Raw genomic sequence first — 72089 nt, 5'->3', positions numbered from 1 at the left:
CTTTTAAACTAGCAGTTTGTTAAATCTCTGCTAAAAGCCTGAATCAAGAACTTGATGATTGATGTATGTAATGTATTCTCTTTAACAATCTCACTGTCAATCTTTTCTTTCTTTTATTAAAAAAGCTTTATATGTTAGATGCTAAAGGATTGGCACAGCGTGCTCTTTTGGGTAAAATCCAAGGTATAAATTGACCTGGGATTGTGGCTGGTCCTTTGGGAATGAGAGAACCTGTTTGGAGTTGCTGAGATTGGGTTTTATAATCTCTCACCTGTGTAAGGTGTGGGTCTGGTTGTGGCAGAGGTAAAGCTGGAGTATCTAAGGGGTATTGCTTGTGAGGCTTCTTGTGGCCAGAGTAGCAGCTGAAGTGCTTTGTGTGACTGGTTTGGTGTCTTGTGAGGAGAACCCCAGTCTGGGACTGTAAGTAGCTTTGGTTCTGAGCAATTTGCCCTGATCTGATCCTCTCAGCAATGCCGAGACGAGCCTGGTATAATATACCCTACATGTCCCATTGTGTTGTTTGTTTGTATTCATTGTTTGTTATTTGGCCTAGTTTCCATTTTGTAGGGTATTTTTTATTTTTAGATCATTGAAGATCTCTTGGTTAAGCCAGGGTGGTTTCTTGCCATTGTTTTTATCTTTCGTATGCAGTGGGATAGGTTGCCGTTGTACCCTTAATAATATTTCCTTGAAAAACTACCAGTTGTGTTCAATTTTTTTTCCTCTTAGGGTGTGTCTACACAGTAGGGCTTAACTTGTAATAAACTACGCAAATTGAGCTACCGTAAAATTGCGAGTATAATGTGCAATTTTTTCCCGTTTTTTTAGGGTCATAGCTGGGGTGCGCATTATACATAGGGGGTTATCTTTTCAAGTTTTAAACTCAATCTCGGCAGGCGCGAGCTGGGGGAGGGGCGCCCCCAGCAGACGTGAGCTCAGTGCGCAGACAGCTGGATGGGGGAGGCCCCCCTGGCAGGCGCGAGCTCAGCGCGTGGTCAGCTGGGCAGGGGGCAGGTTTACTTCCCGCTCCTTACCTTCCATTCTCCTGTATAATGAGTGCGCAGTATACATAGGAGTTCATTTTTTTCATGATTTTAAGAGTCTAAAGTCAGGGTGCACACTATACATAGGTGGCATTATACTCACGATTTTACGGTATGTCAATTGTGTAGCTTATTTTGGAATAGCTCATTTCCTAATTGGGAGCATCTACATAGCACTTATTTTGAAATAGAGCAGTCTTCCTCCAACTCCCCTTACTCCTCATACAATAAGGGTTACAGGAGTCGGAGTAAGAAATCTTCCAGCTTGACAGTATTTGGACATTATTTTGAAATAACTGTTGGCTGTGTGGACGCGGACAACGTTATTTCAAAATAACGCTAGTTATTTCGAAATAATGTTGCTGTGTAGGTGTACCCTTAGACTTGCTTCCCATGGGATGTTACCAGCCAGCTCCCTGAATTTGCTAGTCTGCCTTCTTCAAATCTATTATCTTTATTTTGATGTTCCCTCTCCTAACTTTCCTTAGAATCATGAACTATAAGGGTATGTCTAGACTACATTCTTCTGTCGCCAGAGGCATGTAAATTAGACTACCCGACATAATCAATTAAGCCAGGATTTAAATATCCCCGACTTTATTAAAATAAAAATGGCTGCCGCGCTGTGCCGGCTCAGCTAATCATCGACACAGCGCAGTAGTCAAGACACAGATCGGTCAACAGGGAACGCCTTTGTTGACCACTCCCTAATGCCTCATGAACCAAGATTTACAGGAGCGGTCAACAAAGGCTTCCCTTGTCGACTGATATGCGTCTTGACTGCTGCGCTGTGCTACAGTGCCCGTCCCAGTTGCAAGCCTGCCAGCTCCCAGCCAGCAGACCCTGCACATGGCATGGCATGAGCCAGCCACCCGCTGCCACCCAGTCCTCTGCCTCTTCCCAGGACCAGGCTGACGGCTCCCAGGAGCCTGCCCGGGGCCGCAAGAGGCAGGTGCTTACCTGGTCTAATGAGGAGATCGTGGACCTCATCGAGGTTTGGGGGGAGACCTCCAACGTCCACGACCTCCGCACTAGGCACAGGAATGCAGCCGTCTAGGGCAGGATAGCTGCCAGCCTGGCCACCAAAGGCCACATGTGAACCCAGGAGCAGGTTTGCATGAAAATCAAGTTGGTCCAGTGAGACCCCCGACCCTGAGCCCTGAGCTTAGAACATAAGAACATAAGAATGGCCGTACTGGCTCAGACCAAAGGTCCATCTAGTCCAGTAGCCTGTCTGTCGACAGTGGCCAGCACCAGGTACGCCGGAGGGGATGGACCGAAGGCAATGACCAAGCGATTTGTCTCGTGCCATCCATCTCCAGCCTTCCGCAAACAGAGGCCAGAGACACTGTTCCTACCCCCTGGCTAATACCACTCCATGGACCCAACCTCCATGAATTTATCTAACTTCTCTTTAAGCTCTGTTAGGGTATGTCTACACTACAAAGTTAATTCGAACTAACAGACGTTAGTTCAAATTAACTTTGATAGGTGCTACACACGCGAACCGCTAGTTCGAACTTAATTCGAACTAGCGAAGCGCTTAATTCGAACTAGGTAAACCTCATTCCAGGAGGACTAACGCCTAGTTCGAATTAAGTAGTTCGAATTAAGGGCTGTGTAGCCACTTAATTCGAACTAGTGGGAGGCTAGCCCTCCCCAGTTTTCCCTGGTGGCCACACTGGGCACCACCAGGGAAACTCTTCTGCCCCCCTCCCGGCCCCAGAGCCCTTAAGGGGGCATGGGCTGGCTACGGTGCCTGTGCCAGGTGCAAGCCTGCCAGCACCCAGCCAGCAGACCCTCCACCTGGCACGGCTCAAGCCAGCCACCCGCTGCCACCCAGCCCTTCGCCTCTTCCCGGGACCAGGCTGGTGGCTCCACGCTCCAAGTCCTAATCTGATGCCCTGCCAGCACTGCTTCCGGCCACCCTTAACCTCGGTTCAGGGTCCACTCAGTGTGGACATGCTAGTTCGAATTAGCAAAACGCTAATTCGAACTAGTTTTTTATTCTGGATGCGATAGTTCGAATTAGCGCTGTAGTGTAGACATACCCTAAGTCTAGATGTGCTAATTCGAATTAGCTTAGTTCAAATTAACTAATTCGAACTAAGTTAGTTCGAATTAGTGCTTTAGTGTAGACATACCCTTAGAGTTCTAGCCTTCACTGCCTCCTGTGGCAAGGAGTTCCACAGGTTGACTATGTGCTGTGTGAAGAAGAACTTTCGCTTATTTGTTTTAAACCTGCTGTCCATTCATTTCATTTGGTGTCCTCTAGTCCTTCTATTATGGGAACTGATGAAGAACTTTTCTTTATTCACCTTCTCCACACCACTCATGATTTTATAGACCTCTATCATATCCCCCCTCAGTCTCCTCTTTTCTAAACTGAAAAGTCCCAGTCTCTTTAGCCTCTCTTCATATGGGACCTGTTCCAAACCCCTAAGCATTGTAGTTGTCTTTTTCTGAACCCTTTCCAAGGCCAAAATATCTTTTTTGAGGTGAGGAGACCACATCTGTACACAGTACTGAAGATATGGCGTACCATAGTTTTATACTTCCCCTCCTCCTCCTTCCCCTGGCTTCCCCCAACCAGCTCCCTCGTCCCAGGTTTCCCTCTCCCCTCTTCCACCCTCTGTCTTCCTCTCTCCCATCTCCTTTTCCCAGTCTCCCCAGAGGTTATTCCTCCCCCCCCCCCCCAGTTTTGTTAAATAAAGAGGGTTTCTATTTTTGAACACACGTGTCCTTTATGTTTTACATCAGGAAGGGGGCCTAGGGAGGGGTAAGTGGAAGGAGGTGGGGGAAGAATGGGGCACAAGCTCCTGATGGGGAGGACTGGGGTGGGTCTGTGGGCTCCTTGGGGTGGAAGCTCTCCTGCAGGGCTTTCTGGATCCTGACAGCCCTCTGATTGACCCTTCCCTCCCGATGGCAGCCTGTGGCAAGTGCAGCCGGGCTGATGGCCGAGTGCTGTGATGTGCCGAGTGTGAGCACTCAGGGCACTCCAAGTCAGGACTGCTTTGCTGTCCCTCATCGAGTTAGACAAGCAAGCGGGGAACCTTGAGAACTGTCTGTCGGGGTGAGGGTCGGGTCCCTTTAAGCACAGCCCTCGGCTAGCCTGAGACAGCAGCTCCACACTCTAAGTCCTAACCTGATGCCCTGCCGGCACTGGTTCCGGCCAGCCTTAAGTTCGGTTCAGGGTCCACTCAATGTGGATGCGCTATTTCAAATTAGCAAAACACTAATTCAAATTAGTTTTTAGGTCTAGATGCACTAATTCGAATTAGCTTAGTTCAAATATACTAATTTGAATTAAGTTAGGTCGAATTAGTGGTTTAGTGTAGACATACCCTAATTTACATGCCTTTAGCAACAGAGGCATGTAGTTTAGACATACCCTAAGATTTCATGATCACTTTTACCCAAACTGTCTTCCACTTCTCAAATTCTCAGTTCCTCAAGGCTAGAACAGCCTTTTCCTCGCAGCTTTCTCCATCTTCTGAAATAAAAAATTATCTCCAGTACATTCTGGGAACTTGTTGGATAAACTGTGCTCTTCTGTGTTATTTTCCCAACAGATGTCTGGGTAGTTGAAGTCCCCCATCACCACCAAGTCCTGTGTTTTGCATGATTTGGCAGTTGTTTTTTAAACACCTCATTCACCTCTTCTTCCTAATTAGGTGGTCTCTACTAGACCCATGATATCACCCTTTTTTTTTATACTATTTATCCCTACCCAGAGACTTTCAACAACTCTGTCTCCTATTTCCATCTTAACCTCAGTACAAGAGTACACATTTTTAATATATAAGGCAATATGTCCTTCCCTGCCTGTCCTTCCTGAGCAAGCTGTACTCCTCTACACCAATACAGGTTAGAATGCTGGAAATGGCACTGAGAATCCAGCTGATCGCAATATAAGTAATTTTTGAATTCTTATGTCATGTCTGTGGTGAAGGGGGAGAAAGTTTTATTTTTCTCTACCATAATGTCTACAAAACCTCAATCAGCTATTTTATGTATTGTTAATCTAGGTTATCATCTCTACTTCGATACTTTGATATTTTTTCATTGTGGAAGAGTGTCATTCTATTTTTGGATAAGCTTGATCACATTTAGAGGATGGGTTTTTCAATTAATGTAAATCAGCATAGCACCATACCTGGGGATCAAGCCCTATAACTTTAGCTTCCTCCTAAGACAGGAGTGGGCAAGATATGTCTCGTGTCAGATCCAGCCTGCCAAGCCACCGGACCCTGCTGTGACCCTCACATTTGCTGACCGATCCTGTAAGCCTCATTTCCCCAGCCGACCTATCCGCGTCTAGACTACTGCGCTGTGCTGGATCAGCTGATTGTCGGCACAGTGCGGTGGCCATGTTTATTTTAATGAAGCAGGGATTATTTAAATCCCCGCTTCTTTGCCTATGCCAGGTAAACTAGTTTACATGGCTCTGTCGATGGAGCCATTTAGTCTAGACATACCCTCACATCCATACGCCCTCCCTAACCTAGGGCCCCAATCCCTTGACCCAGATCACAACCCCCCCTTCACCCAAACTCTGTCTCAAACCTCACACCATCTCCTGCACCACAGTCCCTTACCCCATTCGCCCTTCTTCACCCAACCTTTATCCTATACTCCACACCTCCTCCACAGAAAAGTGTGGCCCTTGACCACTTTCCAAAATTTTAGAGTGGCCCTCCACCAAAAATGATTCTTCACCTCTGTCCTAAGATGATCGCTCAAATGTTTTTCCTTGAAAAATGACTTTTCACTTCTTACTTTCTGTCCTGCTTTACAGACACACTGTTTGTTATTCTCTGAAGTAAACCTTGGTCCAGATACTAGAATTACTTTGCAAAATAGCTTTTCATCTCCACGCAGGGTTCTAGAAGATCATCAGTGCTTCCCTGGAGAAGAACAAAGAACCAGCATTTCTCAAAAAAGAAATTGATAGCTTTATGAGCTACCTATCTCTTTTACTGATTTTACTGATGATTAAAGGTCGAGAAAACATGACCTATGAAGGAAGATTGAAAGAACTGGGTTTGTTTAGTCTGGAAAAGAGAAGACTGAGAGGGAACATGATATATTTTTGAGTACCTAAAAGGACGTTACAAAGAGAAGGGAGAAACAATTATTCTCCTTAACCTCTTGATAGGACAACAAGCAATTTGCTTAAATTGCAGCAAGGGAGGCTTAAATTTGACATTAAGAAAAGCTTTCTAACTGTCAGGGTAGTTAACCATGTGAATAAATTGCCTAGCAAGTTTGCAGAATCTCCATTGTGAATGTGTGTGAGATTCAAGAGTCAAATCTCACTTTCAGTATTGAAAATGCATTTCCAGAAATGTTCTTTTACACTTAGTAGGCTTCTAAAGCTCTTTAAATGTTTACTCTGAAACATTTTAATCAGAGTATTATCTACTTATGTCCATAACTGTGTGGGAAAAGAAACTGAAAGTAGAGTCAAAAATCCAGATGTAGCCCTTGCTTCATTTCAAAGGTGCAGGCACCCTTATCGACTAATCAAATAGTCGATGCAAATTCCATTGGCTATTTGATTAATTGAGTAATCTAAATTTAACATTCCTATGCCCAGCCATCCCACATTGATGTCAGTGAAATGGCCCTTGTAATCCACAAGCATCTGCAGCAGCCTGGAGAAGTACCCCTTAAGGTACTTCTTGGCAAGGTGGTCGGGGGCCAAGATGGGGATGTGTGCTCTGTCTATGGCCCCACCGCAGTTAGGAAAGCCCATCACAGCAAAGCCATCCGCTAAGGTATCCTCGTTTCCCAGAGTCACAGTCCTCTGTAGCAGAATAGTATTTATCACCTTGGCTACTTGTATAACAGCCCACACTGTAGATTTCCTCACTCCAAACTGATTCCCAACTAACGCATAGCTGTCTGGCATTGCAAGCTTCCACAGGGCTATTGCCACATACTTCTCCGTGGTCAGAGCAGGTCTCATTCTGGTATTCTTGTGCTTTAGAGCAAGGAAAAGGCATTCACAAAGTTTCAAGAAAGTGGTCTTGTGCATTCTGAAGTTTTGCACCCACTGCTGATTGTCCCATACCTGCATCACAATATGGTTCCATCAGTCTGTGCTTATCTCATAGTACCTGAATTGGTGTTTCACTGTGTTCACAGGAATGATTGGTGGCTGCATCACATCACAATTTGATGCAAAATGGGATCCATGCTCATGCTGCTATAGCCTCTGTGTGGGCAACGAGGGACAAAAAAGGTGTCGAAAAACTATACCCCATTGATCTCAAGCAAGGGGGAGGGACTAGATGAGTGCATTATGGGATGCTGATGACATGAACCAATAACCACCTGCACAGTTTTGGTCCCAGGATGCACTGGAAACATAACCCAGAATGCAAAGCAGCACAGGCACTGTGGGATAGCTGCCCACAGTGCATCACTCTCCAAGTTAACAGTAGGCTCCTAATGGGGATGAGCTACTTTAGACTACATTAAATTCTTCCCTGAAGTGGGGACACAGACCTTCAACTTTGCAAAACTGGATGACTAGAAAACAACCATAATAAATTTGACCTCATCTCATAGTGTAGGTGTGGCTTATATAGTGCATACTAATCAAACTAAGACCTTGTTCCTGGAGCTGCCCTTGTGTACTGCAGTAGGACACTTGCATTTGGAGCTGATGCAGATTTGGCCAAGAATAGAAGAAAATTACCCCACTTTCCTTTAGGATGCAGTTGTCATTTTAGTTTCACCGTTGTATGCAAACAGTGTTGTACGTAGCAAATAGTCCCATAATGTATAGAGTTTTTTTTAAAGAAAAACACTTTTCCTTAAAAATTTCATTCAGTTTAATTTGTCAACAAAATGCAATCTGTGAACAGAAAGGAACACAAAGCAAAAGTTCCTAAGGGCTAAAAAAAATGAGCTGAAGAAAAATGGATGCAGGGAACATTATAAAACACAAATATAGTTCTTGTCAAAGAGAGATTAGGCAGGAACATAATCTTATACAGGTATGGGCCTGAAGGTAAAGAAGGAGCAAGGACGCTGAAAGAGGAGTAGCTAAACAAATTAATGTACAAGAGAAAACAATACAATAAATATATACAGGCAGTCCCCGGGTTACGTACAAGATAGGGACTGTAGGTTTGTTCTTAAGTTGAATCTGTATGTAAGTCGGAACTGGCATCAGCCGCTGCTGAAACTGATCAGTTTCAACAGCCGCTGAATCTGGACACCAGTTCCACTTACATACAGATTCAAGATAAGAACACCAGGCGTCCCCAAGTGAGCTGCTGCTGAAACTGATCAGCAGCTGATTCCAGGAAGCCCAGGGCAGAGCAACTCTGCCTTGGGCTTCCTGTAGTCAGCTGCTGGGGCGCCTGGGGTAGAGCAGCTCGGGTGCTGCTGGCTTGGTCCAGTAGCGCGGCTGCTCCTCGGAGCTACTGGACCAACCCAGCAGCACCCCAGCTGCTCTGCCCCAGGCATCCTGATTCAGCCACTGCTGAAACTGATCAGCAGCTGAATCAGGACGCCTGGGGCAGAGCAGCTGGGGTGCTGCCGGGTTGGTCCAGTAGCGCCAAGAAGCGGTGCTGCGGGACCAACCGGCAGTGCCCCACCTGCTCTACCACAGGCCCCCGGCTTTGCTCCACGACTCCCTGGTCTGCTGGGGGGGGCACTAGCTGCGTTCCCCCCAGCAAACCAGGGAGACGTGGAGCAAAGCTGCGGAGGATCCAGGCCGAACCGTGGCGCTTCCAGATCAGCGCCGCGGTCCGGCCTGGGTCCTCCGGGGCTCTGCGCAGCGTCTCCCTGGTCTGCAGACCAGGGAGACGCTGAACAGAGCGGCGGAGCACCGGGGGCCGGACCCTCGCCGCTTCCAGCTGATCTGGAAGCGGCGCGGGTCCAGCCGGGTGCTCCGCCGCTCTGCGCAGCGTCTCCCTGGTCTGCAGACCAGGGAGACGCTGAACAGAGCGGCTGGACCCGCGCCGCTTCCAGATCAGCTGGAAGCGGCGCGGGTCCGGCCCCCGTGCTCCGCCGCTTTGTTCAGCGTCTCCCTGGTCTGCAGACCAGGGAGACGCTGCACAGAGCGGCGGAGCACCCGGCAGGACCCGCGCCGCTTCTAGCTGATCTGGAAGCGGCCGCGGGTCCGGCCCCCGGTGCTCCGCCGCTTTGCTCCCGTCTCCCTGGTCTGCTGGCTCCGCCAGCAGACCAGGGAGACGGGGAGCAGCTTTTCTCACCCCGGAGAAGGCGGGCAGCGGGACCAGGCGTCCCGCTGCTCTAGTTCTCCGGGGCGAGAAATCCCCGTTCGTAACTACGGATCCGACATAAGTCGGATCCGCGTAACTCGGGGACTGCCTGTACATGCATACAATAAATAACTGAATCTCTATTTTTCTGAAAAAAATGGATTAGAGAGCTCTTCAGATAGAATAGAATCTGAACAAGCCATAGAAGCAACAGCTCATACAAGCCTAAGTAGCAACATTATTTATTTTTGGTATTGTGCACACAAGTCATTCATTATGTCATCATTATGGTTGTGTTGTAATTCCTAAACTATCAGTATCTCTTGACACATAAGACCCCTTTACAAGGATACTTACAGAGTTTAATATTATTACTAGTGACTTTTGACATTAGTAATGTATCTGCTAACCAGATTTTTATTAAAATGAGGGAATGGAAATGACATAGGCAAAAGGCATGACTGATCTTAACCTTTCACTGCTTTGTGAGTTTTGTTCATATTCTACAGTGGATGGGAGGCTGGATGAACTGGAATTAGAACTAAAGAAGAGAAATAGAACATCACACTATATAGAGAAGTAAAACTTCATGCGTATGTGATTGCTTTTAAATACATCATTTACCAGCAGATTGAATTTAGCTGTTTAAAAGAAGGCATCCAAGGGAAATTGCAATCACTTGTGGACTTGCAATAAATTATTGCTATTGTGTAGAACATTTTTCATTCTATGACGTAGAAGGGAGGATATAGAATTTTAGAAGAGATTGATGACATTTTGAAGTTAATGTCTGCAAATTGTCTCTTGGTCAAGTTTACATTGATAGTAGATAATGCTGACTACTTCTTATTTACAATGTGACTGGAAAGTGAGGACAGGTGTTCACATGGCACTTTTGAAGCCTGTGTTGCAAGGTAGTTATGTGCCAGATGTATTAAACATTCATAAGTCCCTTCATACTTCATCCACCGTTCCTGAGGATATGCTTCTATGCTGAGGATACAGGCAGTCCCCGGATTACGTACAAGATAGGGACTGTAGGTTTGTTCATAAGTTGAATTTGTATGTAAGTCGGAACTGGTACATATTGTAGGGGAAACTGTAGCCAAACATTTCTCCAGAGCTCAGTTTTATTCTCCCACACCTCACTTCCCTCAGTCCTTTATTCTCAAGCTGAGGTGTCCGCTGAGAAAAGCCGCTCCGCGTCTCCGTGGTCTGCTGGGAGAGGCACTAGCTTCGCGTCTCCCTGGTCTGCTGGAGGGAAGCAGCTAGTGCGGGGTTGCCTCACCCCGTTTGTAAGTAGGGATCCGATGTAAGTCGGATCCATGTAACCCGGGGACTGCCTGTATTTGTTTAAAAATATGTGCTAATTAAATTTGTGACTGAACTTCTTGAGGGAGAATTTATGTCTGCTGCTAATTTCATGTGGCAGCAATCTCAGATGATGACCCAGCATGTTTGTTTTAAGTACACTTTCACAGCAGATTTGTCAAAATGCAAAGTAATATTATTATGAGAATCCTAAAAAATCCTATCACGCTCAAGCTAAGATTTAAGAATCTGAAGTGTTATCCAAAATCTGAGAGGGACGAGATGTGGCACTGCTTTCAGAAGTCTCAAAAGAACAGTCCAGTGTGGAAGTTAACGAAGAGAACCATCAAAAAAGAAAATCAACCTTCTTTTGGTAGCATCTGATGCAGATAATGAAAATGAACATGCGTCAGTCTACTCTGCTTTGGATCATTATTGAGCAGAATTTATCATCAGCATGGACACATCCTCTGGAATGATGATGGAAGCATGAAGGGACATACCAATCTTTAGTGCATGTGACACACAAATATTTTGCAACAGTTGCTACAACAGAGCTGTGCCATGTTCCCACTTTCAGGTGATATTGTAAACAAGAAGTGAGCAGCCTTATCTCCTGCAAATTATAAGCAAACATCTTTGTCAGAGTGATCAGCTAAACAAAATGTAGGATTGAGTAGACTTGTAGGCTCCAAAATTTTACATTGCTTTATTTTTGAATGCAGGTTTTTGTACACAATTATCCATTTCTAAGTGTAACTTTCATAATAAAGAGATTGCACTATAGTACTTGTATTATGTGAATTGAAAAATACTGTATCTTTCGTTTACTTACAGTGCAAGTATCTGTAATGAAAAATAAAGTAAGCTTTGTACAGGTTGTATTGTCTTGTAATTGAAATCAATTTTAAAATGAAAATTTGAAAATGTAGAACTCATTCAAAATATTTAAATAAATTATATTCTATTATTGTATAAAAGTGCAGTTAATTTTAGCACAATTAATCACGGCTAATTTTTAACTCCATGATTAATCACAACATTTTTTAGTCATTTGACAGCCCTAGTTTTAAATCTTCTACCTTCCTTCTAAAGTTTAGATCTTTCACAATGAATTAAATTTAACAATGAATAAAAATGAATGGCCAGAGGCTATGACTAGCTTTATACCAAACCTGACATGGCATTAATTTTGCCTTGACGATTATTCATTCTTGAATTCTGGTGTGTTTAGAATGGCAAAATAAAAGGTCACATATGTAATAGGAACCTGCATTAACATACCCAACATAAGAATAGTAGATAGGCAGAGCTGGGCAGGAACCAGATATTCTGTCATATGAAAAATTAATTTAAAAAATAATCTCTGTTCAGAAATGGCATGAAAACCAATTTGAATGTTTCCTGTGAAGCAAAATTTTGAATAAAAATTGTTTAAGTTTGTCAGAATATTTCATTCTGATTTTGACCTAATTTTATATTGTATCATAATTAATTTTACCTATCCTTGGAAGTGTTGCAAGGGGATGTGGATTGCAACTGCTTTAAATACTAAGGAGAGGGGATCACCACATGGGAGTGTAAAGGATTTTTTATTCAACTAAAACTGGGAAGGGAGGGGAATCTCATTCATACACTCAATCACACTTACAGTCCCAGGCAGGACGATAAGGCAAGCAGAAGGCAGTTCATATTCTTTGATCTTCCCAAGTTGACTCTTAAGCTGGTCCGCTGGCCAGGCGATCCGAGCAGAGGGCGTTCTGGGAGGCTTCACTTGATGGTCCACCACCACTGTGTCTCTGTCCCTCTCTCCTGCAAGGATCAGCCACATGCAGCCTCTGAGTCTAGGCCTCTTGGGGCCGTGTGCACACCCTGCTGGGGGCCGTGTGCATTGTTGTTTACTCCTGCTATTTACCTCAGACATTCTTCTGCACTCACTCAGGGAAGGGGTAGGGGGTTAACAGACAACACTCCAACAGTTTAAGGAACCAAATAACATTAACAGGTGAGAAAGAACAACCACCATGTTAACTGTCCCCTTACTTCTCCTTTGCCTCCAACAGGAAGCAGCCAAGGAATAATACAATTTTAAGCAAGCATCTAACATCGTTGGGGAGTCTCTGATGCTTGGCATAACAGTTCAGACTGCACCTGAAATAGCAAATGTGGGGGGGTGTCCAGCTACAATTGAAATGAAATACTATTTTGAAATTGAAAATCAAATATTCTGTTCTAAAAAGGTTCTCTTTTCATCGAGCAGCATCCGCACCCTGCCTCCGAGGCAAGCGAGGTAAGTTTAAACCCCGGGCGGGAAGGTGGGGGGGTGTGCCCCGGGCAGGGGATCAGGAGCAGTGTGGCTGGTGCATGTGTGTGGGGTCGGTCAGGAGTAGCACAGCTCATGTGGGAGTGGGAGGGGCCCGGGGGTAGCACGGCTGGTCCGAGGAGGGAGGGAGGGAAGGGCTGAGGTCGGGGGCAGCGCGGCTGGCCGGAGGGGGGGGGGGAGCTGGGGTTGGGGGCAGCACGGCTGGCCCCTGCCTCTCCAGAGCTGCTTTCCATCCCCCCTTTTCCTCCCAGCCAACCCGGCGTTCCTTGACACCCCCCACCCAGTTCTGCTTCTTGCTCCTCTTTCCTCCGGGCCCCCCTTCCTCCCGGACAGCCCTGTGGCACCTGACCCCCACCAGCTCTGCTTCCCACCCACCCTCCCTTCCTCCTGGCCATCCCTGCCCCCCGTCCAGTCCCTCCCCCTGGTCCATGATCAAGTGCAGCGGCGGATTTAGGGCAGGATGAGCGGGGCAGCTCCCTCGGGCCCTGCGCTTCCCGAGGCCCCGCGCATGCGCCGTGTCAAAGGGAGGGCCCTGCGAAATTTCACTGCCCGGAGCCCCACCGCACTCTCATCTGCCTCCGATCAAGTGTGTCCAATTTTTTGGGGGGTGGGCTACCAGCTGCAGCTCCACAACATGCTCAGGGACAGGGCTTCTCCTCCTCCCCAAGACGCCAGACTCAACTAGAGGCTCCCAGTGCCGATTGCACCCCACCCTCCAGTTATCTCCTCCGCTGCCGCTAGGCTTCAGTCTGGCGCCCAGCCGGAAAAACAGGAAATACCAGACATTGCATGTTTCAGGTATTTTCTGGATTTTTTTTACCAGACAGAGGGCCCAAAAACTGGACTGTCCGGTAGAAAACCAGACATCTGGTCATCCTACAAGTCAGACTCGGTGCAGGCACCAAGTGCTGGGGAGACTGCCAGAACTTTGGAACCAGAGACTGTGAGGTGGGGGTTTGTGGCCCAAAAGGAGGCTGAGAAACCTAAGAAAGACAGAGTAGGGGGAGCACCAGAAGGGTGATAGTCAGGGCGACCCTAGAACTCTGTTACAGACCAGAAGAGGAGGGAAAAATAGGGGGAAAGGGTCAGAGAGGAAGGGGCTTGTGCTGAGGGGAGGGGAGCAGGTCAGGAGAAGAAAGGAGAAGGCACCAAGGGACAGGGTGGGGGAGAGAGACAAATGCCAGGGGGCCAAGTGGAGACAATGAGGAAAAGGGCAGGAGGGGAAGTGTCAATGAGAGGGGGAGACAGGATGATTCTAGGAGAGGAGAGGGGAAGGGCTTTGGGAGCTAGAGGGGAGAAGGGAAGGTGCTGGAAGACGGCTTGAAAGAAGGGGTAGGCATGAGGAAGGCAGGGATGGAGCAAGGCATGTGTGAGAGCACAGGGGCCTGAGGAGAACGGGGGCAGAGAGTGGTGAGGGGGTGGGCATCAGGGAAAAAGGGGGCCGGGGCAGTGAGGGAAGGGGGAACACCAGGAGGGTGCAGGGGTAAGAGAAGGTGCAGGTACCAGGGGATTCTGGGGGTGAAGCAGAGGGCAGACACCTGCAGGGGAGGGACCAGCACCAGAGGAGAGAGGCAGGGCAGGTGTGTAGAGGGAGGTGTTGGAAGAGGGGATGAAGAGGGGTAGGTCACATGATCAGAGTGAGGCTACTGGAGGAGTGGGCACATGGGGGGAGAGAAGGGCTGGTGGAGGGGGGCAGATCTCAGGAAGTCTGAGGGCAGTGAGAAGGGCAGGAGTCAGGACAGCAGAGGTGGGTGAGGGTTGGGGGAGGCAGCAGGCACCAGGGGAGCTGATTGAGCAAGGGGAGGAGACAGGGAAGCAGAGGGAAAAGGTAAAGGTTTATAAAATACTTATTAATAATTTGGGTGCCACAGTGGCACATCCAAACAAGCCAGAAACTCAGTACTGGTGCATAACACAACATTTATTGTGCTCATGGGAGGAAACTCTTAGGGTGTGTCTAGACTACATGCCTCCTTCGACGGAGGCATGTAGATTAGCCAGATCGGAAGAGGGAAATGAAGCCGCGATTAAAATAATCGCGGCTTCATTTAAATTTAAATGGCTGCCCCGATCTGCCGATCAGCTGTTTGTCGGCAGATCGGGGGAGTCTGGACGCGATGCCCCGACAAAGAAGCCTTTCTTCATCGACACAGGTAAGCCTCGTGAAACCAGGTTTACCTGTGTCGATGAAGAAAGGCTTCTTTGTCGGGGCATCGTGTCCAGACTCCCCCGATCTGCCGACAAACAGCTGATCGGCAGATCGGGGCAGCCATTTAAATTTAAATGAAGCCGCGATTATTTTAATCGCGGCTTCATTTCCCTCTTCCGATCTGGCTAATCTACATGCCTCCGTCGAAGGAGGCATGTAGTCTAGACACACCCTTAGAGGGAACACTTCCCCCAGCCTCTCTGCCCCAGAGTTAATGTCACACACACTGGGTTAATGCAATTGCAGGATAGTTGCATGAGGGGGGTTTGGTGAGGGCCAAACTAATCCCTATTGGTAAGAGGATGGTGGGAAAAGTCCTTGGGGGGAGCGGGTGTGTGTGTGTCACATGACACCTTTTATTTCTGGTAATGTGTCCATATTGACCCGAAAGTATTACCTCCAGAGGCGTGGCTAATGGGGGTTAGGAGGTGTGGCTAATGGGGGTCAGGAGGTGTAGCTAATGAGGGTCAAAGAGTACTGTTAAAAAAAAATTATTTGGGTGCACACCCTAATGAAATGTGCTGCACACACAGCTATGTTCTACTCCACTACGTCCCAGCCCAGGACCCTAGCAGTGGCAGCCCTGGCTGCCACTGAGGTCAGCGGGGATCCGGCCCACAATTTGCTGTCACACTCTAAAGTTTTATAAGATTAGCCTGACAGTTGTTGGCTTCCCCTGGGCTACTTCCTAACTCCCCCTTGGTAGCTACCTGGCCCCACACGGGCTGCCAGTTCTCGGGGCCGTCGTAGTCTGCACCCTCAGGCAGGGTAAAGAAGGTCTCCTCTTCAGAGCAGGGGTTCGGCAGTCCGGGCCAGTCCTCCACCTCTGCAAGGTCCTCAGGGCCCTCCTGGCTTGGGAGTTCAGGGCAGGCCTTGGTTTTCTCCAGAGGCCAGGGCCCTACTGAGCTACCTGCCCACCCCTTGGCCTCCGGGGAGTTAAAGGGGCAGGACACGTCTCAGCCCATCTGGGCTCGGAGAGGGGTTCTTCCCCCTCGGGGTCAGTGAGCAGCCACCTCTGATCACTATGCTCCCCTATTGGACCAAATTTGTGTGAATGAAGTTGTGACCTGGCACATGGGTTGCAGTACCTCTCACTCAAATTTGGTCTATCTGGAATCTTGTCATCACAATGCCTGGACCAAATCTGGGTGGTGGTAAGACCTCAGAGGTTGCAGTGCCCAGATCAGAGGGGCAACCCTAGCAGTCCCGTGGGACAAGAGCTGCTGTGTGATCCTTTAAAACATTCTAGCAACCCAATTTTGCTGATGGCAAACCCTGCTCCAGATGTGGCGAGGAGTCCTGTGGCACCTTATAGACTAACCAAAGTGCTGGAGCATAAGCTTTCGTGGGGAAAGACCCACTTCGTCAGATGCATGTCTTCTCCCCGGAGGCCAAGGAGTGGGGCAGGTAGCTCAGTAGGGCCCCTGCTCCAGATGACATTTTTGATCTTACCACTGCTTGGGCCTTCCAAGAATGCTTCAGCCAGGTAGCTGTAATCTATGGGGAAGTTACCTTGGAACACTCCACCCACAATTTCCTCATTTTGAATTATGCAATGAAACTATTTACTGGGTGGAGTAACAACCTCATATGAAAGAGCCAGAATCCAGTTCTAGTTTCCGAAGCTTGCTCAGCGAGAACTGTTGAGATTAGTACTCTTTGTCCCGATGGCCAGACATTTGGGAAAAGCAAAGATGCTTGAAAGATTACTGATAGAACTGTAGCCGTGTTAGTCTGGTGTAGCTGAAACAAAATACAGGACTATGTAGCACTTTAAAGACTAACAAGATGGTTTAGTAGATGATGAGCTTTTGTGGGCCAGACCCATCTGGTTCCTTTTGCTGGGAATGTTTTGGGAAGTAGCAGATTTTCATTTGTCCTGCCCAGACTGCGAAAAGGTACAAGACAAGGGACAAGACTGGGGTTCCTTGATTCCTCTCCACCTCACAACAATCTCACTTAAAATGGTGGGGAATGACATCATAGGGCCCCTTGAGAAAAGTTCTTGGGGCCACAAATGTATTTTACTACTAGTTGACTACGCCACATAGTACTCAGACTGTTTACTTTTGGAACTTACTTCACATGGGAGCACCTGCACATCTTTTCTAAAATAGTTTTTCCCTCAGAATTGATCACTGATCAGGGGACAAACTTTATGTCTCATCCCTCTTAAAGGTTTGATCATGCTTGGTCTGTCATCCTCAGACCAATAGCCAGGCCCACCGAAAGGGGTGTGGGTGAAGGGAGTAACTGTTCCAGGCCTAGCAATTCCAAAGTGTGGGGGGGTGTCCCAGCAAATGCTATTGTAGTAGCTGCAGTAGTTGGAGCCCCAGACCCTTTAAATCAGTGCCAGAGCACCAAATGGCATGCTCCAGTAAGCTCTGAGGGCTGACCACGGATTGTCGTGCAGTCTGAAAGGTGCTGAGGGCTGGCTGCCCCATTCTTGTCCTTTCCAGGGGCAGGGAGCTTCTTCCGCCCCGCCTTTCTCAGGGACCCAATCAGTTTGTCTGCCTCACTGCCAATGTGCTAGTTGAATAGTTTATTAAAGCCCTAAAGTGCTGAAAATGTTTTTTGGGACAGAAGTCAGAGACTCAATCAGTTACTGCTGTATCTTTTATTTGCACTACAAGAAGCGCTGCAGGCATCTACTGGCTTCTCTTTTTTGTTTTGTTTTGTTTTGTTTTGTTTAATTTCTCTATAGCAGACAATCCCAGGATATCTTAGATCAGGTCAAGGAGTCATAGACATACAGCCTACCCACTCACTGAATGTCCTACACTAAGTTCTGCAAACGAGGGAGAGGCTGGAAAGTCTTGATCAGTTTGTCCAGGCCCAATTGAGCCAGGCCTATAGTATACTCAGTGTTAGGATGAGGTTATTTCATCTGGGCAACCAAGTTATCTTATTGCCTCCTTGTTCAGAGAAAAATATCTAGCAAAGTGCAGGGTAGGTCCAATTGATTATGGGGTTTACTGCTGAAAGCAGTGATGAACAAAGCAGATTTACCATGTAAATCTGCTAAGGTCATGGAGAGCACAGGAAAAACATTTGATCCATCCAGAAGACGGACATGAACATTTAGGACCCCTGCTCCTAAAACTGGTTGAGGTAGATGCTAATGGGACCCCACTTAGGGAGGGGATGTTCCCAGGCCAGAGAGGACAATTAGAGAGTCTAGGGTGGGCATATGAGAATGTATTTTTTCCCATTTCCAGGACAAACTTCCCTAGTGACCCATCAAAGTAATATAAAACCTAGAACCAAGTCAAGTCAAAAGGCCTATCCAATACTGGAAAGGTTGAAGTCCCAGTTCACACAGGCAATTCTGCTAGGTATGACTGCAGAATTGTGAAGTCGCTGGTGTAGTTCAAAGGTCCTCGTCCCTGAACCGAAGGGAACTATTCAGTTCTGTGCAGACTTCCATTAATTGTGAAAATTCTACCGTCAGTGCTTACTAGATGTTTTGACCAGCTGTTTGATCAGATCAGTGAAGGCCAACACATCTGTGCATTATACTAAGGCCTATTATCAAATCTGTTCTATCCCGATTGCTATGCCAAGACAGCCTTCTTGGCCCTCATAGGCCTTTTTCAGTTAATTACTATGCCCTTTGGTTTATGTGGCACCATAGTTACCTTTCAAAGACTAATGGACCAGGAATTGCAGCCACATCAATCCTGTCCACCAGCCTACCTGGAAGACATGGTTGCTACAGTCAGGATTGGCCAACTCACCTCAGGGACCTAGTCACTGTCATAAGAATGGCCATAGTAGGTCAGGCCAAAGGTCTATCTAGCCCAATAGCCTATCTTCCAACAGTGGAATCATCAAGTGATCCATCCCATCTCCCATTCCCAGCTTCTGACAGACAGAACCAAGAAATGCACAAATTGTGTACCTAATTTCAAAATAGCTTATTTATCTACACAGCGCCAAATTTTGTAATAAACCGCTATTCCAAATGTCCCTTAATCCTTGTAGAACAAGGTATACAGTGGTGTCGGAATAGCAAGGCCGTTATATTGTGAAATAATGAGCTTTTTCAAAAGATGCAGAATAGCTATTTCAGGATACTGAAAGTATCCTGAAATAGCACGGCAGTGCAGACATACCCTAAAAGCACACTCAGTACAATTGCTCCTGGTGAGGATACATGCTGCTTACAAAAGGAGCAAAGCTTAGACGCATATAAGAGAAGTATTTACTGTGCTGGAAGTATGCCATGTAAGTTAGGTTGACTTAATTTTGTAGAGTAGACATGACCTTACTTTTGAAAATAGTTAAAAACAGGAGTATTTTCTGCAAATTTCCTATAAACAGCCTATCACTTGATCTGTGAGAATGCCACACATCCGCATATTATTTTATTATATTAAATGCTAATTAGGATAAGGACTTCTTATTGTTAGGTGATGCTCAAACAAATAGATTCCCTGTTGCAAATGTCTTTTAAAAGGTTCAAAAATCTAGACTTCTTAAAGGCTTTTTCAAGGCCATAAATTCTTCTATCAGATCAGAACTTTCATAAAATATCAGGTCCTCTTTAAAATATTTGTATTGTTTATGATGTCAAGTTGCTATCTTGCATAAAGTTCTTCCTCAACTAAAGGGTGGAGGCCAAAGCAACTCCCAAATGCTAAAACTACGTTCTGTTGCAGGAGCTCTGAATTTCAATCAGCTGATGAAACAGATGTGCATTAAAGTGGGAGGATTAGACAGCTCATCATGAGTTCTGCATCTTTTTCTTTTTCTTTGTAGTTTAACTATAGACTAACTACCAAGAGTTGGTCTCTTGTTTCTTGTGTCATCATCCCAAAATCTGAGTCTTCTCTTCTGCTCATGCAGAGATGGTAGGAAAGGGCAATGATTTATTTTTAATTAGAGAACTAATTAATGTTCCCCCAACTCCTATAGTTGAATTATAGAACAAACTAAGTGAATTTTGGTCTTTGAAATTTTTCTACAAAATTTCTGCATTATTTTCCAAAATATACTACAGGTTGAACCTCCCTTGTCCAGCACCCTTGAGACCAGAGTGGTCCCAAACAAGGGAATTTGACAGACGAGGAGAGGTCATTTCTGGCCAGATGCTCTGATGCTGTAAATTGGCTGATTAATATCAATAGAGTGTCTGGCTCGTTAATTCTACATTGTGATTTTACAATACTACTATCTGTGAAATGTGAAAATTTTGGGAGTTAATGTGTTAATTTTGTGGTGCTGAATTATCTGAAAATGACAGTACAGAGAAATACATGAAATAAGTATGATTTTAAGCCGTTCTTTCCACTTATTGGGAAAATAAAAAGCAAAATTAGCCTATGAAAATAACACTTTGTATTTTTGTCTGTTTAATTAATTCTGGTAGTTTTCTCTCGATTCTAAACTTTGGGTATATTCAAAAGGATCTTAATGATTTCAAAAGTAATTTTTTAAACAAAGGAATAACACTACAGGTGCTTCTTTGACATAGTCTTCCCTGTGAAATATTAAATTAAGAGCAAAGTATATAAAATATTTTTAAAGGCTTGATGTTACTACTCTTGAAATCAGTGACACCAGCACTGTGTCAAAATAGGTAATGATTCCACCTCCCTAACTTCTAATAACAATATGTGAATTGCTCATCAGCCAGCATTTGGGAGGGGAAAAGAAAATTATTGTTGTGAAATTGAACTCATTTCCTGTTCTCTAGTCACAATAAGCATAATGCCATTCTATGGCATTCCCCCATTACAGTGCCAGGCTTTTTAATGTAATAATTGCCCTACTATGTTCCAGGCACATTTTCTTTTAGTTTTACTAGGACAGATTGGGGCTATAAATTAAAACCATGAGGCATAACAAATAGTGGTATGCATTCAAATGACCTTCATGTTCCATAAAATTAGGAAGACAAAGCAACATGTTTACCACTTATTTATGTTGAAGGTTTAAAGATAGATACAATTATATTTTCTAGCTATAGAATATAAAGTTTTGTATTTATTGTTCTTACCAGATTTCGTAAATAACGGGCCTTAGTTTTTCATAGAAATGTAGGGTTAAGCCTGCAAATGCCGAGTATTTACAGCATATGTTATATGTGAGGCATGTCACCATTTTGTAAGAGATCAGCCCCTTTCTGATGTGAGCCCTAAACAGGTGTATTTTCTTTTGAGAACATTGTAAACTACCAAAACTCAAAAGATAGTATTGTGTGAGAAACTGAATGGTTACATCAGTTACATAGTAAAGGATTCCTTTCTACCACCTCCTGCAAACACTCGCTTTTTATTGGTCTAAGAATCAACATATAAATCAAATAAGAAATTATACTCTCATATATGACTGCAGAATCCCCATCCCAAAAGGAGAAAGGTAAAACCGATACCAGGTATGATTCATGGGTAATCTCCACACTTAGGGGGCATGGTTCACTGTTCCATGTAGTGGCAGACCACTTACAGTAAAAGATAAGAATGAGTGAGCTCTACAGTCTAAGTTGAGAGCCAGCTAACTTTAAAGCTCAAGGTGTAGAAGCTCTTACACAGAGGTTCAAGGTTCAAATCTGGCTGCAAGTGGTTACACATGCAAATTAGCTATTATGCTTGTGGTGTTTATTATTTGCTATTAAATTGTTGTAACAGACAATATATAATAACTAGGGGTCTGCACCCCTTTCTCCCTATGCTTGCCAACCCCCCTCCATCTGTCACAGCCAGATTGGGGCTGGGGAGAGGATGCTGCGGCCAAATGCAAGCTGAGCCCCAACTGGGCTTGTTGGGCACGCTTCATTTTTAAATAAAGTAAAATATAATGTCCAACACAAAAAGGTTTCAACACTCTCTTTATTAATGGCAGGGGTGGGGAACCTTTTTTGGGTTGGGAACCACTGCCCCACAGAAAAATCAGTTGGGGACCACACAAGTGAGAAGGAATAAAAAGCCCCTCCAAAACCCCCAACCTTCAATGATGAGGCCCTCAACTGAAATACTTCCCTGGTGCTTCAGCAGGTGGGGGGAAGGAGGGAAGAGAATAGGACTGAGATTCAAGGCCTCAGGACCAGATTAACTCTTCTAGGGTTCTCTTGCTCCTCCTCTCCCCCCGCCCCCCAGCCAGCACTGGTGCCCCAACCGTATGGGGGAGGAGGGAGGGCAAGGCTGCAGCAACAGACAAAGGGGGCGCGGGCCACTCAGGTCAGTGCTGCCAAGCACCTCCTGGCTTGCCTTACAGACGTGCCACTTTCTGCTGCAGCCCTGCATGTGTCTGGGTGGAAGGGAAGCAGTCTGGGTTGGGTCTCAGTAGACTTACTCAGCAGTGGGCTAAGGACGCAATTACTTAGGGCACAGTGGAGGATTGGGTGGTTGGTGGCCAGGGATGTGGGGCACCTCTCCCCATGCCTGGTGCTTCTCTTGAGCCTGCTGGTGCAGCAGCCTTTGATTGCCAAGAATAACAGTGGTGCAAGCAAGCAGCCCTAGAGTAATTCGTGCTGTTCCTGAACAGCATCCAGGGCAGAAAGCCTTCGGGAGGGCGGAGCCTGTGGGACTTCAGAGTGACGTGATGACATCACTCTGCTGGCCCACAGGGAAAATTTTTTATATGTGTAATCCCCTTTCCTCCTGGATTACTCAGGAGGAGCCCACGCTCACTTGTGTGCCTGGGCACCTGATGGTTTTAACATAACAGGAGATCTTGAGTACCCCATGGGTGATGTTGTGTAGCTGGGGATTCCCTATCAAGCCCCTTGCTGCAGTCTCTTGCTCCTAAGGAAAATATACAATGATGGTGCCTCCAACTGGCTGGCCCTGTATATACTCAAGAGTATGCCTTGGGAGCCCCCAGGAATAAACTTATTCCAGTTATAATTTGGATGTAATTCTAAAACAATTGTAAATAATATACATCTAATTGATTAAATTAGAATTAACACACCTTTACTTAACAAACTTAAAGAAACAGGGTTACAAGACTAAAAGTGAATAAAAGCCCTTCCCAGTCACAGTCATAGCCAGGGTCTCTCCCCACTAGGGATAACCAACAGCCCCTGAAGCAGCCTGCTAGATCTAAGCCCCGGCAGGTTCTCAACAGCAGGCTATAGCTTCCAGTAGCAGCTCCTGCCCTGGAAAAGGCTCCATAACAGCAATCTGTTTCTTTTCCCACAAAATGGAGCTAACTCTCTCTCCCTGCCTGAACAAGCTGTTTCCCTCTGTTTTTTCCAAAGGACTGATGGGAGTTGTGGTCTCCAAGGCTAGATTGCAGCACAAAGGATCCTCCCAGTAAAAGTGAGAGGCTCCTGTAGTGAAGGGAGCCTAAATGTAGAGAGATTAACCCAAAAGGAGAGGCAAAATCCTGCCATAAATAATATGTGATGGAAAGAAGAAAGAGGGGCAATAGTAAGAAATTGTGTACTGTTTCAGTCATGTAATCCTCATATGTTAATTTTTTTAATGTTAGAGACAGACTAACTAATGTTTATTAATAAATGTGCAAAGACTGTAAGCCATGTTATTTATGCTCAGCTTGTATCTCAGTGAAAACTTCAAACAGAAATATGCAATTTCCATTTTTCGTAATAGTGTTCTGCTTCCTTTATTATACACTAAAGAGTCTTTTTTTTTGTTCTGCAAGTGAACCAGTGATTTATTTTTATTTTACTCAGAGTAGTAGGACTATTGTAAACAGTAGTTATAGAGTGCCATGGCTGGCCTGCAGGCAGTGGTGACTCTTCCAGAGGTGGCGCACTTTTCAGTGCTGCTCCCACCTGGTTTTTAGAAGTAGGGTTGCCAGGTGTCTGGTTTTGAACCTGACAGCAGTATTTGGGTATGTCTACACTAGCTCAGTAGTTTGAGCTAGGTAGGCAAATCAGGGCAACCGGAGTTGCAAATGATGCCCGACATTTAAGTATCCTGGGCTTCATTTGCATCTTCCTGGGTGCCGCCATTTTTAAATCCCTCTTAGTCCGAACTCCATGCCCGCGGCTACACGCGGCACGGAGTAGGTAGTTCGAATTAGGATCTCTAATTCGAATTACTGGTACACCTCGTTCCACACAAGTGAGAAGGAAGATGCAAATCTTGGGCTTCATTTGTAACAGGTTGCCCTCATTTGCCTACCTAGCTGGAACTACCGAGTTAGTGTAGACATACCCTTTGAGCTTTCTGATCGGGAAAGGAAACAAATTGAGAAAACAGAAATGAGAAAATATAAATGTCCGGTATTTTCTAAATAAGATGCAGTGTAGATTGTGATGTAATGACAAGTGTGTTTGGTATTTTTGTTGAAACCATCTGGCAGCCCTACTTAGAAGTTGCGGTGCGGTTCTCCCAGAAAGTAGTCTGCCCCAATCCCTGGCCGCCTGCCCGGAGCCGCTCCCTGCTGTAGGGAGTCAGGTGAGCTGTTGCCGCTCCAAGGCGTAACCAGCCCTGGGCGAGGCCCGCCAGGCTACTAATCCCCACCCCGGCCCAGCTCGGCCGCACTTGCTGCCCCGCTCTCGCTCCCCGCAGCAGGTGGGCTCCCTGCAGGCAACATGTTCGGCGGCCAGCAGGACGTGCAGCGCCAGGGGGTGCCCCCGTACCTGCAGGTCCAGCGACCCAAGCCCTGCTACCACACGCTGCCACCGCCGCAGCACAGGCCCCGGCCGTGCCCGGAGCCCCTGCCCTGCCCGGAGCCGCTGCCGAGCCGGCCCCGGCCGTGCCCCGAGCCGCTGCCCTGCCCGGAGCCGTTGCCGAGCCGACCCCGGCCCTGCCCGGAGCCCCTGCCCTGCCCGGAGCCGCTGCCGAGCCGGCCCCGGCCGTGCCCCGAGCCGCTGCCCTGCCCGGAGCCGCTGCCCTGCCGGCCCCGGCCGTGCCCCGAGCCGCTGCCCTGCCCGGAGCCGCTGCCCTGCCGGCCCCGGCCGTGCCCCGAGCCGCTGCCCTGCCCGGAGCCGCTGCCCTGCCGGCCCCGGCCGTGCCCCGAGCCGCTGCCCTGCCCGGAGCCGCTGCCGTGCGGTGACCCGCCGCCTCTGCAGAGCTGGCCCCAGCAGTGCCGCGACCCTCTGCCCTGCCGGGAGCCGCCGCCGCAGCAGCAGCAGCAGAACTGGCCCCAGCAGTGCCGCGACCCTCTGCCCTGCCGGGAGCCGCCGCCGCAGCAGCAGCAGCAGAGCTGGCCCCAGCAGTGCCGCGACCCGCTGCCCTGCCGGGAGCCGCCGCCGCAGCAGCAGCAGCAGCAGAACTGGCCCCAGCAGTGCCGCGACCCTCTGCCTAAGCCATGCCCCGGGCCCCGGCCCTGCCCGGAGCCGCTGCCCGTACAGCACCAGCAGCATCAGGATGGCAACGTGGTGTACCAGCGCGTGAGGACCTATAGCTACCCCGGGGGCAGGCAGGTGCTGGAGCCCCCTCAGAGCTCTCCGAGGGCGGTGTCCCCGTTGGAGAACAGCCCGAGTTACCAGAATGTCATCTGGAGCCGCGACCAGCCTCAGCAGGTAGAGGGGCCTTCCCTCCCCCCTCTCTTCCCTTGGGACTTGCCCCCCTCAGGGGCGGCCGTCCATATAGGCGAACTAGGCGATCGCCTAGGGCGCCAAGTTAAATGGGGCGCCACGGGGCGCCAAATGGTGGTGCAATATTGTTGAGGGGTTTGAAGGTGGGGGCACCAATTGCATGGTTCGCCTAGGGCACCAGTTGCTGGCAGCTAATCTAGGGCTGCTCCTGCCCTCTCTTGTGCCTCTGTGGTAGGACTTAGGCCTCTGCTGCTTCCTGCTGTGTTTGCCCTGGGGAGATCGTGATTAGCAGTTACTGTGGGGCTGAGGGGACATTGGGCAGTTACTGTGTGAGTGAGAGTATGTGTGTGTGCGTGGGGGGGGGGGGCTGTATTGAGCAGTTACTGTGAGGGGGGGCATTGAGCAGTTACTATGTGTGTGTGTGGGGGGGAGGGGGGATTGAGCTGTTACTGTGTGGAGTCATTAAATAGTTAAACTGTGTTGCTGCACAGGCCCATACCATTTACACAACTGTTGCTGAGGGACTAATGAATCTTTGAAATTCAAAATTTCTGTGTACAGCTGGACTTCCTGAAATGAGTCATACAGCCACTATGATGCTTGTAAACATATTTGCGGACTGTATAGGAGTATTTTCTTTTCATCATGCAGAAGTAGGGTATGGCCAGGTGTGTTCAACTGTCACCATAGAGCTATTGACATACAGACCAATGATCATTTAGAAAAGAGTTCCGTATGTGTGTGGTGTAAACTGAAAACCTTTAATGTTCAGACATTAAATCAGATCTGAACCTAAGAACTTGTATTCATTAGGTTTAGAGGTGTTTTGCCCTCTGTCCTGGAATTTCTATTCTTGTTCTTATATGAGCAAATACATATAATTTTGTTCTGTAATGATACATGGATTTATGAAATGAATAGATGATAAAAGTTAATGACTGCTTTTGGAATGAGGTCTTAAAGTACCAAATGGTGTGACAATTTTGTGTTCCAGTAGTAACTGTATTCTATTAATTACATTGTATGTATTAAAGTACAATACATTTAATCTTTATACAGTATAAGTAACTTTTTTGTTATCTATGTGCAAAAAACTATATGTAATGATCATGTAAGCTCGTAATTCAGGTTTTTTACGATTTTCTACTTAAATCTCATGTTTTCCTGTCATTGGGTGAACTACATTTGTATTTGTTCAAGCTTTCTTTAGTAATTCCTACTGGCTATTTTGAGTACAGGGCTACAAACAAGCTCCCCATGCCATCTTGTAGATATTTCATCCTGTTGTAACTGAATTTAAAATGGTGTTTTTAAAATGTTATATTACCCCCCTATTTTTTGTAATTCTTATATTTAAGGCATCTTTTTATTGTCTTTATTTGTCTTTTTATTTCTTTTGATACAGAAATAATAAATACAATAAATAAAAAAGAAAAAACTCTGAGAAAACAAAAGTTTCAGAGGGGTAGCTGAGTTAGTGGGTAACAGGAAAAACTTAAAAAACAACAAATAGTCTGGTAGCACTTTAAAGACTAACAAAACCATGTAGATGGTAGCTCATGATACCATCTACATGTTTTGTTAGTCTTTAAAGTGCTACCAGACTATTTGTTCTTTAAGTTTTTTCTGAGAAAACAGTAGTCCCAGAACCAATTTGAAATGCAGTCTAACAAGAAGCTTTATTTTTTAAAAGTTTACAGTATAAATTAAAATGTAAAGGATTTCTACTTGAAAATAGAAAAAAACACACATCAGTTTAAATTGATCAGACTGTTTGTGGTAGTCCCTTTTCCAGAAAACACAACAGAAAAGATAACCTCAGTATGAGATCAAAGTGCAAAAGAAAGATGCCCCCCCCCCTTTTTTTTGGTAGAGTTAAACTGCTTTAAACATTTTGTAGTGGATACTGATATATAATAAAGAAACAGTTGCCTTCTGCATTTATTGCTACAGTTCGATCAGCATAGTAGCACTGTGACACACTGCACAGCAAGTATTAGTTATTCCTTCAATTTTCTTTTCTCACTACTTCAGCAAATGCATCCAGTTTAGAAAAGCAAAGATAATATTTGTTGGTATTATTAGCAATAGAAGTTCATTGAGCTGCAAGAAAATTTAATTTCATAATTCCTTTTATAGTGCTAATGAGATGTTACTAAAAGTGAAATGACCTCCCTATAGTAAACTAGAAGATTTTCCTTAACACATATGTTTTCTTTTTCTTCATTTAGGTCATTGTTCTGGGGGAGAGGTGGGGATGAGGAGTTCAGTGTGCAGGCCAGGGATGTGAACGACTAGTTGACTATCTGATAAGGAAATGCTTATCGGATAGTCAACATGCTAGTCAGCAGTGGGCGGGGGTTTCTATCAGAGGCAGCAAGCGGGGGGAGGGGAAAAAGGGGTGCTTCAAAGTGGAAGCCATGTAGATCCCAGGTTCTGCTGCCTTGAAACATCATGTGCAGCCTGGGGCCAGCTAGCCCCAGGTTGCATGTGGCGTTTCAAAGCAGCAGGGTTGAGTGCAGCCCAGGGTTAGCTGGGGATTCCCCTGCTGACCGTGGGCTCCATGCGGCACTGCCATTTTGAAACACTGCAGGGAGCATGGGGCCAGCAGGGGACTCTTTGAGTCCCTGAGGCTGTTGCTACACTTCAAAGGCAGAGGCACCTTATTGACTTATTGAATAGTCAATGCAAATCACATCAATTATTCAATTAGCTAATTAATCGAAATTTTACATCCCTAGTGCAGGCTGCCCTGGGGGGGAGAGGACAACCCCAGCCCTATTTCACTGCAGCAGCTTGGGGCCAGGTGAGAAGCGCCTGTCCATGGCCACTGCAGCTGCAGCGAGCACAGTCGTGGGAGGTGGGTATGTCCTTGGCTGTGGGCCAAACAAACACAAACAAACTGACAAACTCTGAAATATCCAGTAGATAGCTGTCCCTTTTTCCGCCGCTGCCCTCTTCTGGCCCAATGGGTTATAACTGTCTGGATGCCCACCTCTGGTCCTGTTAATACAGTACAGTAATTGTCAAATATGACGTATTTATATACTGGTAAGATTACTTTTAAAGTATCTGAGTATTAGGTAGGAATTTTGGTGTTCTTGGATACATCTCTTAACTGTAATCATGTTAATTTTAAACTATTTTAATAACTGTGAGTTTTTAAAATGACCTTACAGAAAAGTACTCTATCAGATACACAAAGTCTACAGTTTTCTAGGTTTTCTGAAAAAAATGTATAGAATTTAGAATTGTTAACAGATTACTTAAGCATGTGCTTAACTTTAAGTATGCCAAGTTGATAGTACTATTTATGTGCTTAAGTGTTTGCTGAATCAGATTTTTAAAGGCACAAAAACATGTAATCCAGGTCAGACTTAGAGTTAGTTCTGGTTTCTATAGCTAGAATATTGGTTCTAAACTTTTGGAAGGTGGAGAGGGAGGATGCTTAACAAACACCAATTTCGGAGGTTGCTCAAGCTTAACTCACGTGTCAGCAAGTGAGAAGGCATGTAGCTGGGAGTGCATGAAAGCAACAAAAGAAGTTGGCAAGAATTTTGGAAGGAGTACAAAGAGCGATAGCAAGAGTAGGTGGAATATAATTATACTTCCCCACATAGGGGAATGTACATAATTTTTGGCGAGCTATGCCCTACTCTTGGCTCTCCTGTTCTTTTTATGAAGAGTGTTTAATTTTTTCATATATCAGTTTATCCAGCTATACTATGGGCACACCTTCACTTTGATATTCTGAACATTAATCGACATCTCAGATAAAAAACATTTATAGAAATATTATCTTGTTGGCCACTGCTGATTGGCCAAGAGGCTTCTTGTAAATAAAACATTTCAACTATAGCATTTACTGTATCAGTGAATCACACTGTGATCCACTATGATTGTTCTTCTACATACTTTGATTACAGAGTAAGACCATTTGGAAGTGGATAATGATTTTTATGAACTATTTGACTGCAGAGATGAAAGCAGCTACTTTATTACTATGTTGTGTATTTGTTCGCTGTATCCAGCCTTTGATTATTTCTTTCCTGTTTGATATGGTGGGTTAAATGCTGCTCTGTCATATCAGGGTGTGCCTGAAATAATTCCATTGGTTTAAGGTTGTCTGAGGAGGCTTTCAAGCCAAATTGTGCATGAATGTATGTGAAGTAGTTGATAAATGTTTGAAGTTGGCTACTGTATTTACTGTAGATCTCCTTTTGTTATTTGGTTTGAATGATCCCTGCTTGGAGTATAGTTTATAAGTTTAAAATCACAGTCATGATTTCTGAGGAATAATAAGAAATATGTTTTGCTCTGTCCTGTAGACCCTCATGTGAAGAGTCTTTACATGAGGGTGCTCTCGACCTGCAAACTTGACTCACTCAACTCCCATTGATGCCAGTGAACTATTAGTTAATGCTATGATCTATCTGTTTTGTTTGAGACAAAGAGCCAAAGAATTAACCCCTCCCTCCCTCCTCTCAGTTCTCAAATTTAGTAGATTAACATGGAGGAGGAGTGACTATTAGAAAACCAGATTAAAAACAATTGATAATTGTAAATCTTAATATTTTATTGGCAATTTCACAGTCTGATGCTTATAACAGATTTTTCTTTCACTCTTCTTAGTGTTTTCTCATTTCTCTGGATATCAGCATGAATTGGTGTAAATAGGAATAATTCTACTGAAGGCTACAGAGTTAAAAATTGCTCCAGTTTAATTGCTGACCATCTGGTTCATTACCTCTATTCATTGGGAGAGTTCTTATCTGTTATGATTTTATTCCTTTAATCATATTGTATAGTGATAATTAACTATTGTATCTGCAATCTGTTAGGTCATTTATAACCAATCTGTTGCTGCAGTTCTTATTTTCTGTTTTAAGAATGGCAATATTTATCTTAAGTTTTGCGTGTCTTGTCTTGTGTATGTATTTTTTTATTTTTATCTGAGTCAGTGGTGCTCTGGTTTTATTACCACATTCATCGCTTTAGTATGAAGATCTTCTATCACTTCTTTATTAAAAGTGTGACTTTGCAACCTACATTCAGATGGAAAATTGCACCCATTCCTGTGAATTGCTCCCACAAGCTACGTCTACACTGGCGTGATTTTCCGAAAATGCTTTTAACGGAAAAGTTTTCCGTTAAAAGCATTTTCAGAAAAGCACATCTAGATTGGCAGGATGCTTTTCCGCAAAAGCACTTTTTGCAGAAAAGCATCCGTGGCTGATGATCTTACATGAGATCGTCAGTGTTCTTGCGGAAATTCAAACAGCCAGTGTAGACAGCTGGCAAGTTTTTCTGCAAAATCATTTGATTTTGCGGAAAAACTTGCCAGTCTAGACACAGCCAAACAGTATAGTAGTCAACACTTGATGCCAATCTACACTTTATCTGTTCGAGTGATTTTTTTTTTTTAACAGTATGTTGAACCAGATATTAATCACATTGCAACAAGTTTCCTTGGCTAAGTAATTCAATTAAACCATTATAATGGGGAAGAACTGAAACAAAATAAAAAACTTAGAAGTCACCTTAACAGATAGTAAATAAACATTAGAGGGCAAAACCACAGACTTTTCTGTTTACCAGGTCATGTTTAAATGTGTTTTTCTAAATTTAATATGAGGTCCAAACCTGTTAGACCTTGGACTTACACCAATGCAATCTTATCACTGAGGTGTAGATGTCCAGGCGTAGATGTTCTCCATGGAAACCTGTGTCTCTTACAGGAAAGGATTTCAGTGACCCCTGGCACTGCAGAAAGTTTCCATGGTACACTGTAGGAAGGAGAGGACTAGAGGGAGATGTGCATCATTTATCCTGAGTCACAAACTTGAGTTTAATGGAATTCAGACTGTTCTCAGTGTAGTAACTTGAGGCTGTCTAACATTTTTCCCACCCCCCACTCACTGTCCCATGTTGAGGAGCTTCCTTTGTGAATAGGGGCTTTCAGGAGCAACAGTTGGCTGTGAAAGTCCTGGCAGCACAGCCCCACTGTAGCTGCAGTTTCAGAGGAGTAACCGAGTTAGACTGTAACTGGAAAAACTTAAGACAACAAATAGTATTGCAGTGCCTTAGAGATTAACAAAACATTTAAGTATCATGGGCTTTCTTGGGCAAAACCCACTTCTTCAGATGAATGGAGTTATTAAAGGTCCAGTTTTAAATAAATAGGGGATGGGTTAGGGGAAGAAAAAAAAGGGGAAGAAATAATCAATTAGTGTCCATGCTACATGAAGCTGATAGAAAAGGTGCTAATTGTTCTTAAGTACCCATTGTTTGTTTGTTTGTTTGTTTGTTTGTTTTTATGTCATTAGGAGGTGGAATGTAGTGGGCCATCTAGCCAGAGTCTTTATTCATATTTGTGATAGGAATTGAACCTGTAAATGAAGTTAAGTTCTAAGGCAGGGGTGGCTGACCTATTCCGGGCAGAGAGCCAAGATAGCTGTGTATCCAGCATGAAGAGCTGGGGCAAAGTTGTCAAGCAAAAAAAACAAAACAAAAAGAAGCTCTGTCCCTTTAAGGAGATGTGTTTTAAAAGCGTTTGAAAGCTTTTTGGCCACATTAGGCTCCCGCCGGCCAATGCCATCTTTAATTCTAGTCTTTCATGGCTGTGCTGGACAGCTCCCCTGCCCAGGTCAGCACAGGGAGCTGAGAGAAGAGGGCTGTTTTGGGAGGTTTGGGGGCAGTTTACGAGCCACGGGGAGGGGGGACCCTTCGCGAGCTGCACCCTGGGAGGGGAAGAGCCGCATGTGGCTCCCGAGCCTTGGGTTTGCCATGGCTCTTCTAAGGCTTCTCTGTGGAGTTGACTTGTGGAATTGGCCTGAAACAATACAGTGACTTTGAGATCCATTATTGAGTGCCTGGGCAAGTTAATGTGTTGTTAAACAGGTTTCTGTGTGTTGCCTTTTTGGATATCAGATTTGTGTCCATTAATTCTTTCTTATAAAGACTCTCCACTTTGGTCAATATACATGGCAAAGGGACATTACTGGCATTTCATGGCATATAGCGTATTAGTGTATGTACAGTTAAATGAGCTTCTGATGTTTGTCTCTGTGGGATTGGAGCAAATCTGGTTGTGTTTTAGGGTATGGCTGTAAACAATAGATAAAGAAATGTGTCTTGGATGGAAGCTAGAGGCATGAAAGGAAGTGTAACTGTCGGTAGGTTTCCAGTATAAGGTGGTGGATATGTGTTCGTCTCGTAATTGTACCGTAGTGGATCTCCTGTGTGGACTGGACCAGGTTGAGGTTGATAGTGGGGTGGAAGTTGTTGAAATCCCTGTGAAATTCTTCAAGGGTCTCTTTGCCGTGTGTTCCATATGATGAAGATATCATCAATGTAGTGTAAGTAAAGTAAGGCTGCCAGAGGGTGAGAGCTGAGGAAATGTTCAAGGTCAGCCATAAAGATGGCATATTTCTAGCTTTTATCTTCCAGCCTTTTGATTTGTATTTTCTCTTTCTCTGGTATATTGCAGAGTCCATTATTAAATACTTGTTTGCTGTGTAAAATTAATATGACCTTTTGTGTCTCCGCTAATTCAATATACACAGCACTGCATCATGACAAAATATGTTGCTCTTGTCCTTTCATATGACAGAAAATCAAACAAACAAAAAAAACTTTTTATTAAAAACAGGCTAAATAGGAATGGTGTATCCACAAAATTGTAAATAGTATATCGACACTGACACTTTCTTTATCTAAATGCTTACAGGACTCATTGTTTCCATTTCTGAGAGGGGGAAGTTACTGCCAAGGGAATAATGTAATCTATGAAAAGACCATAAGAAAATATGAGTTGCTAAATCCTGAACAGGTAAATGATTTTTATATCATTTATATTCCTCCGTTGTACAATAAAACAAACATTTTTCTACTACTGTATTGTCTTAAATGTTTGCTTCTCTTGGAAATTAAAACAAATCTAATGGTTGTTTTAATATATTTAAGGGGCAGATCTCTACATGAAATCAATGGAATTTCTTTTAAGAGCAGGGTAGATTTGATTTAAATCACTAGTCAAGAAGACTCGTTTTAACCATGTTTTTCTACATAAAAATGCATTCTTGTTATAATTTTAATATCTATTCTTCACAACTTTAGGTGTAGGTTTCCTTTTTAGAAGGTACACTGTATGTATTTTTAAACAGTGATTTATTTTGAAACTTTTCATATTACTTTTACAGCTGATCAGAAAATTAATGATTGTGTGGTTATTTCATTTACCAAAGGTAATTGAAGCAGTTCAACTCCCAATGCCTTCATAAATATATATTTCCAGTTTAACAGATTAATCATTAATATTTGTAGGATTTTTCTTGCTGTGCTTTATTTGGAAGAGAACATCACCAGACAGACATTTAAATTGTTTTATTTAACTAAAACAACATTACATATTATGGATTTTTTTTCTTCAAACACAAACATGCAATATTTTAACAAAACAAGCATATGCATTTTTGAATTTAAACATTCAAGTTTTTTAAAACCAGGTTTATTTTGTGATAATTGTTTTAACTAACATGGTTAAATGAAATTTTTTTTAAAACACAAATTTTAATAAATTATGTCAGCTAGGTCAACATGAGAAACATAAAATATTGGCTTCTGTAGATAACTCAGTCATCTTCACCTTCATTTTTCTGTTTGTCATAATCTGGAAAAGAAAAACAAGCTTTCCTGATTTTTTCAAGTCCCAAATAATTTCTCAAATTTTTAATGAATTAGTTCAAAGAAAGGAAATATTCTTTCTATACCGGCAGAAGAAGCTACTGCTGTTAAAAGTGAGATGATCACTTCAATGGCTTCTGAATCCAAGTGCTTAAGTGACTTCCACCAGTTCACTGGTGTGACTTTCTTTAAAACATCATCAGCAAACATGTATTTTTGAATTGTTTACCCTTAGTTCTGAAGTTTATTATAGTTGGAATAATAGAGAGATGATTGCTGGATGCTCATGTCATAGTCAACTCCTCTCCTTCAGCGGTTAATCCTGGTACCAAGTATTGAGAATATTTGTGAGGAAAATAAGCTGGAGATAGTGCTTGTCCCATTTTTTTTATGCTTGTAATTTTAATTGTCATTGAGTGAGATCTTTAAAAGAGAAATATACATTCTAAATTTCAACAGCATCAGAAATAAAACAGCTATTTTCCTGCATTTTGTTCAAGGCTATAGAAATAGCCTTCCTGGTACTCAGCATCTGTTCAATATTTCTCGTAAGCCCCATGTTGAGAACTTTGACAGTGCCATCTATTTTTTTTTCACAATTTTGTTCACAAAATGCTGCACAATCAACATGTGGAACTCCTTGCCAGAGGATGTTGTGAAGACCAGGACTTTTAAAAAACAGGGTTTTTAAAAAACCTAGATACATTAATGGAAGATAGGTCTATCAATACTTATTAGCTAGGATGGATAAGAATGGTGTCCCTGGCCTCTGTTTATCAGAGGTTGGAAATGGGTGACAGGAGAGGGATCGCTTGACGATTACCTCTTCTGTTCACTCCCTCTGGGGCATCTGACATTGCCACTCTCAGAAGACAGTATACTGAGCTAGACTGACTTGGTCTGACCCAGTAAGGCTGTTCTTATATAGATTAGATTAGATCTTGATATAGTGCCCAAAACAGTCCGCTACTGAGTTCCATCACACATCTTGTGGGAGAGCTAGCTTGGTTCCTCTCCCAACTTTTTTCAGAGCAGCTTCTTCAAAGTGGTTTTTATGGAAATATTTCTCAATTTCAATAATTAGCCTTTATTTCTGGAACACTGACATCTTTGGCTAGGAGATGCATCAGATGAGCACTGCAACTATATGTTATTAGCTTGGGGACTCTCTTTGCTCTCTTCAGAATTTCTTCTCACTTTGGATTTGCACAGACATTTGCAGCATTGTCTGTGACCAAGCTGCGTACTAGACATTTGAATGTTTGTTCATAGTTTATTATAGATTTACTGCTGCTTCTTGTAAATATTCTGCTGTGTGTGCATTTCCTGGTGTATCAATTGTTTCTGTAAGTAAGACATTCCCTTCTGTTGTCACACAAGCACATGCAACAGGATCATTGTGGACATTGCTCCACCCAGGTTAACAAGTTTACCCTCTAGACTTTTTGCACACTGCTCAATTTCTCTTTCATACACTTTATCCAAAAATTTGCCTGTAACATCTACCCTGTTGGGTGATTGTATCCTGGTCTTAATGGTAGAACTATGTCAATGAAGTGTAGGTTCTCAAACATAAGGAAAGGAGAGTTTGTTGCATAAACAAACTGGACAATTTTTTCATCTACCACCTGATATTCTGATATCCTGGGCCAACTCATTTACAGCAACATAGTTCAAATGCAGTGTTAATGTTGTGAAATGCTACATAATAAGAGCCCATTTACAACAAAAAATGAGTGTAATGTGGCATTTTCAACAATAAAATATTTGCCTATCTGATCAACAAACAACCATTTGAATTTTCTCACTCAAGAATACATTTTATTCATTTATATAGAGGCTTTGTACTGAGGAGAGAGTAATGTTCTCTGGTTCTGTAATAATCTTGAATTCCCAATTTATTTTAAAGGAGAAACAATACCAGTTTTCTAACCAGTCCCAGCTTAGCCATCAGTGCCAGCAGTCTGAACAGTGCCATACCAATCATCAGTGCCAGCAGTCTGAACAGTGCCATACCAATCATCAGTGCCAGCAGTCTGAACAGTGCCATACCAATCATCAATGCCAGCAGTCTGAACAGTGGCATGCTATCCATCAGTGCCAGCAGTCTGAACAGTGCAATGACATCCATCAGTGCCAGCAAAGACAAACTTGCAGTCCCTGCGAAATAAGCTCAATCTCTGTGACTGATGGTGGAAGAGGAATGAACACAGTGAGGAGGGTAACAGTCCATAGCGCTGAACCAGTAAGAATTCCTGTTTCATATTTCATTTTTTGTAGTATATTAGTGTTGAGTCCAGCATTTTATCAGAAAGTTAAAAGTCCTCGTAATCTTAGTTTAAATTATATAGTATCAATATTACATTGTGTATATACTCTTTTAGAAAATGCTTCAAATATAAATTAAGAGCTAATGAGTATGAAAATCTCAGCTTTCCCACTTTCTTTTATTTGTCATTACAGTAGGTAAAATGCTTCATTGACACTGAGAGTCTTTAAGTTGAGACTGGCAACATCCTGACTAGAAAGGGTCTGGCTGTAACATTGTTTGTTACCTTGTAATTTGTAGAGGCCCAACTGGAAGGCATTTTTTGGTTGGAATCTGAAAAAGGGGAAGTTTTTAAAGTCTGCCATGTTTATAATCATGTCACTTGTAGATGGAGATGGGAATTTTAAATAGATACTTTCCTTTCAATATACAGATTATGGCATTTTTCAACTGTGTGTGTAAATGAAATTGTGTGTGTCCATTGCATTTGTAAAACCTCATGTTGGTATGTGCCAATAGGTAGTTAGTTACAGTAGTAACATAGTCATTATGAAGTGTCTGAGGATCTGGCACTTGTGTATAGTCAGAAAATGTATCCTGCCTCAGTAGGCAAATCCTCCTTTATATTCAGGAGTAAGGTAGGTAGGTTGACTTGGTTCTGAACAGCTGGTAGTAGTTCTAGTAATCTTTTTTACAAGCTAAGAAGCCTCTTAGTTTGGGCCTGACCCTTCATCCTGTTCAGTCTTTGTTTCAAGCAGGCATGTGTGTGGTAAATGTGGGTCTCCTGATGTCTGGCAACTTCCTCTATCATTTGGTTTCCCAACTTTATATCCCTTTTGCCCAAGGCAGGAATTTTTTAATTCAGTTCAAACTGTTTTTCCCTTCTGTGGAAATATACAAGATCCAAAAGGGGTTCTAGCATCAGATGACATCCTAGCCACGTGGCTTTGTAGGACCAACCACAGTTTGGGCTTACAGGAAAAAACAAATCCATTTACAGATCATTGTCTTGAGCACTGGTCCATTAAGTTTCCTGAAGTACCACTAATGGCCTTCACTAGAAGACTTAAATTAATAAAACAGGTTTAACCTTCATATTTCTAGCTTCGCATATAAAACATTCAGTAGATTGTAACTTTAAAAATTGCTACATGATGCATTTTGGAGTGATGTATATTCATAAAGCATGGAGGTTGTGACAGCTATTTTTAGAGAGCATTTTTAGGATAGGTAGGAATATTTACTACCAATTCTCTGTTCATTTTTGCTTTGAGAGTCTGTCATATATTATTGTTGTTTTGTTGTTGGTCAGTTTAGAGCAGGGGTGGGCAATAATTTTTGACTGGGGCCACTTCAGAAATTTTTGAAGTGGCCCCGAGCTGCCCCGGAAGAGGCGGGGCCTCGGGTGGAAGGGGCAGGGACAGGATATTTACGTGCTTCCCTACCCACAGACCCTGATTGGTCTGGGGGTGGGGGAATGCACAAAGTCTTTGCTTCCCACAGAGAGAGCTACCAGCACCCATGCACTTGGCGGTGGGAGGAGACTTCTTGTGCTCCCCTCAAGTCAATCGGAGCCTGGGGAGGGAGAGCACATGAAGTCTATCGCTCCCTGCCCCCGCCTGTAAGGGAACACCATGCTTAGAGTCAACGGTCAGCTGAGCAGCAGCTGGCGATTGACTTTGTGCCGAGCCCCTTGCAGGGTGGGAGAAGACTTCATGAGCTACCCCGAAGCCCTGATTGTCCTGGGAGCGGGGGAAACACGCAAAGTCTCCTCTCACTCTGCCCTTGTCCTGCAAGGAGTGTGTGGTGCTTAGAAATGCTGCTCCCCTTGCAGGGTTGGGGGAGATTTTGCACACTCCCCCTGCCCCCAGGCCCTGTTAGGCAACTCGCTTGGTGGGCCTGTGGAGGCTCTTTTGCCCACCCCTGGTTTAGATCCTAGGGTATGTCTACACTAGCCCCCTAGGTAGATCTAGGGAGGCTAATGAGGGCGACTGGAATTGTAAATCAAGCCCGAGATTTAAATATCCCACGCTTGATTTGCATGTTCCCGGCCGGTCACCATTTTAGAAATTGACTAGCCCGAAGTAACTGCCCGCGTCTACACGTGGCAGTGAAACGGGATTCCGATTTAAAGCCCTAACTCGAATTAGTTGGTATTCCTCCTGCAATACTACTCTCAGTACCTACACTTTTCAGACACACACAATATTTTTCTACCATTGCAACACATTTGTTTAAACAACTTAATCGTAGCCAGGCAGGCAATGAAGTTTTTGGGTGTAAAAGTACAAAAATGATAGCGCTGTAAAACTTAAAACAAAAATTCAGTTTTCTCCAAATTTCAGTTGTGTTGATGTACCCCCCCCAGACTTCTCTTGAGTGCCCCTTAGGGTACTTGTACCACTGGTTGAGAAACACTGTGCTAGAGGATGCTGGGGAGCAGGTTTCAGGGTCCAGCTTCCAGCCAGCCGATAGTCAACCTTGTGAATTCCTGGGGTCCAGTGCAGCCGTGTGTCTAGGGTTGGGGGTATGGGACTTCTGGTAGGATGGAGTGTCCGGAGCCACCATCTAGCTCCACACAACAGGGATGTGGGGGAAGGGGGGCTTTCAGTAGGGATTCTGGGATCGAGGTCTGGCAGCCACTGTCGTGCCCAGCTCTCTGATTATACACTGTGTGCCGCATATGTGGCCCAGTGATAACTATGTTGAGAACCGTTGGTCTAGAGCCTATGATTATAGCGTATTTTCCAGCAAGTCCGTGTGTGTGTTGGATTGCATGATTTGAGTTAATGTGGCTGTGGATACTTGAAATGCATTTCCATACAATGGAAGCAAAAACCACTAAAAAAGAATTCTAGAAGTTATCAACAGCTTGGGGTTACAAATTTCACTTGGAAACAGGGCACCATAAAAGCCATTTGCTTTTGAGTCCACCTTATGAATCTGAGTGTTGCTCAAATTTCACAATTAAAGAGGCTGCCTTGTATTTTGAAGGGATTCTTTCTTCTCCTAAAATCAGCCACTTAAAACCAACTTCAGCTTTATGAAGTTTCTTCAGGCTCTTCAGCGAAGCAGTGTCTGTGCTGCCCTTTCAGAGTGCCTATGGCAAATGGCTAGAGGAGAGTGCGAGGCAATGCGCTGTTCACTGTATCCTACCTAAATAGCAAACAGTGAAAGGACACTTGGAAAGATCCTTAAAGGGGCTCCATGCCTAAGCTGAAATCTCACAGCTGGCTGCTTCTTTATGGCTATGGAACTGCCAACTAGGGGGAAATTGGGCAGATTACTTTTCCTTCCCTTTTTAGAGTCCTACCTCTTTTTTTCCCAGTCACCCAAGTTCATTCCTTTCAAGTGAGAGGCCCAGCTTTTCTTTGTGTAGGGATCCCAATCCAACTGCTCTGTAACTGCATCTCTGGTTTCTTTGTTTGTCATCTTTAAAAAAAAAAACAGCCTTTTTATTAACCTTGCTAACTTTTTTTCCTCTTTCAGACACACTCTCTTCAAGAAGCTAATGACCAGCTGGACTCCAAATATTTTGGCGAGCTACTTGCTGAAGTGAACCGCAAGAGCAATGACCTATACAGCTCTTTACTGCAACATGTGGAAAAGATAGGAAGAAGGTATTGTAGACCCATCTGCCCCCCATTGTGGAGATCTAGGAATGTCATGGTTGGAGAAAGCAGTGCCGTTTGAGCTGCACTCTGCAGACAGTTAAAGATCTTACAATGTAGTACAGGGGTGGAGAACCTAGAAACTACATCTGGCCCCTGGTGTGAGCCAGGACTGAGCTGGGCTTCCTGTCTGCCAAAAAAATGTACTTGCGAGGAGTAGAGGGGATGTGTGTAGTCTATAGCATATATCTATAAGCTTTTGCTATTGGTTAATCGACTACACTATTACATCCGTACTTTTTTTGTGATCCTTAAATCAAAACGGTGGTTGAAACCAAAAGCCTGCACTCCCACTTCTTCTCATAATTAGGCAGGGGATTTTTTATTCCCCTTTCAGATCAGCAAGAGGCACACTGTTTAATCTGTCACTTTTTTCTTTGTGTGTGTGTTTTACAGGACGCAAGACATTGAATCTACAAATCAAGTAAGCACTTAAAGCAATCCAGTCCAAATGGTCGCTAACTTTTTGTTGTCTCAGTTTTGAACTCAATGAAATTATGCCAGTTCACCCCATCTGAGGATCTAGGCCTGTAATGTAAGGAAGACAACTTTTGGTAGTTGTGCACTCCTAGTTAATAGTAGGATTCCTAAATATATCTATAGCAATATGACTTTAAGAATGTTTTTAAACATGTACATTGAAATAATTTGTAGTACCATTATTTAGTAACTTGTGAGGGACAAACATTAAAACTGTTTTCTTGTGTGTTTGCTGTAAAATTGACAAGATAGGAAAGATAAGTTGTGCATCACTTAAGAAGCTTTCTAGGATAACTACTTAAAACATATAGCACTTTCATCCTCCCATAAATGGAGCAGATGTTTTTAACAACACTTCATAATTTTTCTGCAGAAAAAGTGAAAGTATAATGTTGTCCCCAAATAAAACTTAAAAGTGAATTTAGATCAGGGCTACTCAACTTTGCAAGCCCCGGGGGCCGCAATGGTACTCACAGCACATGCTGAGGGTCCAACTTAAGTGTAGTTGCATGTACATGTAAATAAATATGCAAAAATAAGTAAATAGTTTTTCACACTGATGGGCATGAATATAACAATTAAGGCAAAACTACACAACATGCAGGCCTCATTTAAGTCAGTTCTGCTGATATTAATAAAATGCAATATTTACCTGATTTCCACCCATATGACAGCATTTTTTATGAGCAATGACAGTCGAGGAATGGAACTACTAAAATGCGTATCAACAGAAGACCATTATATTGACTTGCCATTATGGAGTGTTTCCCTGCGGAGGCCATGTTCAAAGGATCCTACCCACAGGCTGTGTTGAGCCCTGCATAAACCCAAACTGCACTGGGGCCACAAACCAACAGGCTGCGTGTTGAGTAGCCCTGATTTAGATAAAAACAGACAGATTGGTCAGTTAAAATTTCTGACTACTTTGATCCTGTTGGAATTTGGTCAGGTGGATCGTGGACAGAAATTTTAGTTTAGTACTAAGTTGGGTGAAAAAGTGCCACTTACTGAATCACATACAGCATGCCATGCAGCATGTAGGTCATTCTTGTCTCCTACTGACACTTACCTTGTAAGATTTGATTTGATCAGATCACATAACAAGCTATGTAGCTGTAATTCACGGTAACCTTTATTTCTCCAGAATAGGAAGATAGAAATAATAAAAACTAAAATACATGCATTTTAAAATTGACAGACTCTTTGATTATTCATCAAAAAAATATATTTCAAACTAATAAATTAATTTTATATACAATGAAAACTATAAACTTTGGAAGTTTTCTGGCTATACCTTGATCTGTGTTCATTCTCTTTCTCAGAGTTCTCTGACTTTCGTGTGTTTTCCAAGTAGTAGAATATAATTAATGAAGAGCTCACATTGTGATATACAGGAAGAATTATTATTCAAAATGTCAAAGCCAACAAATGGATTTGTTTTTCTGTATTTATTATTAGGAAGAAGATATTGAAGATTTGATTCCCAAAGGACTTTCGGAGTTGACAAAGCAGCAAATTCGATATCTCCTGCAGGTATACAAATAAAAAAATCATTTGCAAATCACAAAAAAGGACAGTTAATTTGAGGGAGTTAGGCTATGTCTAAACTACATCCCTCTTTCGAAAGAAGGATGTAAATTAGGCAGATCGAAAGTGCAAATGAAGCAGGGATTTAAATATCCTCCACTTCATTTGCATAACTGCATCACAGTGTTCTCTCAAAAAAGGGTATTTCGAAAGTGAAACTGCCATCTCGACGTGGTTCTTTTGGGGGAAAAAACCCCACCTTTTTTTGAAAGATCCTGTACTCTCTCAGAGCACTAGGGGAGTTAAGTGTTTCAGTTGTGGGCCACATCAGTGAGGATTGGAGATTTTTTAGAGTTTTTTGTTGTTTTGTTTTTTGTTTGCTTCTCAGTTGTGATTTTTCTGTATGTCAGTAGCCCTTGATCTACAAAAGATTCTCCACTCCTGCCATAAATAAAGACATTGTTGAAACCTTTTGTATTAGACATAATATTTTACTTTATTTAAAAATGAAGTCTGGCCAACAAGCCCCCAATTGAGACTCAGCCGCATTATAACACTCTTGCGCCTTCCCACACACCAACTACGAGACCATCATATACCTGAACACCCTGCCCTGAACCTCTCCTACTCCTACATCCCCAAACTCATGTACTTCCACACTTCCAGTCCTTTGCCATAACACTCCTGCACTTCCCATACCCCCCCAAACCTCTGCCCTGAGCCCCTCATATACCCCAAACCAGACTCCTGCACCTCCACATCTCTAGCACCTTGCCATAAGATTGACAGAAAACGACTTCATGCATATCTTCTGGCTGGATTTAACCGGTTATGATGTAAACTTCAAATAAATGTGCAAAAAGATGTAGCAGCAGAAGTCCCATTAAATAAAGTACAATGTTTCATTTATGCTATGATTAATTATTATGCCAATTATCAATAATATTAAGTTGTATATTTTCAGTCTTGCAAATCGACATTCTTATACGGCTCTTTGTTGACCACTTGTTCTGAATTATGATGTTGTTTGGCTCTTTGGTTTGAAAAGGCTGCTGACCCCTGACTTAGGCTATGTTTACACTGGTAAGGTTTGGTATCACAAGTGCTGTTAACATGCAAAAGTTGCCAAAATTGAAAATTGATCAGACTGGTTTTTTTGATTTCCCATTATTGAATTTCCTGGCCACATTGCTAGCATCCTGTCAACAGAGCAAAGCAATGTGGGTAAGTATCCCACAGTGCAGTGCTGTGAAAAGGCAGAGCTGATCCCTGCACTTCTTGGGATTCCCTCTGAGTTCTCCTACAGCATTCCCAGTTGCTGGGATCAGAATCATGAGCAGCTTGGTGAGCTCTCTGTGCTAAGGAATGTCAAAGCAAAACAACAGTCTCTCCAGCCCTACCCTTGCAGCAGCAGTCTGCCTGCCTTGTGTTCCTAGTGCAGGGTAGAACAGGAGTATTCCAATGATTTGTTTTGTTCCCAAAAGGAAGCAGCTCACTCAGCTGTCAGGTACTTCTCCGAACTTTGAAAGGAGAGGGGGACGTGCCTGCAGTGCAGCAGAAATCAAAATATTGAGTGGAGTCATTTGGGCAGGCATTTTGGAATACTGGCAGAAGTCAGTTCTGTCAACAAAACAAACAGCAGAATCTATACTGGTTCTTTGTCAACAATAAAGGGAGAGGAAAAGAAAAACCAGTCTTGCGGAAAAGAAGATTTTTGTTGCTAAAACTAGGTGTTTTTCTTCGACAAAAATCTCACTGAAATGTGGAATGCTTTCATTGTTTTGTCGACAAAAGGCAGTTTTTAGTGACAATACTCGGTAGACAGTCTTAGGAATTGTAGCATAAATGCAGGGCCGGGCGGAGGCATGGTTGAGCCGGGCAGCTGCCCAGGGCGCCAACCCACGCAGCGTCCCTTACAGCTACCATCAGGAGCCGCGCACCTGGCTCCTGCAGCGCCGGCCCTGCGGTGCCGGACAGCTGCGCCCTTGTCTCTACAGCTGAGGGGCCATGCACGGCTTGGTGCATGCGCTAGCAGCGCTGGCTGGGCCGGGCTGGGCAATGCACGCGCCGTGCGCCCCGGGGCGGGCCCCGGGCTGTGCGCCAGCAGCCGCAGCCAGTGTGGGCATGTGCCATGGGCATGTGCCGTGCACCCCGGGGGCAGGCCATGGACTGCGCACCAGCGGCCACGGCCGGTATGGGCATGCGCTGTGCGCCCCGGGGGCAGGCCCGCGCACCGTGGGGGGATAGGCCTGCGCCCCACGAGCGGGCCTGCACATGTGCCCAGGGGCGGTGCCGCACGCCCAGACCCAGGGCACCAAAAGGCTCGGGCCGGCCCTGCGTAAATGTTATGTTTGAAATCACCTTCTAATGATAGCTGCTGCAGGGGCAGCAGGTAGAATAAGGAGGGAGTATAGTGTGTTCTTGGATGCTGCTTTTAAATAGTATATTGATACCTGTAATCATTACTCAGCACTACTGTTTCTCTTTTTATATATCCTTTGAAATCTGTTTTGGCTTTTTTCTCATTAAAAGGAGGGGCTGGTGTTTTTATCTAATGGTTTTTCTCCTTGGGGTGAAAGCTTAGTTTGGCAGGCCTCAAAAAAAGATGAGTCACTGTTGTCTGATTTCCCAGAATAGTGACTATTATAGGATAGGTTTTAGTTGTTCTGTTTGTTTGTTTTTGTAACTTGTCTAATTCTGAACGTTCTCAACTTACAATATAGCTGAAAATTCAAAATATTAATGTAGTGTTTTCTCCCTTCCCACTGCTCTTGTTTTTCCTTAGTTGGAATGTTTATTTTGTCTTGTATTGTGAGGCAATACTTTTATGGAATTGAAAGTGTTGTTTTCAGTGGATGAAAAATTCTCATCCTTGTAGACATGCATTCAGATTTCAAAGTACAAGTGACATGAGTAGCTCTTACAATTCCATTTTTAGAATGTTAGATGCAAGTTAAATGTAATTTTCAAGTTTGCAATTATGCAAAGTCTCGAAACGGATTTAAAATAAATTCCATACTGTTAAACTAAAGATAGTTGTATTATTCTTGTTTGGTTATTTTCAATTATTAAATCCCACAAAGAAACTAAAATGTGTTCTTTTCTTTTTCCTAGATGAGAGTGACATCTGATAAATCACTGCGACTTGTACTTTCTACTTTTGGCAGTTTGCGTGAGGAGCTGTGCCACCTACAAGATGACTTGGGGGTAGGTTATTACAAAATTTAGTTTCCATTGCCTAATCTGTTTGGTTGATTTGGAGACCAGAAAGGACAATTATGATCAGCTACTGTTCTCCTGCATAATGCATACCTTATTTTATTACATTCAATTGATTATTTGATGCATTTGAAAGAATTATTTTTAGTCCATACAGAAAATTTGGATTAGACCATCTCTTATCCCAGGAGCAAACTCCACTGCAGTTACCACTATGGTTTCCTCCTTTCATTAGCTTTATAGGCAATTGCCTATTTCAGAGACGGAACTCTTGACACCAGGATACATAGCATAACATAGGAAGACTTGACAACGAAATAAACCTATATATTGTGGAGGATTTAGATCTTCCTTTATTTGATGGTGCTTAACTTGACCAAATATGGTTCTGTTTTTCTATTTCTGTGCTTTATAATGTCAAAGTATTCTGTTGAACAGAACCAGACAGGAGCTTTCTCTGGAACTAGCCAGAGACCATGGAAATGAAGTTCCAAAGGAAAAAAGGATCATCACAAACTTCACAGTCTTCCAGTCTGATGCTAAATCTATACTACAGCTGGGATCTATGCTCTGAGATTGATCCACCAGCAGCTGGTTTAGTGAGTCTAGTGAAGACCTGCCAAATCAACTGCAGATCATTTTCCCATCAACCCTGTTACTCTATCCCAGATGAGAAGAGTAAGAGAAGTTGACAGAAGAGTGTCTCCAATCAATCCCCTGCAGTGTAGACCCTGCAGCAACTCAACTTTAATGTACATCGACTCCAGCTACATTTATATAGAAAGTTTGTCAGCTTTCTGATGTATGTAGATGTAGCCTGAGAGAGAGGCACATTTCTTTGACCTTGCCTTCTCTAGTGTAAAACATATAAATATGTATGCAAATCTGAATTTATATTAAAAAAAACAAAGCACTGCACTGCATATAAAAATATGTACAAAATAATGTAATCATGTACATTTCGGGCTAAGTTTGCAGTATTGTAATAGAGCAAAAGTATATCCAACAAAACAGATTTATAATTGTTTTATTTAATTTGACTTTGTGATGAGCTGATAAATAAGTCATTTTAATTCCTCTGTTATTTTTAAAAGTAAGGGGATCTTTTCTTTTATTTCTACTGACAAATTATAGTAGCTGTTCATAACAAGTACTTTTGTATAATAGAAATTGGAAACCGACAAGATGTTACTAGAGAAAGACCTGGCTTTTAAAAAATCTCAGGTGAAGGAGTATGAAACACTCTTCGCGTCTATGAGAGAGAATAATCGCCAGCAGCAGGTAAATTATTTTGAACAAAACTTACTATTACCCAGGAATTAATACTGAGCTTTATGGACAACTTTCACAAATCTATTTTTCGAATAACAGCTTCTAAAAAAGAAGTAAGTTGGTGATCAGAATTTTCTGTAACATTTTCTAAATAGCTACATACAGTACTATTTTTGCAGATGTTCAGGAATCTAACACGCATGATTCAATTCTCAGTTATACTGTGCACCTCTGCCAGTGTTATGGAGCCTTAATATGGATGCAAATTATTTTTCTACTTTAATTTTTTTTAAATATATATGTGTGTGTTTTAAAAAAATCATAGCAATCAGTTGTTACATGACATTAGGGTTAGTGTAGGGTGTGGTATTTGCAAAAAATACCATAGGCTATAGAGTATCAGAAGCAATAAGTTGAGTCTGCTAGTAATCTGTTTTTAAAAAAAATCAGTAATGCTCAATAAACAATTTGTTGTTGTTGTCTGCCTATTAAGAATTTAGCCCGCTATATCAAATACATTGAGTAGTCTGGTGGTGGTAGGGAATTTTGTCCAAAACTAGAGATTGAAGAACTTCATCTTTTGAAAAATCCAGTTCCAATTTTCATAGCTTCTTTTCAAGTGAATTTGGCCTTCCCCTCAGAACATCTTTCCACACATGCTTACACTCTGAAGTGTAAATACCAAATTATTTCCAGTTTTGAGTACACAGCCAACACTGGATACACTTTATACACTAAAGTAGGGCTACTCAACTTTGCAAGCGCCGGGGGCCAGAATGGTACTCCTAAGCACATGGTGAGGGCTACATCTTACGTGTTGTTGCATGTACTGTACATGCAAATAAATATGCGAATAGCTTATTTCACACTGATGGGCATGAATATAAAGATTAAGGCAAAACTACACAACATGCAGGCCCCATTTAAGTCCTTGATATTAATAAAACGCAATAAATATCTGATTTCCACCCATATGACAGCACTTTTAATAAGCAATGACAGTCAAGGAATGAACTACAAAAACGCGTATCAATAGAAGACCATTATATTGACTCGCCATTATGGAGCATTTCTCAGTGAAGGCCATGTTCAAAGGATCCCACCCATGGGCTGTGTGTTGAGCCCCGTGTAAACTCAAACTGCACTGGGGCTGCAAACCAATTTGCCTCATGCGGCCTATGGGCTGCTTGTTGAGTAGCCCTGCACTAACGGCCTAACCCCCTAATTCCAGTTGATTTAAGTTGAATATGTGCACATCTACCAACATCTGATCTTCCAGCTGATATGAATCCGCTATCAATACAGCTCTATATAGGCCAGTACGTTTTTTAAAATAAATGGCTACCCACAAATAACTGTATACCCCAAACTAAACTTTGCTCACAGTCAAACCTTGAAACCAGCCACATTGGCCCATATCTAAGAAGTTTGTGTATGCTGCTTTCCTAGAAAGAACTCCGAGATAGTGCTGCAAAATGTCGTTCATTGGAAGAAAAGATCTTCTCTCTCCAATATGCTGAGGGAGAGAAGGAGTGCCGGATAAAAGAGCTGGAGTACTGCAAGCGTGCGCAGGAACAAGATATCCAGAACCTGAGAATGCAGGTAATGCAGCAGTGGACAATTATTTTTGATGGTGGGGGGGAGAAGGCATTCTAAGACTTTTGGAATATGATCAAGGGCCACACTCTTCCATGATACTAATAGAGGAGGTGTGGGGTCCGAGATGGAGGTTGGGTGCAGAAGGAAGCTTGGCGTAAGGAATTGGGATGCTGGAGGGTGTGTAGAATCTGAGAGGGAGTTTGGGTGAAGGAGGCAGTTACGATGGGCACAGGAGGAGATGCACAGGTTTGGGTTGTGACCTAGAGCAGGAGATTGCTGTGTAGTGATTTGGGTTGTGAACTAGGGCAAGAAGGCATTGCCACCTAGGGCAAGGGGCTGGGTTGTGGGGTTTTAGGTTGTGACCTAGGGCAGGAGGGGATTGTGGTCTGGGGCAAGGGATCAGGGTGCAGGTTCTGGAAGGGGCATAAGCTCAGAAGGGGGCAGAGGGCTTGGATTGTGCGGAGTAAGGGGGTAGGAGTGGGGTGGGGCAGACGGCAGGAATGCAGAAGGAAGCTTGAGGTAAGGGGCTGGTATGCAGAAAGGCATGTGTGGTCTGGGAGTGAGTTTGGATGAAGGAGGCAGTCATGACATGGGCCACAGGATTGGGGTTCAAGAAGAAGAGGTACAGAGGTTTGGGTTATGACCTAAGGTGGGGGGAGATGTGACCTGGGATAAAGGATTGGGGTGCAGCATCTGGGAAGGGGTATGGGCTCAGGTCGGGGACAGAGGGTTTGGGTTTTGTGGGTTGGAAGAGGCTTGGGGGAGGGAGGAGCTGGGATGCCAGAGGCAGGCTCTGGCTAGGCAGCTCCTGGCCAGCATCCCAGCAGGGTTCCCAGGCAGCCTCCCTGCCTGTCTCACCCCCGCATAGGCTACAGGGGCTATATGCTTTGGTGAATAAGAGCCTAAAGGGAGGGGGTGAGTTCTTCAAACAGGCAGCTCCCATTGGCTAGAAACTGGCCAATGGGATTGTGTTGTGGTGGGGACAGTGCATGAAGCCTCCCCCATTCCCCGTCAGCTGTGAAAGAGAAATGGCCCAGCAGCCGCTTTTTTTGAGTGGCGTTCAGGGCAGGCAGGGAGTCTGCCTGAGGCTTCCTGCTGCATCCGTGGGCCGGATCCAGAAGTTTGGCAGGCCTAATCCGGCCTGCACGCCCCATTTTGCCCAGGCCTGAGATAATGTTTTTTTTTATTTTCCTGTCAATATTTTTTTCACTCATAAATTCAACTGCACTAGATTTAGAATGCAAGAGAAGTTAGACATACAAAGATCATTTTAATATGGTGCAATATACTAATGGCATATTGGAGTACATTAATAGGAGCATTGCCAGCAGATATAGGGAAGTGATTATTCCCCTTTATTCGGAACTGGTAAGGCCACATCTGGAGTATTATGTCCAATTCTGCATCCCCCTTTCCCACCCATAGAAAGGATGTGGACTCAGTGGAGAAAGTCCAACAGAAGGCAAGAAAAATGATTAGGGAGCTGGAGCACATGACTTATGAGGAGAGACTGAAGGATTTGTGCTTATTTAGTCTACAGAAGGGATTTGGTAGCAGCTTTCAACTACCTGAAGGTGGGTTCCAAAGAGGATAGAGAAAGGCTGTCCTCAGTTGTGATAGATGTCAGAATGAGGAGCAATGGTCTCCAGTTGCAGTGGGGGAGGTCAAAGTTGGATATTAGAAAAATCTATTTCACTAGGAGGATGGTAAATCACTGGAATGGATTCCCTACCGAGATGGTAGAATTTCCACCCCTAGAGTTTAAGTCCTGGCTTGACAAAGCCTTGGCTGGGATGATTTAGTTGATTGGTCCTGCTTTTTGCAGGGGATTGGACTTGATGCCCTCCTGAGGTCTCTTCCAGTCCTATGAATCTATTAACGTGTTTTCTCATCTAGTGATACATACTTTATATCCTTAACTGAATTAAACTGTGTAATAACTAGAGTTCTATAATTTTATTTTGCATAGACCTGTTCTAATCCAGTGCTACAAGCCACCACAGATGAGCTTTCTAGTCGTTACGTGGAGATGATTAACAACTTGAGAGAGGATAAAGATAGAGAGATCCGTAATCTTAGGGTATGTTGATTATCATATATATCTATATATTCAATTATATATGGACTTCAGAGCAAAGTATGGTTATAGGAAAGTGACAGGTTCCATTTTCAAAATTACAAAATGGGGGGGGGGGAGCGTATACTAACCAAATATACATACTTCGGGTATTTTGTAGTTTGATATGAGAACTGGTGGTTTCTATTTTGTATCATTGAAATACTGGCTTTGTTCATGTTATGTTTGGTTTATAACTAAAAATTCACTGTCCAGAAGCTGGTTTTAGAGATTTTTTTTTTTTCTGACTTCAAAATTGGGTTGACAGGTTTGTACGCATTTATAGATCCTGAGTTCAGCATAAACAAAAGCCTCGTGTATCTTGATGGGGGTGAGAAAACTAACCAAAAAGGCAGCTTTCATAAAATAAGACAGATCCTAATTTAAAGTATACCTATAAAACTTGTCACATAAGGGGTACTGTATGTATATTTGACCAGCTTAAAGATCATTTTTAATTGTACTATATTTGATAACCAAATGAATTTACCCGAGCAAGCTGAGTTTTCTAAACATTATACCTACTGATACCAAACAAAACACAAGCACCAGTGCACTACTAAAATAATATACCAACTCAGAACCACCCATTGCACCAAAAAAGGTGCTAACATATTTTAGTTGACTTACTCTTGAGTCTCCCTCTGGATACGTTTTACATTAATTGGTTATTTTAAGTAGTGTCTTTCTATGTGAGAATCCACATGAAGGGATGACATCTAAAGTGCTCTCAGTTGTATTAAGTGATAAATTGGAAATACAAATATTTTCTCCTCTTGCGAGAATACTTCAAGGTGCTGTACCAATAGCAGATCTAAAACTTTTAAACAAAAATTGGGATTTTAAGTATATGCCAGTAGGATACAGAACATAACAAAATTATTTTCTTATATGATGAAAATCTTTCATTTTCAGAGTAATATCCAGGTCTAGCCACACAAGTGGAGGACCATTGAATACCTATATTCAAGGTCATGATGATAATTTATGCTTATAGTATAAATCTTAAAGTAACAGAAATGAGAACAAAACATGGGAGAAGTAGTGGATGAAATAAAATGAATCCACAAATTTGTGTAAAATTAAATTAATTCTTGTTTAAAAGTGACCTACAAAGGAAGAGAAGTTGGTCTTTGTCTTTAGTTCATTATGTATTAAAAAGCCTGAAAAGCTTACTATATATAAATAAATTAATTAAATAAAGAGGAAGGGCGGGGGGATAGAATTCCATAGCTTGTTCATTGTAAGTCATCTTAAAGATACTTCAATCTCAAAACTATTATTTTCCTTAGTTTCCCTAATATGTGCATAACCATTTTTTAAAGTCCCAGATAAACCAGTTCCAGCAAGATATTTCAAGAAGAGATGGATGTAACAGTGACATCCATATAAGGCTGCATGAACTGACTTCAATGTTGGAAGAAAAGGAGACTTTTATTAAACAGCAGCAAGAGGTAAAATAGTGTTTATTTGTGCTGCAGTTGTATACAGTCTATTATCACTCTTATCTGCTTGGGGACCATAAGACAATTCAAATTTCAGCTGTGTAAATAATTAGAATTTAAAGGGGAAGGTAGCGAAGATATGCCAAGGTAACAGATCAGTAGTGCTGGTCCCTTTATGTGCTCTATTCCATGTAAGCTGTAAGGCATTGGTTTTCAGGACACTTTTCCCATTTATAATTGTAATATAACATTCCTCTATAAGAATTTTTAATTCTGATCAACAGCTGCCCCTTCCTTTCATCCATGTTAGGTGGAGTCTATGAGCATGTTTCATAGAGAGAAGTTCTGCAATTTGTTTAAACTTTTATGTCTCCTGAAGCAGGTGTTAAGTTTTATCCAACCCCTTGTAATAACATCAACTGTTAGGCAGAGCCTGAAGGCCTTTCTTTGACCCAGTCTGTTGAGATAACAAAAGTTATTCCATAGTGTCTTGTGAAAGGAGTTTTTAACCTTAAGGGTTTTTTTGTGGCTTTAGAGTTAACGTTTAATGAAGGGTTCAGAATTATCATTTTTATTTTTGGTTTCCCTAGGAACTCTTCAGGTTGAAGCAAGAAAGATTCTCATCTGATCAATCCACAGCTGTAACAAAGTCTATCATCACCAAAAAGTAATGCAGCAATACAATTCCTTTAAAAAAATTTTGCTCTTTGATTTTCATTATATAATGTTTTTTGCAGAAGCAATTGCCTGCCAGTGTCAGGTTATGAGAATTGCTTTTAAAATGTTTAACAACAGTGCTAAGAAAAATGTCTGGAGAGGATGCCCTTCATATAGTCCTACAGACTGTTTTAATGAAGTGTTCGGAGGGTGTGAAGATAAATCAATGTGTTCCTGCCTCTGAATCTCACTTGATAAACTCAACCAAAGGTTGTGTACGTCTGAGAAATGCCAGTATTCTTTGATTCAAATCTATCTATCCTGTTGCACTTTTTATTCAAAACAGTTGTATTTATGGTCAGAAAACTATCAATATACATGGCAACCTTTGTCATTGTGAATGCTGATTTGGATTTGCTTGCTTTGGGTATAAAAAATATAATACTGTTATATCCTTTATGCTCTTCTGAGTTAATCACACTGAAACTTGGTCTATCTACACTACTGAGTTAAGGTGACATAAGTGATAATATGTCAGCCTAATTTTTTAGTGTCTATGGTACAGCTTTTCTCCCACCATGTAAGTGCCCACTACACCTCAATAAGTTGTAGGTAGGATCAATGTCAGTGTATTTAGGATTTCTGCTTTTGTCAATTTAATGGATCCTATGGAGCTGTGAAATAAACAAGACAGCTGGGTCTCCACTCTTACACTCAGGTCAACTGCCATGGTCCCAAAGTGGGTTTCCCTGTCAGAAGCAAAAAGGTGCATGTGACTTCCCCCACGCTCCAGGCAAGGAGCTACATAGAGCTGAAAGCCCAGCCTTTTAGATCACGCTGACAGGAGGATAATGTGGACATCAGCCACCTCAATACTTACTGTGGACATGCCCTGAGAGAGCTGGGTTCTCTTCTGAATTGTGCAACAAAAAGGCCTCTCTGCTGTTTTTTTTTTTTTTTTTAAATTAGTCTTAAAATATACCTCAGTTGTGTATGCAGTGTTAGGGAGGTGGACTGATTTGTATTAATTTAAAAATACTGTACAATTCTAGTGGGTTGTGGGTTATGAGAGTGCTTATTGTAAGCATGCATTGGTTTAGTTAATAGCAGTGCTCTAAGAAAGCAAGCAGGGAGGTAACAATGGGTTACCTCCTGACAAACTGACCTGAAGTTTAAGAAACAACATGAAAACTGTTAGAGCGTAGTCTAGATATAGCCAATTTTCTAAAGAGGATATGCAAATTCAGCAAGATCTTTTCAAAGTGAAAGTAGTCTGGATGTGGGTTTTTTTCCAGAAAAGAACCCTTTTTCGAAAAAGCTGCTCTTCTTCAAAAAATGAGCTTTATGTGTTTTTTTTCGGAAAAGGGGTTTTTCCCGGGGAAAAAAAATGCGTCCAGACTACTTTCGCTTTCAAAAGTGTGATCGGAAGAAGATATGCAGATTCCCGTGGAATTTGTGTATCCTCTTTCGAAAATAGAGCGTAGTTTAGATGTACCCTTAGCTATGAAGATTCTTCATGCAGAATCCCCACAAGTTACACAGTTGTTTCGCTAAGGCTGGGGATCAAACCGGTAAAAAGGACAATACACAGTTAGAAACATGCTCTACAAGATCTGTAAAAACTTAAACAACTAATAGTCTTGTAGCACCTTGTAAAGACTAACAGGGAGGTTGAGGGAAGGGGAAAAAAGGGAGGAAAGAAATAGTGTGCATGCTACATGAAGCTAATAGAGAAGGTGAAAATTAAGTGCAAAATTGTTTTTGTTTTATGTTAGGATGAGGAATGTAGTGGGCCATCCAACCAATGTCTTTATTCATACTTTTGTGATAGGAATCAAACCTGTAAATGAAGTTAAGTTTTAAGGCTTCCCTGTGTAGATGGCTTGTGGAATTGGCCTGAAACAATACGATGACTTTGAGATCCATTAATGAGTGCCCGGGCAAGTTAAAATGTTCCCCAACAGGCTTCTGTGTGTTGCCTTTTCGGATATCTGATTTGTGTCCATTAATTCTTTCCCATAGAGATTCTGCAGTTTGGCCAATATACGTGGCAGAGGGGCATTGCTGGCATTTGTTGGCATAGATCACATTAGTCAAAGATCTGTACATTTACCTTTGCCATTTATTTTTGTCTTTTGAGCATCCCTTTGATTTCATCTGTAATACTAATTAATGGGTGTTGTCAACTTAATCTTCTATGATTCTGTGCAAGAAACCTCAGGAGGTCATCTAGTCCAACTCCAAACTAAATCATGCCAACCAGAGTTTTGTCAAGCCTCACCCAAAAACCTCTAAGAATAGAGATTCCACCATCTCCCTAGCAACTCATTCCAGTGCTTTAACACCCTCCCAGTGAAGCAGGTTTTCTTAATAGCCAACCTAGATTTCCTCTACTACAATTTTAGACAATTGTCAGATGCATTAGATCCATCTCCATGGACCTGTGAATGTCCAGCTTTTCTGAATATTCGTTAATCTGCTCTTTCTCCACTAAGCTACTCACCTCTTCCTCTTACTATGCTGCCAATTGCAGCAGTCTGGGAGCTGATCTTGTTGTGAAGAAAGACAAAAAAAAGCATTGAGTACTTCAGCTCTTTCCACATCACCAGTCACTAGGTTGCCTCCCTCATTCAGTAACAATCCCACACTTTCCCTAACCACCTTTTTGTTGCTAAAATACCTGTAGAAACCCTTCTTCTTATCCTTCACATCCCTTGCTAGCTGCAACTCCAGTTGTGCTCTGGCTTTTCTGATTCTACCTCTGCATGCTCAAGCAATGTTTTTATAATTCCTACCTACTCATCTAAGTTTCCTCATCTTGTAAGCTTCCTTTTTGTGTTTAAGCTCACCGAAAATTTGTCCAAGCCAAGCTGGTAATCTACCATATTTACTATTCTTTCTGCACATGAGGATGGTTTGTTCCTGTGCCCTCAGTAAGACTTTGTTAAAATACAGCCAGGTCTTCTGGACTCCTTTCCCCCTCGTATTAGCCTCTTGGGGATCGTGCCCATCAGTTCCCTGAGGGAGTCAAAGTTTGCTTTTCTGAAGACGAGGATCCGTATTCTGCTGCTTTCCTTTTCTTGTTGTTGTCAGGATCCTAACACAACTATATGGTTACTGCTGCCCAGGTTGCCACCCAGTTCTGTTTCTTCTACCAATTCTTCTCTGTGAGCAGCAGATTAAGAGAAGTATGATATTGATTCCAGAAGGAACAAAAGTCTTTGCATTTCTTGTTCTCCAGAGTGGTGAACAGATCTAGATGGGGAGTCTCCCACCTATAGAAGATTGAGCATATCACATCTTCTCTGACAGACCACTTGTGGACCATGAAGGTCCTATTGAGGGCATCTGTCAGTGTGTTCTGCAACCCTGGCAGGTATTGGGCCTCTTTGTGGATTTTGTGTGTTATACTATGGGTCATGGACTTTGCACCTCAAGGCAGAGGCTGGACAACCGTGCCCCTCCCTGCTTGTTTATATAAAACCATCGCGGTCCCATTGTCTGTACACACTGACATGCACTGGCCCTGCATCTGGGGTCAGAACACCTGACTGCCTTCAATTCCTTCACATTGAAGTGAAGCACTGTGCCCATGGGAGACCACAGTCCTTGGGTCCTCAAGTCCCCCAAGTGGATTCCCCCACCCTATGGCAAACTGCACCCCTTCTGACAGGTTCAGTGGGTTCATTCACCACCTGAGAGAATCTATCGCCCACTGTGGAATAGACCACCATTTCCAGGCTGTCACGTGTCTGCATGTAGACCAAGGTGAGTCATCCTTGAAGGGGACTGAGGCATGAACATGGATATCTGATCATGTGGCAGCATGATTCCATGTGACCTAGAAGTGTGAGGTACACTCTCGCCATTGTAACAGGACACTGGGTTAAGAGTGTATATCAAGTCCTGTATCACCGGAGTCCAGGTTTCCAGGAAAGATGCTCTCCCTTGGGTTGAGTCCAAGGTCTCCCCTATAAACTCTGTTCTTTGCACTGGACTCAGGACCAACTTCTCTTCGTTGAGAAGGATGCCCAGGGCTCTGAACAGCTCTAACGCAAGGCCCACGTGTGTGAAGTGGTTCTCTGGAAGTCGCTTTTAGCAACCAATTGTCCATATAGGGAAAACCTGGACCCCTCTTGTGCAGGAAGGCTGCTGCCACCACCATATATTTGGTAATACTCTTGGGGCAGTAGACAGGCTAAACAGGAGCACTGCAAACTGATAATGCTCATTTGCTACTGTAAACCTGAGGTAGCACCAGTATCGTGGAAGGATTGAAATGTGGAAGTATGTGTCCTTCATAACGAGGCCAGCAAACCAGTCTTCCAGATCCAGACAGGGAATTACAGTGATGGAATTAAGGGTGCCTCTGGGAAGCCGGGTGTGCATCCCTAGTGACTTCATGGTTTCCTGGAAGTCTTTGAGGGAATGCAACTTAGTCTGTCTGGTCCGAAAACTGACTCTTGCCATTAAAGAGGAGGTCCTGCAACATATACTGGACCTCTGGGGAAAGCCCTGAAAGGTCTGAAGCCATGCTGAATGGTGCATGGCCTCCCTCATCAACAATGTCTTTGCCACCAAGTCTGCAGAGTCTAGGGCTGCTTGTAAAGAGGTCTTAGCTATGGTGAATCCTGGTAGGAATCATGGGGCAGGAACTCCTTATACTTCGATAGCGCCTACCATTACTTGAATGCGTAATGGCTGAGGATCCCCTGTTAGAGATCCTCAGCAGTAGGCCTTTTGCAGATTAGACTTTTCTGCCAAACAGATCAGTTGTGTTGGCCTTAGGGAGCAGGGACCTGCTGTCCTTGTCTCTCCTTCTCGTTGACAGCTGATACCTCGAGAGAGGAGGGATGGGGATGTGAGAACCCATTGGAGGAAACGAAGTACCTTCTCTCAACCGGGGTCTGCCACAAATGTGTATAATTTGACTGAATAGTCTTTAGAACTGGTAGAGCAACCTTCCTCTTTTGACAGAATGTCCACTATGGGGTCCTCTGGCTCGTCTGTCTCCTCCATGGGGAGATTCATATTCTGGGCAACCCGTCGTAATAATTCCATGACTCGCTTGGTGCCCCCCAGGAACTCAGTGCCAGGGCCGCCGCCGGTGCTGATGGTAGTGCGCACTGTGTCAGTGGGGTCAATCCCTCTGAAGAGGAGGATGACCTGTTCTGGTGCAGTTTTGTGGACTGGGGTCAATGTAGCATTGCTGGCTTCCCCCTCTAGTGGTGTGGTCTCGGCTGTGTGGGTAGTTTATTACGCATCCTGGATGCCTCAGTTCCTGAAATTTTTATCAGGTCTTGGACTGCCTCATAGGTATCAGGCGTCAAGGGAGAATTCAAGACCTGCACCGGACTCGTGTCTCGGTGACAGGTTGTGTGCCAGACTCAAGGGCCCCAGTCCTGGGCCAGAGTTGATGGCAAGTCCTGGGCCTCCCACGCTGGGGATTGCTTCCACTGTGCTTGGTCTTCTCTTGACTGGACTTATGAGGCGCTCTGCCTCTGCCCTCTTTCCTGCTTCATGGTATCAATGAAGTAGACCTATTTCTTGGCGCCACATTCTTCAGTGATGTGGAACTCTGGTGCTGGTAGTCCTTAGCCTTTCAGCCTGCAGCACATGGAGGCTGGAGCACTCGATACCGAGTTGGCTGCAAATGCCGATTTCTTGGCCTGGGGAGGTTTCAGTGCCGCCTCTATATGGAGCTATTCTAGTCTATACTCCCAGTCCTTCCTGGTACGGGGCTTGAAACCTCTACAAATTTTGCACTTTTCAGTGAGATGTTCTCCACCCAAACAGTGAAGGCACATGTTGTGTGGGTCGCTTTTGGGCATAGGGCACTTGCACACTGTACATGACTTAAAGCCTGGGGCGTTAGGCATGCCCTGGCACCCCAGAGGGGCTACAGTCTTTGTGCACTTGTCTGCTTTTCCAGTAACGACAATGACTTGCTATTTACAAGGAAGAAGATGATGATGATTATGAGAGCTAAATAGTAGGGACTAGGTGCTTGCCAAGGCAAAACAGCTAGGAAGTTCTATTGCTGTCTTAGATGGTAAGAAGAACTAAGGGAAGGTTAGGGTTGGCAATGGTATATATGTGCTAATATAGCGGTGTTGCTATAGCGGTCTCCACAGCTGACCCTATGGGAGCTGCTAGGAAAAAAGTTTCAGATGCTTGTGCACATGGTGAACATACACCTGACTGAAATTGATGTGAATAAGCACCCGAAGAACCTAGTTTAAAGCGCTCCTCACAAGTTAGCAAGCTTGACTGCAAATATACTCCCTTCATTAGGTGTATCCCATCTTTTCTTAGCAGTCCTTATTTCTGGAACATCATACCATAATTGAAGAATCCAAAGCCCTCTCTCAGACCTGAATCATGGCATATAGTTTCTAATGGGTGACTGGCTGTAGAAGTGTATTTCCACAAGTATTTTTTTTTAAAGTGGATGCTTTTTTGAAGAGAGAATTTCCATTGGTGACCAATTGAATAATACTTTAAAGTCATGCACATATCTAGAACAAATCTGGGTGAGAACTAATCTAGAAGAGAGTATGGGGGGATGTTAGAAGTTTGGTTGTCTACGTTAAAATATAGGTGTTTAAAAAACATAGGCATTTTAAAAAGTTAACAATATTCTACTTTTTAAACAGGTACATAAACCAATATCCAATCCTTGGTCTCCTGTCTGATGACTTCTTGATGACATCATCAATTAGACAAACAGACTATTGAGGAAACTGAAGCAATGTAGAAAAACATGTAAGTTATCGATGTTATGCCATTACTTGTTATCAATGTGTAGATTAAGTACTTTAGTGGTATTTAGGGAGTTCAGGCTTTAAAGAAGCTGAAAATGGACTTGTAAAAAGCATTAAAGCAACAGGAATTTAAAAGCCTATTTTGGAGGTTTCTTTTCTATCTCAGTAAATAAAATAGCAAAATGAGCAACAAAAGCAGCTCAGAGCATGCACTTGTCTATTATGAAACTATGACATTTCTAAAGATGGTTTATGAAGGCTGGCAAAAAATAAATAGAAGAGCCCTCTACCTTTTCCTCTTTCCTATTGTACCTCATATTTTACAACTGTACTTCAGCTTTTGAAAGGGTTGCTATTACACCATAAATTGTACTGTTATGGGGTAAATCTCAATGTAGATTAAGCCAAATCAGCGGGTAAATCCAGAATTGAAAATGTGCCTTATTTCTATTATGTGCCACACCATCAATAAAGCAATTTGAATAAGCGACTCATAGAAAACTCAAAGCCCAGACATGAGTTTTAGGAGTCTTTTTACAATAGATAACAAGCTAGAGCAGTGCATAGGGGCTTGTTTTCAGATAGAAGTAGTTTGCAGATTTCTGGGAGCAATACTTTAACCCTGAATGTAAATTCTTCCGTACTATCAACAATAAATATACGCTCCTCACCCTAAATTGAGCTGGAACTTCATGCAGACCAAACAGTTCCTTTCACTGAAGACATACATACATGGCAGGTAGGAAAGACGAGGATTTAGGAGCATGGTAGATGATAACTGGGAGACTGCTCCTATGATGCCTTCTACAGTAGGAACAAACTCAGTTCTGAAGAGAAGAGGATATAAGAAAGTAGAAAGGTGGTAATAGTAAAAGAGATTGCCTTTTGCAAAGTGAGAGATGATCGCTGTACAGGAATTTAAACGAGGGAATTTTACTAAGAGTCAGGCTAAATATGGAAGAAACAATAAAAACTAAGCCTAGAGGAGATGCCAGTGAAAATGGATTAGACTTAATTTTGTAGAGAATGAGTTTGAGATGGCTGCTACATATAAGTGCTACATACTTGTATAAAGTAAAAGGAGAAGTTAAAGCTGTTCAAAAGTTAGTTGTGTTTGTTTATTTCACTACAGGAGAGCAAGAGTATTATAAGCTGAGAAACTGAGTTTTTGTTTCCTGAAAACACCAGGATAACTCCCTAAATGAAAAATCCCTCCTACACTTAATCCTGCTCCCAATAAAATCAACAGCACCAGGATTTCCTTCAAAATCTTGTATAGTAGAATCGCAGAATTAACTGACCAGTAAACTACACACCTCATTTAGAACCAGATGTATGCTATGAAGCAACAAAAAAGATTTTAAAAAATATACTACTGTTACGGGAAAGAAGCATTTTTCTTCTGCATAGTAAAGTTTCAAACTGTATTAAGTCAGTGTTCTGTTGTAAACTTTTAAAAGAACAGCCATAACATTTTGTTTCAGAGTTAAGGATAACCTCCATTCCCAAGATGTTCATAACTCTGAGGCTCTGCAGCAGGTTTCAATTGAAAAGAAAGGATTTCACTTAGGTTACAAACCTATGATAATATAGGATTATATTAGAAGTGTTTTATTTTTAACTCTAACAACAAATAAGATAAATTTCAGTTTGTTGCAATTACCACAAAAATTACCAGCTTTTAAGCAAATTTTTGTCACTGAAATGTGGTGGTACGTATAGTTAAAATTTTGAAAAGCACCTATGTGCGCAAATTAATGGATCTTTAAAGAATTACATTTGAGTAACATGTTATGATGAGTATCACAATCTTTATACTTAAAAAGTGCCTAAGGTGAGGGCCTGAATGGGAATTAAGGCTGTTCACTTTAGGTATCTGAATCGCATAAAAAGTCAGATTAAAAAAAACAAGTTTATTGCATAGATTTAATTGTAAGCAACAGTACATGTACAGAAAAATTATCACATATGTGAAATCTAATGTGATGTTTGTTTTGTGATGGAAATAACTTCCCCTCAACTAATTGCTTATTTCTTTTAGGAGTGAACAGATTCAGTGAAGGTCCCAGCTGCTCAAAAAAGCTCACCAAATTACTGTATTATTGCTTTACTTTCTCATCATTAAAAGGTTCAGTCTAATATTTAGAACCAGCTTTTCCCTGAACTTCTATCGAAGTGTGTGTGTTAAAAGAGACATGCAGTGGAAAATAATGGATTGTGAAAAGCAGTGGCTGACTTTACTTAAAGCAAGCAATTAACTTTATCTGATGAACATGCATTTTTCATAGTCTGCTTATTACAACCACTGTCTCATTTTCGTAACACAATACCCAGCATTACATGCAGTTAAATCTCCTACATTCTCTATGGAGATGAAAAGCAACTGGCCGAATCATTTATGAAGTTCAGTCCTTTCAGACCACACTATGTAAAGCAATAATTTCCATTCCTGTTACGTATTGCATACTAAGAAGAGTGGACCAACCTTTCTTCCCCTATTTAGTTTGCATATGGCATATTGGCTTTTTCTCTGCATGCATGGTAAATAATACCAGTTATGAAAAGTAGAAGGCAAAATTACATTGATTACAAATGATGTGGCAAAGTTTGATATATGCCTCTGTGGTAAGCCTATTCGCATATCTTGCAAAGGTATGTTCATGATGTTCATACCCCAAAAATGGATATTTTTATGATACACTTAAGTGTTTACAAGATTTTCTAGCTGTAGAAACTGGTATCGCTATTTTAAAGTGTGTTACTTTACTACTTCACAGAACTCACATTGGTTCCAGTAGTGCACTTACGTTTTCTCATCTGTCCATACTGAGATCAAATGCTAAGTGCAGCCATGAGAGGTGTATCTAGAACTTATGGAGAATACATTTAAAAAAAAATGCATACAGAAAACAAACTGGTATGTTTGCAAGATTATCTCAAAAATGCATGAAAAATTCTAAAGAAAAAGTTACCTTTCTGAAAACACAACATTTTTCTACATAAATTAACCAAAATGCTTTAACCTGGGAGCAATTCCATGCCAGATAATTTCTGTTATCCAGCTCCTCACTGTTGGGCCACAAGTGGTGAATGCTAGTTTACAGGATTATATTGCCAGATTAGCAGATATATTTTACAAAAAACATCTATAAACTTTTAAATTTAAGGCAACTAAGTTTTTAAAAAGTGCACTTGAGATCATATGAATAGGTTTTTGACTGAACGTTTATAAACTGAAAAACAGTTGCAACTATCCATACCATGGCATAGTTTAAGATCCTTGAAATTTACTTGTAAATCAAAATTTCAAGGATGTGGTGTAGAGATTCTATTATAGTGGGAAAAGTAGAATGAAAATAGTGCTTGGGTCTATCTATATTCTCTGTTGTTAAGGGAGCAAAATTGCTATTTGATTCAGGACCACAGAATGTGTTCCAGTGATTTTGGTATAAGTAATATAATGGAGTGGGGTTTGAAAGAAATACATAGATACCGGGAAGAGAGGAATTAAGGGATCTATAATACTTAAATAGGTGCGAGTTTTTCGTTGCTTTTGTAAAGGTTTTCTTTTCTATATTTCTGCAAACTAATTGTTATATTATAGGCAGTTGGAATTCATTTTATATCCACACAGATGGTCAATATGTGTGTTGGTGAGAGCACTTGTGAGCTATGGATGAGAACAGCTGTGAAATAAACATCTGTCTATTAATAAGTGTGCAAGTTTAATTTTCTGTTAACAAAACTTGACATCGATGCGTCCGCCTGCTTTAAAAAACTTCTAATGTCTATCTTTTCATTCTTAGATACATTAATTGACTAGGCTACTTTATACTACATTTTTATTTAACACTGTTACTAGACACCAAATCATTCTGGGACAAAGTCTTCAGAATGATCAGGTCATCCACGCAGGTTCTAAGGATAGTGGAACAAAGATAGCAGAGTATGCTGAAGGGTTCTCGGGGATAAAGCCATACTCGCTTTATAGTCCTACATGCTGCAGACTTAGGGTAAGCACTAAAATCATCAATATTTTTAATTTTGAGAACATCAGAAATAAACAGTTACTGCCTCCCTTCTACCCCAATGTTATGAAAAAAATGAAGACTAACACATGGGGCAAAAATTCCTCAAATTGAAGGAATCCTCAGTGTGATCATTCAAATGTTCAGTAGTGACAAATCCATCCACCCTTACTCAAATGGCCCACTGACATCATCTCTGATTTCACAATTTCAGACACACTGAAGTTTGAATTGGTCACAACTCAAGATTTGCTTCATTCCAAAGCAACTTCCCCCATTAGGGCTTGTTTCTATACTTAAGAAGTTTTTTCATACGACAGGAAATTGCTCCATCAAGCAACCATCATTCTTTGATCTGGGCTTCAGAACAACACTGGTGGAGTTGACAGCTAAGGATGACAAAGGTGGGCAGCAAACCGTGACATGAACTTCAGAACACAATGAGCATTTTGTCACGCATCTTAATAGGAGTAGGATCAGACCCCGCTTTCAAACTCCTGAAAAATTAAAATATGAATAAGGCGACATCTACTGCACAATGTTAGCCATGGATAAGAGAGTATGGGGCTCATCAGCTTCTCTCTGTAGAGATAGGACCTTTAAGTTAATTATAGAACATCTGACAAATTAACTTTCTGCAAATTATTGAAATGACATTTACACCGTTTAAAATAATTCTCATCTAGTCATGATGCAAATGTAAAGGAATTCAAAGCATTACAGCGGGGTCTGGGGAGCCCCAGCAGTGACTAGGAACCCCTGGCAGAAGCAAGGCCGGTGGCTGCTAGGGCGACCTGGCCAGGAACTCCCAGTGGGAGCGGGGCTGGTGGCTGCCTGTAAGCCCAGCCAGGAACTCCCAACAGAAGTGAGGCTGGCAGCAACGGGAGACTCAGGGCAAGGAGTCCCACAATCCTGAGAGGTGCCCAGGAGTGATCTGGTGGTCAGCAAGGGAGCATTCACCTCTCCTGATCCTGTAAACCCTCTGGTTTGGCAGTGCTCAGGTCCTGAGGGTGCTGGACCAGGGAGGTCTAACCTGTAATAATTAAAGGCTGCATTTCCCCAAAAGAATGACTCAGGTAAGTAACCCAAATTCTCTTATCACAGACTTCCATGTTTATCCGGGCTAGTGCAACCACATACAATTCATCCTCAAAGCAGTACATCTTGGCAGCTCAGAACCACCCACCTTTAGGTCCTGTTCCTTTTGCTGACTTCAGAAGCCCTCTTCAAGGGATTCATCATTAACACTGGAAGGGAGTGTGTCAGTTTGGATCACAGAAATCCCTTTGGGTTGTCCCCTGGTCATAGACTCATAGAACTGGAAGAGACCTCAGAAGGTCATCAAGCCCAGCCCCCTGCTCTAGGCAGGACCAATCCCAACTAAATCAACCCAGCCAAGGCTTTGTCAAGCCGAGACTGGAACACCGCTAGGGATGAAGACTCCACTACTTCCCTAGGTAACCCATTCCAGTGCTTCACCATCCTCCTAGTGAAATAGTTTTTCCTCATATCCAACCTGGACCTCTCCCACCACAACTTGAGACCATTGCTCCTTGTTCTGCCATCTGTCACTACTGAGAACAGCCTCTCTCCATCCTCTTTTTGGAACCTCCCTTCAGGAAGTTGAAGGCTGCTATCAAATCCCCCCTCACTCTTTGCTTCTGCAGACTAAAGAGACCCAACTCCCTCAGCCTCTCCTCATAGGTCATATGCTACAGTCCCTAATCATTTTGGTTGCCTTCCGCTGGACCCTCTCCAATGCGTCCACATCCTTTTTGTAGTGGGGGGCCCAGAACTGGACACAATACTCCAGATGTGGCCTCACCAGAGATGAATCAAGGGGAATGATGACATCTCTGGATCTATTGGCAATGTTCCTCTTAATGCAACCTAATATGCCATTAGCCTTCTTGATTACAAGGACACCCTGTTGACTCATATCCAGCTTCTCATCCACTGTAACCCTCATGTCCTTTTCTGCAGAACTACTACTTATCTGGTTGGTCCCCAGCCTGTAACACTGCTTGGGATTCTTCCGTCCCAAGTGCAGGACTCTACACTTGTCCTTGTTGAACATCATCAGAGTTCTTGTGGCCCAATCCTTCAATTTATCTAAGTCACTCTGGACCCTATCTCTGCCCTCAAGCTTAGTGTCATCTGCAAACTTGCCGAGGGTGCTATCCATCCCCTCATCCAGGTCATTAATAAAGATACTGATCAAAACTGGTCCTAGAACCGAACATTGGGGCACTTCACTAGAAACCGACTGCCATCCTGACATCAAGCTGTTGATCACTACCCGTTGGGCCCGACAGTCTAGCCAGCTTTTTAGCCATCTTACAGTCTGTTTATCCAATCCATACTCCTTTAACTTGCTGGTATGAATATTGTGGGAGACCGTAGCAAAAGCTTTGCTAAAGTCAAGGTATATCACATCCACTGACATTCGCATATCCACAGAGCCAATTACCTCATCATAGAAGCTAATCAGATTGGTCAGGCATGACTTGCCCTTTGTGAATCCATGCTGACTATTCCTAATCACTTTCCTTTCTTCCAAGTGCCTCAAAATGGATTCCTTAAGGATCCCCTTCCATGATTTTTCCAGGAACCGAGGTAAGACTGACCGGCCTATAGTTCCTTGGATCGTCCTTCTTCCCTTTTTTGAAGATGGGCACTACATTTGCCTTTTCCCAATCATCGGGGATCTCTCCCAATCTCCACAATTTTTCAAAGATAATGGCCAAAGGCTCCTCAATGACATTTGCCAACTCCCTCAATAGCCTCAGATGCATTAAGTCCGGACCCATGGATTTGTGTACGTTTAGCTTTTCTAAATCGTTCCTAACCTGTTCTTTACCCACCAAGGGATGACCATCTTCATCCCATCTTGCGTCACTTAGCGCATTAGTCTGGGAGCCGACCTTGTCCGTGAATACAGAGGCAAAGAAAGCATTGAGTACTTCAGCTTTCCCCACATCATCTGTCACTAGGTTACCTCCTTCATCCAGTAGGGGCCCCACACTCTCTCTGATCACCTTCTTCTTGTTAACATGCCCGTAGAAACCTTTCTTGTTATCCTTCACATCCTCTGCCAGTCGCAATTCCAATTGTGCTTTCGCCTTCCTGATAACCTCCCAGCATCCTCGAGCTATACTTTTAAACTCCTCCCTGGTCATTTGTCCAAGTTTCCACTTTTTGTAAGCTTCCTTTTTGTGCTTAAGTTCACCAAGGATTTCCCCCGTAAGCCAGTCCGGTATCCTACCATGTTTGCCTCTCTTGCTACGTATCGGGATGGTTTCTTTCTGTGCCTTTAATAAGGCTTTTTAAAATACTGCCAGCTGTCCTGGATGCCTTTCCCCTTCATGTAAGCATCCCAGGGGATTCTGCCCATCAGGTGTCTGCAGTTATAGTGCATTCCTAGTAGCAGGCCTTCGCCCCTGAAATTCAGTCTTAACACATACTTTCCTAAACCAACCCTGACCACAGAGAAGCAAAGGATTCTATTAATGTTGTCCTTGGAATCTCCCTATAGACTACTGTTGCTGGGTTCACTGGTATACAGTTAGGCTACGTCTACACTGGCATGTGCTTTTGCGCGAGAGTATCCATGGCAGTGTAGACGTTCTCTTCCGCAAGAAAGCTCTGATGACCATTTTAACCATAGGGGCTTCTTGCGCAAGAAATTAATGTTGCCTGTCTACACTGGCCTCTTCTGGAAGATCTCTTGCGCAAGAGGGCTTCTTCCTTGAGGAAGCGTCAGAGTTCTCACGCAAGAAGCTCTGATTTTCTACAGTACAATGTCACTTTACTTGCACAAGAACACGCGGCCAGTGTAGACAGGCGGCATGTTTTTGCATAAGAGCAGCCATTTTCATGCAAGAATGCGCCAGTGTAGACACAGCCTTAGAGGAGAGGTGGGCAAAAGGGCCTCGGCGGGTTGGATTTGGCTCCTCCACCCCCAGGCCAATTAGGTCCTGGGAGTGGGGGGAAGCGCACAAAATTTTCTCCACCCTGCAAGGAGTGTGCGGTGCTTAGAAGTGCCATGTGCTCCTGGCAGGGTGGATGGAGACTTCATGCACTCTCCCTCCCCCAAGCTCTGATTGGCCTGGGGGCCGAAGGGGGAGCACCCGAAGTCGTCTGTGGGAATCTCTGGGTGGGGGGAGGGCAAAGATTTCACGCACTCCCCCAACCGCAGACCAATTATGGTCTGTGGGTGGGGAAGCAGGGAAGTATCCTGGACCCATCCCTTCCAGTGCAGCCTTTCTGAAGTGGCCCCTGGTAAAAAATTGTTGCCCACTCCTGAGTATACTTCATTTTGGAAAAGTATGGCATTGTTCTTACAAATATAAATTATGTCAAAATGCTACCGTAATGGACCCTTTAACACTTCTAAACAAAACCAGTTTTCTAAAAGTATGTCAAATTAGCTTAAATAGACCAAATACACATCTAGACACTACTGTAAATAGAAAAATATTCAAAATATACAGTAAAAGTGATTTTGGAGGCTCGATAGTATATCCAGCCTTTTGCAACACTTTTTAAGACTTCATGCAGAAAGGAGGCACCTTAAAACACAGAAAATTACTAAACTCTCTATGGAATAGGAAATGCTTGAACGCTAATAGCAATAACTTTTATAAGTGTTTCAGGTTTACAAAAGCCCATCTATGATTTATTTGAATGCTCTTCCCTACAGTCATAAAAATAGCAGAAATGTAAAAATAATTCAGAGATTAAAAATATTCCCATTAAACTAATTTACTGTTTGGATTAAAGCTAGTAGTATTAGAAAATTCAAAATTTAAAAAATCAGTAATTTATTCTTTTTTTGCCCAAGTCTCTGCAACTATGCAGCCACAATTCTACAGGTTAGCCCTTCCTGGTCTGTCACCTTAAGGACCTCACTGTGGCTGGCTCCACTATGACCCCACTGGGCTCCAGTCCTGCTGACACGAGCCAGCAGGGGCACCCTGGGGACAGACTCTTCAGCCTCCACTGGCCCTGCTTCTGCCCTGCCTGGCTGGGGTTCCGAGGATGGCACACCCTAGCCACTGCTGGCCCCGCTTCTTCTCTGCCTGGCCAGGGCCGTCTGGGGCAGAGATTTGATGGCTACTGGTGGCCCCACTTCTTTACTACATTCCACTCAGGAACAAGGCTTGCCAGGCCTACTGCTGCCCCGCCCGGCCAGGGCTGCCGGGGGGGGGGGGGGGGGGGGAAGGGGGCAGGAACTCACTGGCTGTCAGTGGCCCCACTGGTTGGGCTCCCCACTGCTGGACTCCTGGCCGGTTTGCACTCCTGGGCACCAGGGATTTCTGGTCCAGCAACATCTGTGGTCCTGCCGGACCAGGGAGTCCTGGATTTAGGTGATTCAACCAATAGTACAGAATGTAGTACAAGAGATGGAGCTCTGGACAAAAAAATGTGTCATTCTCTCTGAATTCCTTTGTTTTTATTAAATCCCATTATGCTGCTATAATTGTATATGTATTTTATTTAAAAATGGACAGTTAGTGAGACTGTCCAAATTGAGCCAGAACTGATAACCAAGTACTGTGTATTTTAAATGCATATAATCCACTCAAGTTGTTCGATTTTAACAGAATTATTTTTATTAAAAACTGAATTTAAAACAACTAACATGTATTTTGTACAGATAGAGGAAACAAACAACACTAGGTAAAACAAAGTATATATTAAAATAAATGTACTCTTTTGTTAAAAAGACATAAATAAGTGGAAAATGCAACTTCTTACTTAATTCTATAGAAGTGTGGTTTATTTTTTTAAAAAAGAAGTTACTCACCCTGTGAAGTAACGATTGTTCTTTGAGATGTGCCCCGTGGGTGCTCCACTCCAGGGGTCGGGTCCTGTCCCAACGCCGCGAATCGGAGAGCTATCAGAGCCATGGTCCGCTGGACTGCGCATGCGTGGATGCCCGAGGCGGCGTTCACGCCTTTGATGTGTTGTGCGCGGTCCGGCTTGCTCAATTCCTCTCAGCCGCTCCCTGAAACGAGAAAATGAAAAATTCCGGAGCGGGGAGGAAGGGCGGGTGATGGAGCACCCCACGGGGCACATCTTGAAGAACAATCGTTACTTCACAGGGTGAGTAACTTCTTCTTCTTCTTCGAGTGGCCCCGTGGGTGCTCCACTCCAGGTGACTTCGGAGCAGTATTCGAACACTGGAGCGCTCCGGAATTAAAGTTTTTGGACATGCGAAAGAACTGCCAGAGCCACAGAGAAATCGGCAGCAAATTGGTTTACTACAGCGAAATGCCTCATAAAGGTAGAATGAGAGGACCATGTTGCTGCTCGACAAATGTCTCAGAATGGAACACCTCTAAGAAAAGCTGTAGTCGTGGCTACTGCTCTCGTAGAATAGGCCTTAGGAGCACACACAAGAGGTTTGTTACATATGGAGTAGCAGGTTGTAATACACGACACTATTAACCTCGCAATCCGTTGGGAAGTGATGGGTTGTCCCTTGGTTCGATCCGCTAATGACACTATTAGACGGTCCGATTTCCTAAAGTGTCGCGTTCTTTCGATATAAAAGGCTAATGCTCTCCTCACATCGAGCGTGTGCAACAGTGCATTTTCCCTCGAAGCATGATGCTTGGGATAGAAACAGGGGAGAACAACTGGCTCGTTGATGTGAAAATCCAAACAAACTTTTGGAACAAAAGCTGGATGAGATCTCAACGTTACCGACTATTTAGTAAACACCGTGTAAGGAGGTGATGACACGAATGCAGCAATTTCACTCACTCTGCGAGCTGATGTAATGGCAAGCAGAAAAAGCAATTTTGTGGTTAGAAGTTGCAATGGTATTGTAGCCAAGGGTTCAAAGGGGGGGGCGTGTCACAGAATCCAGAACGAAGTCTAAATTCCAAGAAGGTGGTGGTGGTTGTCGTGGTGGGTTGAGGTTCATAAGCCCCTTCAGGAACCTCTTTGTAATGGGATGAGCAAATATAGAGAACCCATCCTGACCCCGATGAAATGCACTAATTGCTGCTACATGCACTCACAGTGAGGCTATTGCAAGGCCCGTGTTGTGGAGATGTAAAATGTAATCAAGTATCTGGGATATCCCTGCGACGTAAGCATCCCTACCATCATTGCTACACCACGTTTCAAATCTGGCCCACTTGGCGAGGTAGGTCTTTCGAGTGGAGTCTTTTCTGCTGTGTACTAATACTTGCTGGACTCTCTGTGAGCATGAGAGTTCGACTTGATTGAACCAGCGAGCATCCACGCCGTGAGGTGTAATGTTTCGGGTTTCGGATGGGAAAGGGAGCCGTTGTCCTGAGTCAAGAGATCCGGAAGCAGAGGAAGGGTGTACAGTGTCCTGATGGACATCTGGTGGATTATTGAATACCAAGGCTGCCGTGGCCACGCTGGGGCTATGAGAATTACTCGAGCCCTTTCTATAGTGATCTTTTCCAGGATCCTGGGAACTAGGACAATCGGGGGAAAGGCGTATAGCAGTGACGTTCCCCAATTGTGGAGAAAAGCATCTCCCAAGGAGCGATGTCCAATCCCTGCCCTGGAGCAATAATAGGGACACTTGGCATTGGCAGCAGTAGCGAACAGATCTATTGAGGGAAACCCCCATTGGGCGAAAATACCGTGTAGAATGTCCGTGCGAAGTTCCCACTCGTGGTCGTGGGGAAACAGCCTGCTGAGCGAGTCCGCAATAGTATTCTGGACACCCGGCAAATAGGTGGCTGTCAGGATGGTATTGATGCAGGTACACCAGTTCCACAAGTGCATCGCTTCTATACAGAGGGATCGGGATCGAGCCCCTCCCTGTCTGTTTACATAGTACATGGTGGCAATATTGTCCATAAGGATTCTGACGGTCGTGTTCCTTATATGGGACTGAAAATGCTGACATGCATGACATACTGCTCTTAACTTGAGAATGTTGATATGTAAGAGCATCTCCTGCAGAGACCAGCGACCTTGAACCGTCATGTCGTCCATATGCACTCCCCAGCCAGTAAGGAACGCATCTGTTGTTATTTGCTTCGACGGCTGTGGACAGTGAAAAGGAATGCCTGCCATAACATTGGTCGACTTGGTCCACCACTGTAGGGATTGTTGTACATGTGATGGTATCGCCACCACCTTGTGAATGCTGTCCTTCATCGGAGTGTATACTGTAGTCAGCCAGTGTTGAAGGCAGTGAAAATGTAACCTTGCGTTTTGAACAATAGTTGTTGAGGCAGCCATGTGTTCCAGTAGTTGTAACGGCACTCTGACGGGAATTGTTGGAGAAAACGTCAGCGTGTGAACAAGATCTTGAATGGCCGCGAAACGTTCGGCAGGTAAATAAGCGCGCGCTGTTCTCGAATCGAGCCTCGCCCCTATGAAGATCAGATCTTGTGTAGGTTCTGGCGAGGATTTCTGCATGTTTATGAGTAGACCCAGAGAGTGAAAAACCTGAGAGGCTGTTGTCACCATGTGTTTGGCCTCTGAATATGTTTGTCCTCTTAGGAGGCAATCGTCCAAGTATGGGAAAATTGTCACTCCCAGCCTGCGCAAGTGGGCAGCCACTACCGCTAAGGTTTTGGTGAAAACTCTGGGTGCACATGCCAAGCCGAAAGGTAGTACTCTGTACTGGAAATGTTCTTGACTTAGCTGGAAGCAGAGAAAACGCCTGTGTGCAAACCAGTCTCCCTTGTTCAACGATGGAATGATGGCATTTAGGGTCACCATCTTGAAGCGATGTTTCCTGAGGTAGCGGTTTAGCTTGCGTAGGTCCAA

General features: G+C 43.4%; 1 protein-coding gene across 1 annotated transcript; it reads left to right on the top strand.

The window, feature by feature from the left end:
- The first annotated feature begins 24536 nt into the window (after positions 1–24536).
- Positions 24537–59282, top strand: POF1B (POF1B actin binding protein). Its single transcript, XM_075940756.2, is given in 14 exon segments — positions 24537–25570; positions 33315–33416; positions 36180–36515; positions 40029–40159; positions 40607–40634; positions 42149–42223; positions 45332–45424; positions 46604–46717; positions 48158–48310; positions 50277–50387; positions 51749–51877; positions 52459–52535; positions 59182–59256; positions 59258–59282. Coding segments are annotated over 14 exon segments (2382 nt in total). The 5' UTR covers positions 24537–24637.
- Positions 59283–72089: the final 12807 nt, after the last annotated feature.

Source organism: Pelodiscus sinensis, chromosome 13, assembly GCF_052426305.1.
Source record: "Pelodiscus sinensis isolate ZL-2025 chromosome 13, ASM5242630v1, whole genome shotgun sequence".
In the NCBI taxonomy this organism is placed as follows: domain Eukaryota; kingdom Metazoa; phylum Chordata; order Testudines; family Trionychidae; genus Pelodiscus; species Pelodiscus sinensis.
This window is presented reverse-complemented; position numbering and strand designations above follow the sequence as displayed.